Source organism: Helianthus annuus, chromosome 3 (genome assembly GCF_002127325.2).
Source record: "Helianthus annuus cultivar XRQ/B chromosome 3, HanXRQr2.0-SUNRISE, whole genome shotgun sequence".
Classification (NCBI taxonomy): Eukaryota; Viridiplantae; Streptophyta; class Magnoliopsida; order Asterales; family Asteraceae; genus Helianthus; species Helianthus annuus.
Window position 1 is genome coordinate 79,094,556 of NC_035435.2, and position 72,089 is coordinate 79,166,644.

The following is a 72,089-nucleotide window of genomic DNA, read 5'->3' on the forward strand; positions in this document are numbered from 1 at the left end:
ATAGTGGACTCAACTTCCCACGTATATTCGGGGCCTCTACGGGCATCCCATTTAACCTTTACTATAGGCACATGCTTCCTTCGGAGCTTTTTAACCTGACGATCCTCGATGGATATAGGTCTTTCAATAAACCTCAGGCTTTCATCAATCTGTACGTCTTTACGAGACATAGCTAGCTATTCATCAGCTAGACATTTCTTTAGATTACGGATGTGGAACACATTGTGAATTCCACTGAGCTCCTCAGGCAAGTTTAGCTTATAAGCTACACTGCCGACACATTCGATAATCTCGAATGGTCCAATATACCTCGGGCTTAGCTTGCCCTCTTACCAAAATGCATCACACCTTTCCAGGGTGATACCTTTAGTAAGACTTTGTCACCAACCTCAAACTTTAGAGGTTTCCGCCTCTTATCAGCATAACTTTTCTGCCTATCCCTGGCAGCTTTCAGGCGATCATGAATCTGGACAATCTTGTCCGTCATTTCAAGGACTATATCAGGTCCTGATAACTGAGCTTCTCCTACTTCCGCCCAACAAACAGGCGTTCTGCATTTCCTTCCATACAATGCCTCAAAAGGCGCAGCCTGAATACTAGTATGGTAGCTATTGTTATAGGAGAACTCGATCAAAGGTAGGTGGTCATCCCAGCTACCTCCCAAATCAATAACACATGCTCGAAGCATGTCTTCCAAAGTTTGAATTGTACGCTCACTTTGTCCATCTGTTTGCGGATGGTAAGCAGTACTAAAATTCAAACAAGTGCCTAAAGATTGTTGGAAACTTTTCCAAAAGTGAGAGGTGTATCTAGTATCTCTATCGGATATAATAGATACCGGTACTCCGTGGAGAGATACAATCTTATCCACCTACAATTGAGTTAACTTGTCGGAGCTATGAGTCTCCTTGATGGGTAAGAAATGTGCTGACTTAGTCAGTCTATCAACTATGACCCATATAGTATCCTTTCCATGCCTTGTTTTAGGTAACTTGGTTATAAAATCCATGGTTACCATCTCCCACTTCCACGTGGGAAGTTCTGGCTGTTGAAGCAGACCCGACGGCTTTTGATGTTCAGCTTTAATCTGAGCACAAGTCAGGCACTTAGCTACATGTGTGGCAATAGATTTCTTCAAACCTATCCACCAATAATTAGCTTTCAAATCCTGATATATTTTATCACCTCCAGGGTGAACTGAGTATTTGGAGTTGTGAGCTTCCTGGAGGATTATATCACAAAGCCCTCCATGAATAGGAACCCAAATTCTTCCATTCAATCTGAGGATTCCATCATTGCCAGGTGATAACTGTTCAACAATTACACCTAACTTTTCATTTGGAAAGTTAGCTTCCACAACAGCTTCCTTCTGGACAGCTAACAGCCTTTCATTCATGCTATTCTTCAGTTCAATGCTCTTGGCATTAATCCTTGATAGGTTTGACTCTTTCCTTTCAGCTTAGAGCATCAGTGACTACATTTGCTTTGCCAGGATGATAGCGAATTTCACAATCGTAATCATTTAGAGTCTCCATCCAGCGGCGCTGTCTCATATTGAGGTCTTTTTGATTGAATAAGTGTTGGAGACTTTTGTGATCCGAATATATCACACATTTAGTTCCATACAAATAATGTCTCCACAACTTTAGTGCGAATACAACGGCACCCAACTCCAAATCGTGGGTGGTGTGACGCATCACCTTGCCTTTTTGCATAAGTACACAACCCATACCGGTGTGTGACGCATCACAGTATACGACAAACTCTTCAATTCCTTCAGGTAATGACAATACCGGAGCATTGCTCAATTTTTGTTTAAGAATCTCAAAAGATTCTTGTTGTTTTGGACCCCAATCAAATTTTACATTCTTCTATGTCAAAGAAGTCAATGGTGCAGCTATCCTTGAGAAGTTCTCAATGAATCCTCTATAATAACCAGCTAATCCCAGGAAGCTGCGAATTTCTGTTGGTGTCTTTGGTGCTTCCCAATTCATAATGGCTTCTACCTTGGCGGGATCTACTTAGATGTCACGCTCACTGACAACATGTCCAAGGAATTGGACTTCACGAAGCTAGAACTCGCACTTGGAGAATTTAGCATACAGCTTCTCCTGTCGAAGCAATCCTAAGATACATCGAAGGTGCTTCTCGTGATCAACTTGGCTACGAGAATAGATAAGTATGTCATCTATAAAGACAATGACAAACTTATCTAAGTATGGCTTGCAGACTCTATTCATGAGGTCCATGAATGCTGCTGGTGCATTAGTGAGCCCGAAAGGCATCACTAAAAACTCGAAATGCCCATACCTTGTTCTGAACGCTGTCTTGGGCACATCTTCAGTTCTAACCTTGAGTTGATGATACCCAGATCTTAGATCGATCTTCGAGAAATAGCTTGCCCCTTGAAGTTGGTCGAATAAGTCGTCGATCCTGGGCAAAGGATAACGATTCTTGATCGTTACCTTATTTAATTCACGATAATCAATGCATAAACGCATTGACCCATCCTTTTTCTTCACAAACAATATTGGAGTATTCATACTATAGACTAGGTAAAAACATTCCTACTTTTCCTAATTCCCTATAGTTATGGCTCTGATACCAATCTGGTATCAAAGTATTCAAACTATAGACTAGGTAAAAGTATAGCAATTTTCCTAATTCCCTATAGTTATGGCTCTGATACCAATCTGGTATCAGAGTATTCCTACTATAGACTAGGTAAAAGTATAGCAATTTTCCTAATTCCCTATAGTTATGGCTCTGATACCAATCTGTCACACCCCAATCGATGGCGGAAACATCGGGATGAGACGAACAAATCGCTCAATAGCATCATAACACTAATTATGACAATATATATTAAAACAAATTTCATAAATGACTAAATTCAAATACATTGTTTCAAATAAATACAAATTGCAACAAACATGGTTTATTATTAAAATGGGTATCTAGTCCATCCTAACTTGATTCCTTCATCATCTTGACTATCAACCTGCAACATGTATTAAAATAACATCAACAAAAAGTTGGCGAGTATACAGGTTTGATACATAGCATAGAGTAGAATAAAAGTTTAAATACTCATATCCAACATGAACAACATAATACAAGTTACTAATATGCTGAAACGGTGTCACTATATGTCAAACCTAAGTTTCCAACGCAAACACCCCAAGACTCACTCAAGGGCGATGCGTACTCCTATAGCATAGGAGTTTAATAAGTATAAGAAGTCTAACAAGTCTCACAAGTCTAAGAAGTTTAATAAGTTTAGCCAAGTTAATGAGCATATAGACACGAAAAGTTTACATAGCATACGAGATTAACAAGCATCAAATTGTTTCATGTTTAAAAATGGATAGAGTGTGCATATAACATGTGACAACCCTCATGATTACATGTATCTGTACGATTAATTAATATTAAATTGTGCTTAATGACTGTGCTGAATTACTTAACTGCTTTCTGATTTCTGCGTCATACTTACATGTGCTTTTTAACATACTAGTCTTGTGCAGAAATTTGACTAAATGGTCCTGAATGTTTTCCTAAGTGTTACAAAAAGTTACATAAAAGACACTATACGGAACAACTTAGCACTTTAACGAACCGGTATCCAACCGAACAACCGGACATTACCTGGGACACCAAAATATTGCAAGAAACATTGTCTAATTATTTCTTGGCTAGTTATGATCCCCGTACACCATAACACCCACTAGAACATCTAGTAACTAACACTAGCAACCATATACTTGGATTTTAATTATTAACTAACTAGTTACCATTCAAGTTACACATAACCCCCCCCCCCTTTGATTTACAGTTTGGGGATGGCCCCACATCAATCTTTGCTAGATTTCACTAAAATCCTATGAGGTCTTATATGATATGATTTGATTTTATTAGATATTACTTGGATTTCATAAGATTTGCTTAGATTTTTATTTAGATATTCAAGTAACCTTCATGTTCATCTTCACAACACCCCACTCTTTCTTCCTCTCTCCTTACACCACTCGGCCGAACACCCCTACAAGCACCACCATTGTTTTCATTTCATGATCATGCACTCCAAGCTCATTTCCAAGTACTAAAAGGTGATTAAAGAAGCTTAGAGCTTGTGGATCATCAAGGATCTTTCTCATTTGCTTTCACCCACCAATTTCATCATCTTTTTCCCTTGTGTTCTTCCCTAGCTTAAAGCTAGTTGTAAGTTCTTGATTTACTCTTGTTTACTTCTAATTTTCTGGTTAAAAGATGTAGTATGTTGATTATAACAAGAACACTAAAGAACATGAACTAAAAGTTTAAACATAAAGTTTACATAAAGATGAAATATGACGAAATAATACTAGTATGATGTTGTTTTGTATATGTGATGATTACTTGTTGATTTCTTGGTAATGTGATGATTAATCACCATATGGAACTTGTTAAATGATGTTTAGAAACATGATTTAACAAGATTAGGAGGTGATTATGTGTTTCATGAAATAATCATCTTCTAGTTAAACATGAACTTGAAAGGAAATGATTTTCTTGAAATATAAGTAAACAAAGTAGGTTGATAATCATGTAGATCCGAGATTTACAAATGATATTTCTAAACAAACCAAGTTCAAGAGTCGATTTTAAAAGATCATGACTTTTACTTGCACTTACACCATTTTTGTAAATAAAATAAGTGTAAAGACACTTTATTTACAAGAAGAGTTCAAAAGAATAATTTTTGTAAATTTTGTTTACAAGTTGTAAACACCAAACCTTTGCAAGAATGAGATTTTAAAAGAAGTACGCGTTTTTGTGAAATATCAAGATCATGATTATTATATAAAGGATATAGTTTCTGCTCTTGGCGATGTAAAGTGTTTGTTGATGGTTATTGTGATTATTTTGAAAAGAAAATGATATGCTAATAGCATGGATACCTCCATTTACAAAGGAAACTATGGCGAAATTTTCTAAAAATTCCAACACATAGAAAATATTTTCTAACAAGTGTTACAAGTGTATTTTAACTATGATCTTCCACAAAGGACAGTGTGTGACATAAGAATTGTGTGGTATGTGATAGAAGTAATGAGTAGATAAACCGTACGTAGGATACGTGTTAAGCATGTACGCGAAACTGATTGTTAGCTGTACCTTATTAGGACGTGCTTGATTCCTGATTATTAGAGTAACTAATCTAACCGAGCAAACCAAGGTGAGTTCACACACTTTCTAAGGCATGGGATTCCCGGTGGTTGGGAATGGGTTAAAGAATTAAAACGGAACCTACATATCCTCCTGGTGTTGGATGTGTACCGCCATCCTCCATGGCTAGGATGCCAATATTTGTTGGTGCATCCATCTGTCGACTTCGTCTTGTATCGAGTCTAGTGTAGAATAGGTTAGTTCAAGGCACGAGAATCAAGAAATCTTGTTAATGCTGATTTCGCCCCAAATGACATGGTGTCATTTGGAGCGAAACCTCTTGTTAATGATGATTTCGCTCATAGGGTAATAGAATTGATTTCGCTCTTGTGTGTAATGCTGATTTCGCTCTTGTGATCATGTATGTTAGAGCAAAATCAGGACAGCTATATATATAGCCTGTCATTTGAAGCGAAATCATAGAGGTTAGTGTGTGTGTTTTCTTCCGGTGAGCCACGAAGTGCTGCCGAAGTGTTATCAGGGCTGTAAACGTCATCAGTATTAATAGAATCAACAGTTTAAAGGTGAATACTTGCTGAATTGAACCTGATTTGGTTGTTTCCGCCGCTCAAATCAGGAAAAACTCTTCTGATAGACTCAATTGGGTCAGAGAACGATCCTACAAGTTGTATCAGAGCTAAGGAGGAAGAGCTCTTGCCAATTCAGCCGACATTTATGATTTTCTACCCTTTCTTCACTGATTTTTGCAAATTGACCGAAGAAAAATGATCGAATTGATCTGATTTTTACACACATTGCTCGGAATTGGTAACTAACAAAGCCTTGAAGGTTTCATCAGAAAATTCGAAGTATAACTTGTCAAAATTGTGATTTCGCTCAAAACAAGTTTGTGTAACATGACGTCATCGCTGATTTCGCTTGAAGTTCACTCTTAATTTCGCTCCAACAACAGATTTCGCTCCAGATTATATTCTGATTTCGCCTTAGTGGACAGTGGTAATTTCGCTCATAGTTACAAAGTAATTTCGCTCCAAACAATCATCCCACTTATTGTATTGATTTCGCTCAAAAGGACAGTTGTGAAAATTTTTTAAAATCTGAAAAATGGACGAGGAATTTTACAACGCATTCGCTACTCCGATTACCCCGATCACTATTGCACAGAACACAATGCTCGAAAACGAAACAGGAACAATGCAAAAACCGCCCAAACTCATGAACATAGAAGAATATAAAGGTTGGGAAGGTCGTTTCAAAAATTGGGTCCAAGCTAACTACCTAGACGCTTGGGAGTGTGTTGAAACGAAATATGTGAGACCGTTAAATGATGATGAAGAGGAAGTTGCGATCAAAGATATGAGTGCCGATGACAAGAAAAAAATACAAAAATGAGAAAATGATGCTAAGTTTGCTACAACAAGCTGTGAAGGAAGATATTATGGTCTTGTTACAACACAACGGAAGTTCATATTCAATTTGGAAAGCGTTACGATCAAAGTTTGTTGGTAGCCAGGAGATGGTGAAGAATAAGAAGTCACTTCTGAAAAGGAGTTTGATTTGTTTAGAGGACTGAAGAACGAGAGTACAAAGCAGATCATTGAAAGATATTGCAACTTGTTGGTGAACATGAAGAGGTTAAGCATCAACAAAGACAATGAAGAGTTGATTGAAAAACTTGCAGATGTGTTACCACATGAAACTTGGGGAACATATCTAATGATGCTCAGGAACAAAAAGGGTTTTAGCACGTTAACCTTGAGCAAATTCATTGAAAAGTTGGAAGCTCAGGAAATGGAGCAAAGAAAGATTGTACGAATGAAATATTTCGATGGTGAACAGGATATTGGGTTGTACTACAAAGCAGGGGTGAATGAGAAATCTACAAATCTATCTCCAAAAGTGGAAAGTGCTTACAACGCCAAGAATTCTTCTGGAAGTTCATCAACAGGATCAAACAGCAAAACAAGTTTTACATCATTTCCGTCTTTTGATCCAAACATTTCAACAACAAAAAATGGGAGAAAACTTCAGTGCAATATTGTTTTAAATCTTGAAAATGATCAAGATTATTCTGAGGAAGTTGCTAAAAATCACATGTCTTTATTGGGAATGGTTTTAGAATCTTATAGTTGTTTTGTTGCAGGTCGTATCGGGAATCCAATGCTAACAAAGGAAGATTACGACCAGATAGATGCTGAAGAGATGGAACTGATGGACATAAAATGGTGTTTGGCAAGCGTGTTAAGGAGAGCTGAAAAATTCAAGCAGATCACGGGGAGAGATGATCTTCGTGAGGCTAATGTTTCTACTTTAGGTTTTGACAAATCTAAAGTCACTTGTTTTCGTTGCAGGGAGAAATGTCACTTTAAGAGAGAGTGCACCAACCGCGAAGCAAGTGGAGCTCAGAATCCTTTCAACAACAACAATGATTACTACCGAAAAGCCATCTACCATCAAGTTGCTCAACAACCATCTCAACAGAATCAACATCAAGCACAAACTGCACATGGAAGACACATAATTGAAGACTCTGGAAAGAGAGCTTGTGTGGTTAATCAGGATGAAAAGAAGCAATTCAACTGGGATAAAGAGTGAATTGCAAGTTTTGTCCTTTATCTTTAGGCCATTTTGCAAGTTTTGTCCTTTATGTTTAAATTTGACGAGTTTTGTCCTTTATGTTTAAAAATCAAGCACGTTTTACCCTTTGGGCCTTAAAAATCAAGCACGTTTTGTCCTTTATGTTTAAAAATCAAGCACGTTTTGTCCTTTATGTTTAAAAAATCAAGCACGTTTTGTCCTTAAAAATCAAGCACGCTTTGCCCTAAAGGGTAAAACGTGCTTGATTTTCAAACATAAAGGACAAAACTCGTCAAATTTAAACATAAAGGACAAAACTTGCAAAATGACCTAAAGATAAAGGACAAAACTTGCAATTCACTCTGGGATAAATATGTCTCAGCTGATGGAAAAGCTTGTTTGATCGATCAAGAAGATGAAAAGCTACCCGAGGATTTTAGCTGGGAGAATTTCACTTGGGATAACTATATTCCTGATCAAGCTACAGCTCATACAGCTCACAAAGCTTTCATTGCAAGAGTCGAAGAAGATAGTGATGATGATGGAACTGAATATTATGCTAGAAAAATGGCACAACATTTAAAGATGATGGCAGAAAGCGATAGTGAGGATGAGAAGGCAAAGAAGAAAAAGAAAAAGGTAAAGACACCGATTAGTCGTGACGATGAAACAGTGTCGGTGGTGAGAAGAAAAGTGAAAGAAGTTCCAAAGTTCGAGATTAACGAATAAGCAATTGCGAAAAAGAGTCCAATAACTTGTGAAAATTGTGAAGTTGTAATGAAACAGAACAGTTCATTGATCCACAACATGAACAGATTGAAAGAATCATATGATGTGTTGAACAGGGCAATGAATATGTACAACGACACAAGTGAAGAGCAGGCTACAACAATGAAAACACTTCAGGGAGCGTTCATGGTTAAGCAAAAAGTTGTGAACAATTATATCGAGAAGTGTGCTGCTCTTGAACAAAAACTGGAACTTCAGAGGATTGAAACAGAAAGAGTTAATCGTTTGTTGAAGAGTTACTCATGTTCGTCTTATGTTATTGACAGGATTTATCCGACAGCTGAAAGCTTAAAGGCATTTGAGGACAATGATGTAACTGAAGAAAAGAAAGTCTCAGAAGAAAAGATTGAAGAAAAGACTCCAGTGAAAAAGACTAAAAAGAAGAAAGGCACTGTAGAGACGACATCTGGTAAGAAACAAGGTGTCATTTACAACAAGTGTCCACCCCCTCTAGAAAATGGTTATTTGGTTAGAAATCCAAATGATGAAAGAGTCAAAAAGGCAACAAATTTGCAGTGGGAGTCGGAGTCATCTTTCAATCTGCCAGAAAACATTGATGTCGTTTATACATCGTCTGACACTGATCAACAGTCTCAATTAATGAAGAAAGTCGTAGATCATGTGTTAGATAACGATGAGATAGAGGAGTCAAAGTCGGAGTCTAGTTTAGAGTCAAAGTCTGAGTCAAGCACTCCGGGTCAAACAGAAAAACAAGGCAAAATTGTTTATGACAAAGAATTTCTGTTATCAAAATCTAATTTGGATGATGAAACGTTTAAAGTTGTTTATACTTTGAATGATTCTGACAAATTATATTCTGATGAGGAATTTCCAATAAGAGGTGTCAAAACTGAAATGATTAAAAAGGTTTTTAAACTAACAGAAATTAATATTTCTGAAATAAAAGATTTACATCTTAATGAAAAACCTAAAAATTACACCTCAAGAGTGCAACAAAGATTAAACAAGAAAAAAGGTTACAGTTCTGGTTCAGGTTTTCACAAGAAACCAAACCCTAACCGTAATTTCAAAAAGAAAGGATTGGGATTTATTCCAACAGAAAAACAGAAAAATGAAAAATATATTCGAGATTTTAAATCAAAGATGACATTTGTTTCAGGTACATCAGCTGAAGAAGAAGAAAAGAAAGAATTCTGGAGGCAGTCAAACAGTGAATTCCTTGCAAAGAAGCAAGATGAAATGAAGAAGATGACTGAGCAGAAGAAAGATACGAGAACCTGTTTTCAATGCAACAAAGTTGGACATATTGCCAGGGATTGTTCTAAGGCAATACAATCAAAACAGGGAGTATCTAATAAACTCAAAGAGAAAGTGGTTGAGTTTGAACCACCAATTGATAGAACCAAATTGTTTAAAAATTCTACATTTGAAATTGGTGAATGTTCAAACAAGTTTTACAAGAAGAGAGCTAAATCTGACAACCAAAAATGGGTTGTTAAGAAAGCTGTTGAAAGCTCTAGCGATGATTCTGATAGGTCAAATTCAGAGGAGCTATCTTCTGGCGATGAATCTGACTCCACAAAGTCAGATGAGCCACAGGTTGTTTCAAAAAGTGAAGCTATTTTAAAAGATGAAAAATCAGCTCCGATTGTGAATGATGAGGATTTTCCATCACTTCAGGCTGAAAATTATAAGAATAAAATTGGTAAAGTTGAAATTTCTAACCAATTTTATAATGACAAACAGGATTTTGATGCTGAGAAGGTCTTTAACCCCAAGGTAAAACATATCTTTGGTAAGATGATTGACCGAAAAGTCAAAGGGGTTAAAGAATTTTATGAGAAGAAGAGAGGAGGTAAGAAACCGAGTGATGGTGACTCGGTGACACCCAAGGCTGGTCAGGCTTGGGTGGATATTTTCTTCGACTAAAAACCTGACTTGCCGGAGATCCCAAGTTTGTAATCGTGGATCAGGAATCGGCATCTTTCTTGAAGAATCTACTACGGTAATGTCTATCATACAAACGGTAACAAGGTTTGTTTGTGTTTTACTTGCAAGTGGTTAGAAGATTTGGTTGTGCATACTTGCATATGGTAAATCAAGGACATTAATTTGTACTTGCATTTTCCTACAAGTGGTTGAAAGACAATATGATGAACCACATTCACGAACCTATTATTGATATACCTACAAGTGGTAAAATCATCCAAACTTATTTTCCGGAAAAACCATTTTGATTAAAACAAACTTAAGTGTTTCGAAATCTAAATGGGAAAATCGTTTGTTGATAGGGGGAGTTCTGATTGTTTATGTCAAGTGAATGGCGAATTGAGGCGATTTGATGTCGGTTGTCATATTTCTGTACAGTTTGTTTTCAATTTTCTTTAATGTGTTTGCATTTTAGGGGGAGTAGAAAATTTCAGAAAATCCAAAAACATTAGAAAATTTGAAAAAGCCAAAAACATGATAAAATTCAAAAAATGAGTTTGTTGTATAAAAGAGGAAATGATAGTACATCAGTGGACTGTCACAACATGCTAAAGAAATGGAAAGTAAAAATGTGATAAACAATCTCACTGCGGATATGCCAGTAGGTTTTTACACATTTAGTAAACTGTAACGAGATATAAACCTAAATTCAAACTTGCTTGTTCTGTGGGTTAACAACTTCTTGGATATATACGTAACCCCTGAAATCTTGTTTGAAAGGTCCCGTATTCTGAGATACTAGGTCTTTATGCTCAGTGATATCTGGGGTATTATCCCGGGACTTCTGCTGTATGGAAGTACTGACCTAGTCCCCGGATAATACTTTTAGCAAAAGCTTGAAATATAGCTTCGCCCTCAGCATGTTGATGAAACAATAAAATTGATAGTCACTTCTGTTGTAATCAAAAGATCCTCTAAAGGGGACACACCGAAAAGTCGAAGCCGTCATCTCTTTGCGTATACAGAAGTATCGACCCGAGCTCTCACGGCCCTTGCAATTAACCCCTGAACAGATATCAGCTGTGGTATAATCACCTGTAAGACTGAATATTGGGATCTGGATACGGGAGTATATTCAAGTAGTGGGACACACGGATAAGTTCAAGAGCTTAAATCATTAATTACATATCTCAGATCAGTTGAACTTTGTGTGAAAATTTAAGTGGACAAATATACTGACAATCTAGGTGAATTGTTTAGAACTTTAAATGAAATGAAGCTTAACGGTGTTGATGATTTGTTTCATAAACTGATATGATCCTCATACACAAACTCACAAAAATATTGTCTGTAAATATTTCTTTACTGCATTGCAGTTTGGTTATTTTTCAAAATTCCAAAAAGATTTTAGTGTGTTTTAGCATAATTTTTGAAAAATCCAAAAAGATTTTCGACAACTGATATTGAAAAGCTGATTTTCAAAAATTCAAATGCTAAACTTGATGAACTGTGTTGGAAATGATAAAGTGTGAATGGTTTAAAGTTAAAATTTGCAAATGGTTCATCAGATTTTAACTGATAAATCAGTTTGTGATAGGATTTTCAAGTGTTGTCTAAACGCTTAAATGTTTATCATAAAACTTATGTTTGTGGTAGAGTTTTATGCAGGATGAGTCAACATTTGAGGGGGAGTGCATGTTGATGATGATGAATTTAAAGATGTCAACATCTAAGAGAAGAAGTTTGTTGGTGATAAAAGAGAAAGAGAGGAAGTAGAGTTTGAGGATGTTTACAGTGTCAAATTTTTCAAAGAGAAGCTCAAAGACTGATCAAGACTGAAGATACAAAGTCACGACATTGTCAAAGACTCGACACATGCGACTCGTCAACATTTGAGGGGGAGTCTGTTGGTGCATGCATCTGTCGACTTCGTCTTGTATCGAGTCTAGTGTAGAATAGGTTAGTTCAGGGCACGAGATTCAAGAAATCTTGTTAATGCTGATTTCGCCCCAAATGACATGGTGTCATTTGGAGCGAAACCTCTTGTTAATGATGATTTCGCTCATAGGGTCATAGAATTGATTTCGCTCTTGTGTGTAATGCTGATTTCGCTCTTGTGATCATGTATGTTAGAGCGAAATCAGGACAGCTATATATATAGCCTGTCATTTGAAGTGAAATCATAGAGGTTAGTGTGTGTGTTTTCTTCCGGTGAGCCACGAAGTGCTGCCGAAGTGTTGTCAGGGCTGTAAACGTCATCAGTATTAATAGAATCAACAGTTTAAAGGTGAATACTTGCTGAATTGAACCTGATTTGTTTGTTTCTGCCGCTCAAATCAGGAAAAACTCTTCTGATAGACTCAATTGGGTCAGAGAACGATCCTACAGTATTAATCCTGCGTATTCTCCTTGGGTAGAATACGTACGTTCGTCCTCCGATGGCTAGCGGGTCATTAGTTAATAGCGCTATTAGGTTTGACAAACCTCACACCGTGCCGGTAGGACGGGCGTGTACTAATGGATTATGGCAAATAGTCAATGATGATAGACATTGACTTAGGGCACAACTTACTTTCGTCAGTAGTTGATATGGTAACGGTCTAGTGGTTCACATGGAGAAGCCCCCACTGGTTATGGTTTGGGAAAGAAGGAATTGGTCAATCATATTTTCAACTATGGGGTAACCCCCACGGCAAGTAAGCCAGCTAAAGACAAACCATGTTTTTGAAAACAACTTAAAACAAACACCCAACTGTGAACTCGCTCAACTTTGTGTTGACTCCTTGTTACATGACTTGCAGGTCGTTAGGTGCTTATGGAGCTTGCACAGGGAGGAGTGGTCGTTGTGGGACATGGACTGTCGAGTCCCATGTTAAACATTTAAACTTATGAACTTATTACTTATGTTTGGGTTCACATTTTATGCTTCCGCTGTTAACTTAAAGTTGGTTATTTTCTTTTGGACACCAATTATATTGTGGTTGGTTTTATTTATTTAATTACTATGTTCAATATGATTGGTGGCTTGATCCTACTCATGTCACCCCTCCATGCGGTGATACTCCGCTTGCGGGTTTTTGGGGTGTGACATAACAAGTTTCAAGCGTTGCGTGTTTTTGTATAGAATACATGTTGCACCCAAAAGTGATAAAATAAAAATGGGGTCAAGTATACTCACATTGCTTGCGTTGCGATTTCTTGTAAGTACGCACAAGTAAGATTGGAAAGCCGAACGAACGAAACAGTTAACCTAGATAATTTAATATCACATAACAATTTCATTATTATTTATAGGTTAAACAATATTCCTATTAATTACGGTTTGCAAATTTATTAAATATTATAATTTACCTCTTCATTAATGTTTAGAGTTATAAATGAATTGTAAATAAATGTTAATTATCTGGGTTATTATTATTAAATATGTAATGCTTTACTATAAAAAGTAAAAAGGAAAATATATATTATATATATATATATATAAGTTGTTAATGATGTATTGTTATATATAAAGAGAAAGAAATAAGATTGTTAATTGTTTTATTAGATTTAAAAATGTAAACTCTTAATTATTTTGAAAAGGAAATATAAACAGTTAATTTGTTAAAAATAGTAAAAATAAAATAAGTATTATAAGCATTAACCACTGAGCCATAGTACTGAATTTGGTTTATTATTACAATTAACATGAATTTGTTGTTGTCTTCTTCTTCTTAAAAAAAAGACCCATCGAACAGGATCCAAGTTCGCACAAAAAAAAGACCATCAGGCGTTCATGTTACTGATTATGCTTATGAGTTGAATGATGATTTTCAATTGTAGGATAAACCAAAAGATTAAGAGACAAAGAAACGTATACCAAACGGTCATGCGCGAGTCCTGTCGCAAACCTTTGAGTTTCCGTTGTGGACTTCGGCGTGTGCTCCGATCGTCTTCTGGCGTTTTCGTATCATCTTCATCATTCCAATATCCAATCCACAGGATCGGCCAAGAATAAGGAAAACAAAATAAACTGAATTGAAGGTCGTCTTCTCCGACGGCGTCGGACTTCTCCGATGAGTGTTATGGTTTTTCCGGCGAAACCTTTGGTCTCCGGTGGGTTTGCGAATATTGTAAGCTGATCCGGGAGGTTGTTTCCGAGTGAATGCTTGGTGGCCTCGAAGACGGCTTGTCTGTGGGTTATATGGAGGAGGTTATGCTGGTGTGATCTTGCAACAGAGAGAGTGAGAGAGGTATCGAGAATGGCTGTGAGAGAATGTGGGTTTCTTAAGACCAAACATTACGTCTTATATATACACGCATTTCGGTTTCGGTAAGTTCAAGGTTTCCGAATTGAAAAGGTTTGGTGTTTGGTTTGCAATAGTGTCTAGATTCGTTCATCACAAAAAATGGAAATGCGTAACAGATTGAAATCCCGGAAAATCAGCGACATTTAGAAGGCAATCAAGGCTATACGCGTCATTCGTTTTTGGGCGGCAATTTTATTAAATGTAAGTTTTAGTTTTGTTTGAATGAGAGGCTGTCAATATAAATGTGGATATGTGCTCAATCAATGTATACTAGTTTAAGAACCCGCGAGGTTCGCGGGTGGACTAAAACACAAATGAATAAGTTTAATTTATTGAAGTAATCGTTTGAATTAAATAACCGTTCAAGTAATAATAAATTAGTAAACTACAATGAGACAAATAATGTAATATCTCGAGATACATGATGATGCAAATTTGTGTAATATTGTGTTTATGGAAGATAATGGATAGCGAATTATAAGTGAACGTACTGTTTATTTATGTAGAATTTTAGGTTAATATTTAAGTGTGTGTATGAGTATACATGTTGTGTATTACATTAACAAAATTGATTAAAAAACAACAAAAAATAAACATTAAATGACTTCAAAAAAAATGTTATGGATCATTTTAGAGAACAGTTATGAAAGCAAACTTATTAGGAAAGTCTAGGTTATATGCCCGTAAGCTTCACGGGTTATGGATTGTGTTAAAAAATCTATATCTATAAAAGTATTTTTTTTTTGTATGATTCTATATAGACACGTCGAGGGAGAGACATAACTTGTGCTTGAGTAACAACAATCAACTTTGATCATAGATTCAACTCATTTGGGTTGCGAAATATATTCATATGTCATATGTTTTAAAATAAAATTAAAGATAAAACAGTATGAAAACGATTTCGTCATCAAATAGACCCAAATGACAACATTATATTATATATGTAACAAAAAAAAACAATAGCAAATAAAAATCAATTTAAAAGGGTATAAACTACATTACGCAATGAATTTTCGTTACATAATCCAAATGTATGATCTCAAGTGTGTTCATAAGAAGATTATTAAAGCACCAAACTATCTAGAAAAAATATCCAAATTAAACCACAACATATATGAAAACAAAAACAAAAGAACTTGCATCTTACTCAAATTCGCTAGCATTACTACATCCGAAACAATACTTTGACATCCTTGTATTCCATAGACTTCTATGAGTCAAAGTTACCATCCCACCAAGAAATTTAGATCCCCAACCATAAACAAATTACATCAAATCACATAATATCCTCTGCCTCTTCTTGAACACGCCATAAAAAAATGAAACACACACTTGAAGCACAAGACTACTCATGTTGGAAGATGCAGGAGACTTCTTAAGCTCTAGCCCAGTTCTCGAGTCACCAGAAATAACCCCTCTAACTTCTTTACCCAAAATATTGACACCTGTAACTTTCTAAGAGACCTTGTTCGCATCACTTCGCTCAGCCTTGCCACCTTGTGATATGAAATTTAGTATAGATTATACGTAATCTTACCTTTTATATATTATAAATCATGTAAAATAAAACTTAAAACTTACGTCTTCCCTGTATTCATTCATGATTATAACAAAAAGGAAAAAATAATAATTAGTTGCATTCTTCAATTACTGTTATTTTGCTGGAGATAAATAAAACTTAACAAAAAAGAAACCAACTCCTTCACACTCTTAAGGTTGGGGTAACTGAGAAGTATCAAAATTTTAATAAAAAATTACAGTAAAAAGACCAAAAAATAATGGTTCAAGTGTGAGGATGCATAAACATAAGTAACATACGTCTCGACCCTATGTAGCATGTTTAATGAGGCTTTGTTGACTTTCAAGAAAACACTATTGAGGGTCTAATGACAAAAACAAAAAAAAAAATAATAAACAACTTTTATGCAATAGATGTTTGAAAAATAGCAAGGGTAGCCAACTATAGTGTTACACCCCAGCTCTAACTAACACTCATAGGCTCACAACAGATACAATCATAAATCAATTGTTCTATAACAAAAACTTACTTGGTTTCCAGTGATATATATTAATAAAAAAAATGTTCCAGCACTCAATTAACCTGTTACTGTGCAATACTAAACCCGATTAATAACGTTTGACTAAACCAAACACCCCATCCTTAAACCCCAACGGGAAAGACTTGATTATTTTTTACGTAGGAACGGAAATCACCTTGAACAAACACTTATTAGTACCCAGATGGAAAGCGTAGGTGATCCTGTCACAGTAACCGCAATGTTTCCACCCATTTCAGTTGGATTAGTAGTTGACTTCATTCGTATAATCGGTTCTACACAAAGAGAAATAGAACAATTATATAAATCATTATAAAAGCGAAAAGTATGACCCTATTTTGAAAGAAAGAACCTGATAACTGGGGATTAAAGAAGAAGATGTAGCCTTGTCCACCCCATCCGAAAACAAAAGCAAAAGTCATTCAACCACACATTCCTGTTCTTGTCCTGCTTTCATACACCTTAGTGAAGTTACTAAATTGACCTTCAGAGCAAGAAAACTGTGACTATTTATCAAAATAGACCTTCCAGTATATGTAAATTATGAAATTGCCACCACTGTTTGGCTTCACTCTATAACAAACACCCTGTACATTTTCACTTATTCCGAAACACCACCTAATTCCTATAACCCTTGTTTTAATGTCTTCACCGATTTCTTCCTACCCACAAAAATGTTCAAGAAAAAAAACATAATAATCCAATTCTCCCTCGCCCAACATGTACACAAACAACTATACAACATGCCGACCCGTGATTGTCCCCCTCTCGAGTCGGCTGATGTTGCAAAACTCGGCATGAACCACATCATATAGCCAACCAAACACCAATTCAAATTGATTATTAATTAATTACAACTACCATGATCTAAACACCATTAAAAAAACTTGGTTGTCAACTTAAAAGACCATTATTATTTATGAACCACCATGACACTATCATAATTATAAGCCAATTAAATAGGCATTGCCCAATGAATAGACACCCGTAAAACCAGAAAATCAACCCGATGGACAATAACTATTGTTTTAAACACAAAAGGGGATAAGGAAGGAACATACTGGCCAACCAGAACACGATCCATGTCTTGTATGTTAGCTTCAAGAAACCGACACGCGCGCATAAACTTTTCAGTTTGGTATGAATCATTCTTTCCTGAAACACGATTTTGAGGTTACAAAAATTGAAGTTATATGCACTTTCCTTGCATGCTTCTTATAATAATTAACATGTGACCATTTACCATTCTCTTTCTTATTAAACTCCAAACTCTCATATCCTAATAACGTAATGCCAGTTTAAAGGGAATGGTATAAAGTCTCGAAAGCCCGTACCAAGAAATAACCGTTTTTCGGCTGTCATCACGAAATACTTTTCCAGTGATTCATTTGCAGCAGCTACTATGTCAGCTTAGAGTGACGGAAAACTTTTCAACTCCTGCAAAGAATAACCACATCTCATAAGTTCTTTTAAAATGAAGTGTAGCTAAGGAGAGAAAGTTAATGAGTTAAGTCAATGAAACGTGTGAGTTTTTTACATGATTAGTAAAAAAACATGTTATTTATTAAGTTTTACTTAATGCATCAACAGAAGCCTCAGATGGTCCCTTGATATGTCCAAGAGCTTCATCTATATCCTTGCTCAGGAGCAACCAAGTGAGGCTGGTAACCATCAGCCTCTAAAACTTTATGACGTTACTGTCTGACGGGTAGCGGTACAATGGAAGCATTTTCAACGCCGCTGGTAGCTGATGATCTAAGTATCTAACACTCCATATATTCTATATCACAAACTTATCAATACAACACAGACATACATGTTCAAATGAAAAAAGTGAACACAAATGAAGGTAGCAGAAAATGGTAGATGCTCATGCCAGCATCAATAGCAATTCTCCGACCAAAATAACTTTCAAATTTTTGCTCTTTCATAGCCTTCGGTGCATTATCCGCTAAAAGCTTCGTTAACCCTAATTACAAAAATTGGTTTGGCCAAAAATCGATCCGTCCTGTAGGAACTGAGGTGGGTTCTACTTTCGGGATCAGTGTTATTTCTTTTTCTATAAACTTGTGAACTATCCAGCAGTATATTATTCTTCTAGTGCCTTTTGTCTATCTTTTTCTTTCACTTCAGCTATTCTCCTGAAATTTCATAACTGCTACATATGATATTTCATATAACAATTAAGGGGGCGTTTGACATTGCGTTTTTACACTACCAACTGATTACTGTGTTTTTAAGTCAGTTTCTAATGTTTTAAGTATATTGAAACCGATTTATGAGTAGCTGCAAAAACAGATCTAAAAAGTTACTTACTTATAAAGGCTATCTGTAGATGAGGAAGCCAGTTCCTGTTTTTGAGCATCTCTCTCATTTTGAAGGTTGTCCAAATGTTGATCGGTTGCAGCCACTTTCCCAGTTTCAGAAGTTGAGTCGAGATTTTTTGGACGTTTGTGATCTTCGTACGCTTGATCGACTTTTTCGGTTTGGCATGTACTTTCTAGCAAGCATGCCAAAAACTAAAAGTTAATAAAAATTTGAAATGATTAATAATTTACTGGATAAAAAAGTAAAATGTTATTTTCGTCACTCAAGTTCATTGAGCCATCGTTTCACATGTGCACTGGTTATCTCTTTCTAAGAAACAACAGTAAGCACACCTTGGATCTGGTCAACGATCTCTGCCATTTCTTGATCTCGGCATCAACTCCTCTTGATGATGGGGCATGGTCAATTCAGGTTCTACGGTTTAAAATATAATAAAAAAGTGGAATAAAATACTAAATTAGCTATGAGTTCATAAGCGTAAGAAATTCGAATTAAAATATAATAAAAAAGTGGAATAAAATACAAATTAAAGTTCTAGTGATACCTGTATTGGTTAAAATCGGATGTCATGGCGAAGACGGCTACGTCGTTAAGCAAGAAGGTAGTGGTGATTCCTTAGAATAATATATAGATTTATCTTCGATATTAATGCTTTTCAGCAAGTGATTTGATTTTGGAGTTTCCTTGTGAGCAATACTTGTCTTGGTTTCGGTCCCTGGCGCACCATTTTCACAACCAACTTTCTTCATGTCTGACTCACTAAACTTGTCCATCTTTTTGTTTGTGTCGTCGACCTCAAAACTTGAACTTTTAGGGACTCCAATCTTCAAGTCTTTTCCCATTTCAATAATTTCTACAATAGCAAATTAAAATATTAAGTGGTAATAACTCTATGTATTATATAACACTGTCATGTTCGTTTGTCTTTTTGGTAATAAAACTCTAAAATTAAAGCAATACTAATTTATTACCGAGTTCAGATGTTCCAGGCCTTGCAACTTGAGCAGAAGTGATATCACGAGACAAAACATTTGCTTGGGAGCTATCAACTTCTACAACCCTCTTTGGCCATGAACTCTTAATAACACAAATGAAACAGTACGATTAATTGAAGAAGTAGATGCTTGAATTTTTATATAAAATTATTTGATACAGAATAAGCACAATTTATCGTAAGAATCAGCGTTCATAGTATACTTTACACGATAAATAGTGATTTAAAAGAAAGTAGAGACTGAAAAATTACCTGAGTTCCACTTTCATTGTTGCTCCCACCCTTAGCATTCAACTCTTTGCTTACTTCATCATCGTCATCACTGAACAAATGATCTTTCATAAAGAAGAATAATTTATGAATAATAATAATAATACCTACATACATACCAGAGATCAACATGATTAAAAGAAAGAAATCATAATATAACTTAATATCAAACGATTCACAAATCAAAAGATGAAAAAAATCAAGATAACAATCAACAATAAATATTGAAAAAATCTATGTTGGATCTACAAAGATCACATAAGAACACCTTATCATAATAATATCTTAATATCGCAATCATAAATCATACCTTGATGTAGTTGTAAACAGATCGATTGTTATGAAACCCTAAAAAAACGAATGAATATGAAAATCGGATCTTGCAGGAAAACATAGATCTACATATTGGAATTATAAAATCACGATGTTTATCATTATAGAGGTTACATAGTGAATCAGATGAAGTACGTACCCATGGAGAACAGTTGAAGCTCCGATTTGATGATCGATTTGTTGAAAGAGGAAACAGAGTGCGGTCTGGGTCAAGAATGTTCAGTTTCTTGATCTGATTGATACAAAAAGAAGATGAATACCTTGATTCCATGGACTGGGGCTAGGTTTTCTCCAAACAGAATGCGAATGAGGGATTATCCGATGAAGAGGAACAATGGAAACAATAACCTAGATGAGAGTTTTTGTGTTTGATAGAATTAGGGTTTTTGAATGACACAGATGAGAAGCCGTGTTTGAGAAGCTTATTGAGAAAATAAAATGCCGCTCAAAATCAATAGAGGAGGAATATCACATTGCCACGTGGCGGAGATTGGCTTAAGTTAGTGCCAAGTGGCACCAAAGTGTTTTGTTTTAATATAGATAATAGATTTAAGAACCCGCGAGGTTCGCGGGTGGACTAAAACACAAATGAATAAGTTTAATTTATTGAAGTAATCGTTTGAATTAAATAACCGTTCAAGTAATAATAAATTAGTAAACTACAATGAGACAAATAATGTAATATCTCGAGATACATGATGATGCAAATTTGTGTAATATTGTGTTTATGGAAGATAATGGATAGCGAATTATAAGTGAACGTACTGTTTATTTATGTAGAATTTTAGGTTAATATTTAAGTGTGTGTATGAGTATACATGTTGTGTATTACATTAACAAAATTGATTAAAAAACAACAAAAAATAAACATTAAATGACTTCAAAAAAAATGTTATGGATCATTTTAGAGAACAGTTATGAAAGCAAACTTATTAGGAAAGTCTAGGTTATATGCCCGTAAGCTTCACGGGTTATGGATTGTGTTAAAAAATCTATATCTATAAAAGTATTTTTTTTTTGTATGATTCTATATAGACACGTCGAGGGAGAGACATAACTTGTGCTTGAGTAACAACAATCAACTTTGATCATAGATTCAACTCATTTGGGTTGCGAAATATATTCATATGTCATATGTTTTAAAATAAAATTAAAGATAAAACAGTATGAAAACGATTTCGTCATCAAATAGACCCAAATGACAACATTATATTATATATGTAACAAAAAAACAATAGCAAATAAAAATCAATTTAAAAGGGTATAAACTACATTACGCAATGAATTTTCGTTACATAATCCAAATGTATGATCTCAAGTGTGTTCATAAGAAGATTATTAAAGCACCAAACTATCTAGAAAAAATATCCAAATTAAACCACAACATATATGAAAACAAAAACAAAAGAACTTGCATCTTACTCAAATTCGCTAGCATTACTACATCCGAAACAATACTTTGACATCCTTGTATTCCATAGACTTCTATGAGTCAAAGTTACCATCCCACCAAGAAATTTAGATCCCCAACCATAAACAAATTACATCAAATCACATAATATCCTCTGCCTCTTCTTGAACACGCCATAAAAAAATGAAACACACACTTGAAGCACAAGACTACTCATGTTGGAAGATGCAGGAGACTTCTTAAGCTCTAGCCCAGTTCTCGAGTCACCAGAAATAACCCCTCTAACTTCTTTACCCAAAATATTGACACCTGTAACTTTCTAAGAGACCTTGTTCGCATCACTTCGCTCAGCCTTGCCACCTTGTGATATGAAATTTAGTATAGATTATACGTAATCTTACCTTTTATATATTATAAATCATGTAAAATAAAACTTAAAACTTACGTCTTCCTTGTATTCATTCATGATTATAACAAAAAGGAAAAAATAATAATTAGTTGCATTCTTCAATTACTGTTATTTTGCTGGAGATAAATAAAACTTAACAAAAAAGAAACCAACTCCTTCACACTCTTAAGGTTGGGGTAACTGAGAAGTATCAAAATTTTAATAAAAAATTACAGTAAAAAGACCAAAAAATAATGGTTCAAGTGTGAGGATGCATAAACATAAGTAACATACGTCTCGACCCTATGTAGCATGTTTAATGAGGCTTTGTTGACTTTCAAGAAAACACTATTGAGGGTCTAATGACAAAAACAAAAAAAAAATAATAAACAACTTTTATGCAATAGATGTTTGAAAAATAGCAAGGGTAGCCAACTATAGTGTTACACCCCAGCTCTAACTAACACTCATAGGCTCACAACAGATACAATCATAAATCAATTGTTCTATAACAAAAACTTACTTGGTTTCCAGTGATATATATTAATAAAAAAAATGTTCCAGCACTCAATTAACCTGTTACTGTGCAATACTAAACCCGATTAATAACGTTTGACTAAACCAAACACCCCATCCTTAAACCCCAACGGGAAAGACTTGATTATTTTTTACGTAGGAACGGAAATCACCTTGAACAAACACTTATTAGTACCCAGATGGAAAGCGTAGGTGATCCTGTCACAGTAACCGCAATGTTTCCACCCATTTCAGTTGGATTAGTAGTTGACTTCATTCGTATAATCGGTTCTACACAAAGAGAAATAGAACAATTATATAAATCATTATAAAAGCGAAAAGTATGACCCTATTTTGAAAGAAAGAACCTGATAACTGGGGATTAAAGAAGAAGATGTAGCCTTGTCCACCCCATCCGAAAACAAAAGCAAAAGTCATTCAACCACACATTCCTGTTCTTGTCCTGCTTTCATACACCTTAGTGAAGTTACTAAATTGACCTTCAGAGCAAGAAAACTGTGACTATTTATCAAAATAGACCTTCCAGTATATGTAAATTATGAAATTGCCACCACTGTTTGGCTTCACTCTATAACAAACACCCTGTACATTTTCACTTATTCCGAAACACCACCTAATTCCTATAACCCTTGTTTTAATGTCTTCACCGATTTCTTCCTACCCACAAAAATGTTCAAGAAAAAAAACATAATAATCCAATTCTCCCTCGCCCAACATGTACACAAACAACTATACAACATGCCGACCCGTGATTGTCCCCCTCTCGAGTCGGCTGATGTTGCAAAACTCGGCATGAACCACATCATATAGCCAACCAAACACCAATTCAAATTGATTATTAATTAATTACAACTACCATGATCTAAACACCATTAAAAAAACTTGGTTGTCAACTTAAAAGACCATTATTATTTATGAACCACCATGACACTATCATAATTATAAGCCAATTAAATAGGCATTGCCCAATGAATAGACACCCGTAAAACCAGAAAATCAACCCGATGGACAATAACTATTGTTTTAAACACAAAAGGGGATAAGGAAGGAACATACTGGCCAACCAGAACACGATCCATGTCTTGTATGTCAGCTTCAAGAAACCGACACGCGCGCATAAACTTTTCAGTTTGGTATGAATCATTCTTTCCTGAAACACGATTTTGAGGTTACAAAAATTGAAGTTATATGCACTTTCCTTGCATGCTTCTTATAATAATTAACATGTGACCATTTACCATTCTCTTTCTTATTAAACTCCAAACTCTCATATCCTAATAACGTAATGCCAGTTTAAAGGGAATGGTATAAAGTCTCGAAAGCCCGTACCAAGAAATAACCGTTTTTCGGCTGTCATCACGAAATACTTTTCCAGTGATTCATTTGCAGCAGCTACTATGTCAGCTTAGAGTGACGGAAAACTTTTCAACTCCTGCAAAGAATAACCACATCTCATAAGTTCTTTTAAAATGAAGTGTAGCTAAGGAGAGAAAGTTAATGAGTTAAGTCAATGAAACGTGTGAGTTTTTTACATGATTAGTAAAAAAACATATTATTTATTAAGTTTTACTTAATGCATCAACAGAAGCCTCAGATGGTCCCTTGATATGTCCAAGAGCTTCATCTATATCCTTGCTCAGGAGCAACCAAGTGAGGCTGGTAACCATCAGCCTCTAAAACTTTATGACGTTACTGTCTGACGGGTAGCGGTACAATGGAAGCATTTTCAACGCCGCTGGTAGCTGATGATCTAAGTATCTAACACTCCATATATTCTATATCACAAACTTATCAATACAACACAGACATACATGTTCAAATGAAAAAAGTGAACACAAATGAAGGTAGCAGAAAATGGTAGATGCTCATGCCAGCATCAATAGCAATTCTCCGACCAAAATAACTTTCAAATTTTTGCTCTTTCATAGCCTTCGGTGCATTATCCGCTAAAAGCTTCGTTAACCCTAATTACAAAAATTGGTTTGGCCAAAAATCGATCCGTCCTGTAGGAACTGAGGTGGGTTCTACTTTCGGGATCAGTGTTATTTCTTTTTCTATAAACTTGTGAACTATCCAGCAGTATATTATTCTTCTAGTGCCTTTTGTCTATCTTTTTCTTTCACTTCAGCTATTCTCCTGAAATTTCATAACTGCTACATATGATATTTCATATAACAATTAAGGGGGCGTTTGACATTGCGTTTTTACACTACCAACTGATTACTGTGTTTTTAAGTCAGTTTCTAATGTTTTAAGTATATTGAAACCGATTTATGAGTAGCTGCAAAAACAGATCTAAAAAGTTACTTACTTATAAAGGCTATCTGTAGATGAGGAAGCCAGTTCCTGTTTTTGAGCATCTCTCTCATTTTGAAGGTTGTCCAAATGTTGATCGGTTGCAGCCACTTTCCCAGTTTCAGAAGTTGAGTCGAGATTTTTTGGACGTTTGTGATCTTCGTACGCTTGATCGACTTTTTCGGTTTGGCATGTACTTTCTAGCAAGCATGCCAAAAACTAAAAGTTAATAAAAATTTGAAATGATTAATAATTTACTGGATAAAAAAGTAAAATGTTATTTTCGTCACTCAAGTTCATTGAGCCATCGTTTCACATGTGCACTGGTTATCTCTTTCTAAGAAACAACAGTAAGCACACCTTGGATCTGGTCAACGATCTCTGCCATTTCTTGATCTCGGCATCAACTCCTCTTGATGATGGGGCATGGTCAATTCAGGTTCTACGGTTTAAAATATAATAAAAAAGTGGAATAAAATACTAAATTAGCTATGAGTTCATAAGCGTAAGAAATTCGAATTAAAATATAATAAAAAAGTGGAATAAAATACAAATTAAAGTTCTAGTGATACCTGTATTGGTTAAAATCGGATGTCATGGCGAAGACGGCTACGTCGTTAAGCAAGAAGGTAGTGGTGATTCCTTAGAATAATATATAGATTTATCTTCGATATTAATGCTTTTCAGCAAGTGATTTGATTTTGGAGTTTCCTTGTGAGCAATACTTGTCTTGGTTTCGGTCCCTGGCGCACCATTTTCACAACCAACTTTCTTCATGTCTGACTCACTAAACTTGTCCATCTTTTTGTTTGTGTCGTCGACCTCAAAACTTGAACTTTTAGGGACTCCAATCTTCAAGTCTTTTCCCATTTCAATAATTTCTACAATAGCAAATTAAAATATTAAGTGGTAATAACTCTATGTATTATATAACACTGTCATGTTCGTTTGTCTTTTTGGTAATAAAACTCTAAAATTAAAGCAATACTAATTTATTACCGAGTTCAGATGTTCCAGGCCTTGCAACTTGAGCAGAAGTGATATCACGAGACAAAACATTTGCTTGGGAGCTATCAACTTCTACAACCCTCTTTGGCCATGAACTCTTAATAACACAAATGAAACAGTACGATTAATTGAAGAAGTAGATGCTTGAATTTTTATATAAAATTATTTGATACAGAATAAGCACAATTTATCGTAAGAATCAGCGTTCATAGTATACTTTACACGATAAATAGTGATTTAAAAGAAAGTAGAGACTGAAAAATTACCTGAGTTCCACTTTCATTGTTGCTCCCACCCTTAGCATTCAACTCTTTGCTTACTTCATCATCGTCATCACTGAACAAATGATCTTTCATAAAGAAGAATAATTTATGAATAATAATAATAATACCTACATACATACTAGAGATCAACATGATTAAAAGAAAGAAATCATAATATAACTTAATATCAAACGATTCACAAATCAAAAGATGAAAAAAATCAAGATAACAATCAACAATAAATATTGAAAAAATCTATGTTGGATCTACAAAGATCACATAAGAACACCTTATCATAATAATATCTTAATATCGCAATCATAAATCATACCTTGATGTAGTTGTAAACAGATCGATTGTTATGAAACCCTAAAAAAACGAATGAATATGAAAATCGGATCTTGCAGGAAAACATAGATCTACATATTGGAATTATAAAATCACGATGTTTATCATTATAGAGGTTACATAGTGAATCAGATGAAGTACGTACCCATGGAGAACAGTTGAAGCTCCGATTTGATGATCGATTTGTTGAAAGAGGAAACAGAGTGCGGTCTGGGTCAAGAATGTTCAGTTTCTTGATCTGATTGATACAAAAAGAAGATGAATACCTTGATTCCATGGACTGGGGCTAGGTTTTCTCCAAACAGAATGCGAATGAGGGATTATCCGATGAAGAGGAACAATGGAAACAATAACCTAGATGAGAGTTTTTGTGTTTGATAGAATTAGGGTTTTTGAATGACACAGATGAGAAGCCGTGTTTGAGAAGCTTATTGAGAAAATAAAATGCCGCTCAAAATCAATAGAGGAGGAATATCACATTGCCACGTGGCGGAGATTGGCTTAAGTTAGTGCCAAGTGGCACCAAAGTGTTTTGTTTTAATATAGATAATAGATTAGATAGTCCATGTTAATAAGGAAAGCATGTATTTTATATTCAAATTTTGAAAATAGGCCACGAGTGTGTATACATAATATAATACATTTTATTTTAAACAATATGCCTACTAGTTAAGTAGAAAGTATATTGTAAACTTTAGTTTATAATTAATATTCATAATTATATATTTAGTTGAAATAAATAATTAAGTAATTAGCTAACTAACTAAATAAATATATAGTTTAATCGATGGTTTGTTTTGTGAGAAAGAAATTTCGGTGTTAAATGTTCATATCTAAATTTTCAAAACGGGTTGGATTTTTTTTTTTTTTTTTGGAATCCATTTTGACGGATGTTACAGTCTCCCCTACTTTAGGAGATTTCATCCTCGAAATCTAAGAGCAAGACTTCTAAAGATTCGAAAGAGAATAGATGAGACTTGATCATATTGTTTGTTTAAGAAAAATTGTTTTCATGAATGCGTCACATAACATACGAAAGGTTCAATTAGTTTCACATAGCATATAAACGATTCAACTAGTTTCACATAGCATAATCATAAATTTCACGTTGTGTAACATAAATAATGAAGCATCGTAAATTTAGTTCGTTCACGAGAGGTTATTATTGTTTAAGATTGCGAAGATAGTGTGATACGTGTCTCCAATCTTGAAATGAAAGTAATGTTCAAATATAAAGTTTCATTGAGAACAAAGAAGAGTTGGTAGCTACCTCCGAGGTAAGGAAATCATCCCTAGCTCATTGGTGAAGTTGAAAAGTGAGCGGAGGTAATCGTCAAGGTAAGGAAATCACTTCTATCTTGATGATAAGCTTCCATTTTTTTGGGAATACGAGTATTAGCATAAAAATCTAGAACAACCCACATGACATACTTAGTTTACAAGATTAACGTATCACTGGCATTTGATTAAACAGGTCAACCCATCGTGTACCGCAATTGAATGACTTAACATGACCTCTCGTTCACGGGTGGTGTGCTACTCCTATAGCACTACGCATAGTGCTATACATGTTAAGGCGTGGGTTAAAGGACAAGTTCATCACATAAGAAACACCCAGTAACACGAATCCAGTATAACATACTAGCATGCATGTATTAGATTGAAATGATATATCGTACAAATGTAAAACACATGAAAATTGAGATAGCATAAAAGATATTTAACATAAAAATTTGGATTGTCACGGAACGTAACATAAGACTATTCCAAGGAAAATCGAAGTCCTTTTCGAATTAAGCGAACGTGCTTTGGCCTAATAGACAAATACTCTCATCGAGAAGCGACTAACGATATTTGTCCTTCCAGTTACTACACGTCCTTAATCGATTGGGAAAATCGAAACTTTGGCGAGATTGAAAATCGAAGAGTGGGACTAGTTAACAAGATGCGAGTTTCACCTCTAACTTGATAACATCGTACCCTAGTGTGGTTGGTACTTATCAAAAGATAAGGGTCCACTAGAATATGAAATGGAAATTTCCTTCAAGATTTGGATATCACTGCTAACTTGAGGGTAGACTTCGTGCAAAATATAAAGTATAGCTGAGTGAAATTCATCACCAAATGAGGGAATCACCCCCATTTTGGATGAATCGTTTCGATTGTGTTATAAGAGTGTCTTCCAAGCCTCCAAGTGTGTATTGTGTTAGCCTTAGGAAAGGCATATATGTTAAAAGACCAAAGAGAATAAGGAGGAAGCAAATGAGATAGAAAGGAAAGTAGTTTAAACAACACATAAGGATAAGCTCCTAAACTATAGACTAGGTAAAAACATTCCTACTTTTCCTAATTCCTTATAGTTATGGCTCTGATACCAATCTGGTATCAAAGTATTCATACTATAGACTAGGTAAAATTATAGCAATTTTCCTAATTCCTTATAGTTGTGGCTCTGATACCAATCTGGTATCAGAGTATTCCTACTATAGACTAGGTAAAAGTATAGTAGTTTTCCTAATTCCCTATAGTTATGGCTCTGATACCAATCTGTCACACCCCAACCGATGGCGGAAACATCGGGATGAGACGAACAAATCGCTCAAAAGTATCATAACACTAATTATAACAATATAGATTAAATCAAATTTCATAAATGACTAAATTCAAATACATTGTTTCAAATAAAGACAAATTGCAACAAACATGGTTTATTATTAAAATGGGTATCTAGTCCATCCTAACTTGATTCTTTCATAATCTTGACTATCAACCTGCAACATGTATTAAAATAACATCAACAAAAAGTTGGCGAGTATACAGGTTTGATACATAGCATAGAGTAGAATAAAAGTTTAAATACTCATATCCAACATGAACAACATAATACAAGTTACTAATACGCTGAAACGGTGTCACTATATGTCAAACCCAAGTTTCCAATGCAAACACCCCAAGACTCACTCAAGGGCGGTGCGTACTCCTATAGCATAGGAGTTTAATAAGTATAAGAAGTCTAACAAGTCTCACAAGTCTCACAAGTCTCACAAGTCTCAGAAGTCTCAGAAGTCTCAGAAGTTTAATAAGTTTAGCCAGGTTAATGAGCATATAGACACGAAAAGTTTACATAGCATACGAGATTTACAAGCATCAAATTGTTTCATGTTTAAAAATGGATAGAGTGTGCATATAACAAGTTTGAAGCCTTGCGTGTTTTTGTATAGAATACATGTTGCACCCAAAAGTGATAAAATTAAAATGGGGTCAAGTATACTCACATTGCTTGCATTGCGATTTCTTGTAAGTACGCACGAGTAAGATTGGAAAGCCGAATGAACGAAATAGTTAACCTAGATAATTTAATATCACATAACAATTTCATTATTATTTATAGGTTAAACAATATTCCTATTAATTACGGTTTGCAAATTTATTAAATATTATAATTTACCTCTTCATTAATGTTTAGAGTTATAAATGAATTGTAAATAAATGTTAATTATCTGGGTTATTATTATTAAATATGTAATGCTTTACTATAAAAATTAAAAAGGAAAAAATATATATATTATATACATATATATATAAGTTGTTAATGATGTATTGTTATATATAAAGAGAAAGAAAAAAGATTGTTAATTGTTTTATTAGATTTAAAAATGTAAACTCTTAATTATTTTGAAAAGGAAATATAAACGGTTAATCTGCTAAAAAAATTAAAATAAAATAAGTATTACAAGCATTAACCACTGAGCCATAGTACTGAATTTGGTTTATTATTACAATTAACATGAATTCGCTGTTGTCTTCTTCTTCTTAAAAAAAACCCATCAAACAGGATCCAAGTTCGCACAAAAAAAACCATCAGGCGTTCATGTTACTGATTATGCTTATGAGTTGAATGATGATTTTCAATTATAGGATAAACCAAAAGATTAAGAGACAAAGAAACGTATGCCAAACGGTCATGCGCGAGTCCTGTCGCAAACCTTCGGGTTTCCGTTGTGGACTCCGGCTTGTGCTCCGATTGTCTTGTGGCGTTTTCGTATCATCTTCATCATTCCAATATCCAATCCACATGATCGGCCAAGAATAAGGAAAATAAAATAAACTGAATTGAATTGGAAGACGTCTTCTCCGACGGCGTCGGACTTCTCCGGCGAGCGTTATGGTTTTTCCGACGAAACCTTTGATCTCCAGTGGGTTTGCGAATATTGTAAGTTGATCCGGGAGGGTTGTTTCCGAGTGAATGCTTGATGGCCTCGAAGACGGCTTGTGTGTGGGTTATACGGAGGAGGTTATGGTGGTGTGATCTTGCAACAGAGAGAGTGAGAGAGGTATCGAGAATGGCTGTGAGAGAATGTGGGTTTCTTAAGACCAAACATTACGTGCGTTTCGGTTTCGGTAAGTTCAAGGTTTCCGAATTGAAAAGGTTTGGTGTTTGGTTTGCAATAGTGTCTAGATTCGTTCATCACAAAAAATGGAAATGCGTAACAGACTGAAATCCCAGAAAATCAGCGACATTTAGAAGGCAATCAAGGCTATACGCCTCATTCGTTTTGGGGCGGCAATTTTATTAACCGTAAGGTTTCAGTTTTGTTTGAATGAGAGGCTGTCAATATAAATGTGGATATGTGCTCAATCAATGTATATTAGATAGTCCATGTTAATAAGGAAATCATATATTTTATGTTCAAATTTTGAAAACAGGCCACGAGTGTGTATACATAATATAATACATTTTATTTTAAACAATATGCCTACTAGTTAAGTAGAAAGTATATTGTAAACTTTAGTTTATAATTAATATTCATAATTATATATTTAGTTGAAATAAATAATTAAGTAATTAGCTAACTAACTAAATAAATATATAGTTTAATCGATGGTTTATTTTGTGAGAAAGAAATTTCGGTGTTAAATGTTCATATCTAAATTTTCAAAACGAGTCGGATTTTTTTTTTTTTGGAATCCATTTTGACGGATGTTACAACTCCGTTTTGGTAATATGATTAAGTTGTCCTATTGAACTTAGATCTTGGGATCTCCAATCAACTAAGTTAGGTTTCCCTCATATTCCCATTTATCATGGGCTTTAGTCCCATTCCTCTTGACGACGTTTCAACTAACTCTCTGCTTAAGCCTTTTGTAAACGGGTCCGCAATGTTATCCTTTGATCTCACATAATCAATTGTGATAACACCCGTTGAGAGTAGTTGTCGTACCGTGTTATGTCTACATCGCATGTGCCTTAATCTGCCATTATACATCAAGCTTTGAGCTCTACCAATCGCTAATTGGCTTTCACAATGTATACATATGGCTGGCAAAGGCTTTGGCCATCTTGGAATATATTCCATGAATTGACGTAGCCATTCAGTCTCCTCTCCTGATTTATCCAAGGCGGTAAATTCGGATTCCATTGTGGATCTCGCTATGATCGTTTGCTTAGAAGACTTCCAAGCAATAACAGCTCCTCCAAGTGTAAACACGTAACCACTTGTTAATTTGGAATCTTTATTATCCGATATCTAGTTTGCATAAGTGTATCCTTCGATCACTGCTGGTTGTCGGGTATAATGCAGTCCATAATCTCTTGTATATCTTATCTATCTAAGCACCCTCGTTATACTTTTCCAATGTTCATGACTTGGATTGCTTGTATATCTACTTAGCCTACTCACCACGTAAGCCAAGTCGGGTCTAGTACATGTCATTAGATACATTAGACTTCCAATAATTCTTGAGTACTCTAACTGAGCATCCCCCTCTCCTCTATTTTTCATTAGGTGTTGGGAGGTATCAACTGGAGTTCAAGCTACCCTCGTATCTCCCGAATTGAATTTTTCAAGAATTTTATCCACATAGTGAGATTGACTTAACACAAGACCATCTTAGGTTCTTATGATCTTTACTCCAAGAATTACATCCGCTAAACCCATGTCTTTCATGTCAAATCTCGCTTTCAACATGCTTTTAGTAGCTTTGATAATTTTATCATTACTCCCAATGATAAGCATATCGTCTACATAAAAGCATAAGATCACATAACCTTCATTTGTGTCTTTGAAATAAACACATTTGTCACACTCATTTATTTTGAAACCATTGTCAATCATGACATGATCAAACTTTCGGTGCCATTGTTTTGGTGCTTGCTTCAAGCCATACAAAGACTTAACGAGTTTACATACTTTACCCTCTTGACCTGGGGCGGAGAAACCTTCAGGTTGCTCCATGTAAATCTCTTCTTCTAAATCGCCATTTAGAAATGTGGTTTTAACGTCCATTTGGTGAACTTCCAAATCTCTTAAAGCCGCTATAGCAAGAACCAATCTAATTGAGGTTATGCGCGTCACAGGCGAGTAGGTATCAAAGTAATCTAGACCTTCCTTTTGTCTAAATCCTTTAATCACCAACCTAGCCTTGTATTTATCAATACTTCCATCAGTTTTCATCTTCCTTTTGAATATCCAACGATATCCAAGTGGTTTGCAACCAGGTGGAAGATCTACTAACTCCCATGTATGATTTTCCAATATAGAATCAATTTCATTCTTTATTGCTTCTTTCCATTGAGGTCCTTCTGAAGAGGAAACCGCTTCGCGATATGTATTGGGCTCTCCCTCAACCATATAGCTAACGAAGTCTGGACCGAAAGATTTTTTAACCCTTGGCCTTTTGCTTCGCCTACGATCACCTTCTTCAACCTCAGGTCGTTCATGTGTCTTATCATGAACTACCTCATCAATTGGTGTAGATGAGCTTTCACTTGCTTCAAAATTAGGTGTTGATGACGTTGCATGTGTTTGTCTTCCCAAAGGAAACACATTTTCAAAGTATGACACAACGTTAGGATTCACCTCCATGATAATGTTTATGTGTACATCTGGATTCGTGGACTCATGTACAAGAAAGTGATGTGCACTACTTTGATGCGCATACCCAATGAATATGCAATCAAAACTTTTGGGTATCCTAAGAGCCTTAGGAGGTGGTACAGTCACCTTTGCTAGGCACCCCCACACTTTCAAGTATTTGTATGAAGGCTTCTTTCTTTTTCATAACTCATATGGAGTTTCGTCCCTCTTTTTGAGTGGTATCTTGTTCAAAAGATAATTAGCCGAGAGAATGGCTTCCCCCCACATTTCCTGGCTCACCCCAGAACTTATCAACATGGCGTTCATCATTTCTTTCAATGTACGGTTCTTTAGTTTCGCCACGCCATTTGATTGTTGAGAATAAGGAGGTGTACACTCATGTACAATGCCACTTTTTGCGCATAAATCGGCAAAATGTGCAACATATCCGCCTCATCGGTCGCTTCGCAGAGCTTTTATCTTCTTTTGAAGTTGATTCTCAACTTCATTTTTATACAAGATAAATTTACTTATTGCTTCATCTTTACTTTTTAGTAAATATACATAGCAATATTTAGTACTATCATCAATAAATGTGATGAAGTACTTATTTCCACCTCTTGTGGGTACCGCTTTTAAATCACAAATATCGGTGTGAATTAAATCAAGAGGTTCGGTTATTCGTTCAACCGATTTCGATGATAATCTTGTAAGTTTGGATTCTACACATGTTTTGCATTTATAATGTCAGTCAATATGGAATGTTAATATACAATTTAAATTGATTAAACGGCGTATTGAATTAAAAATTGCGTGACCTAATCTACCATGCCATTTATTCGAATCAGAAAACTCAAGCATATAAGTAGAAGTAGTAGCAATTTTATTCATGTTCTTTTTGATAGCCATTACATTCAATTTGAACATACCATTTTGGGCATAGCCCTTACCAACATACATTCCTCGTTTAGTAAGCACAAATTGATTACTCTCAAATACTAAATGAAATCCAAACTTATTAAGCAACCATTCCAAGACTAGGCTCTTGCGCAAGTCTGGAACGTATAACACGTTGCTTAAAGTGAGCTCCTTCCCCGAAGTTCACTTCAAAATCACTGTTCCTTCACCCTTGATGTCAACGGTGGCTGCATTTCCTATGTACAGCTTCTCATCTCCCGCAAGCTCTTTAAAGGTGGTAAAGAGGCTCATGTCTGGGCACACATGACGGGTCGCGCCCGTATCAACCCACCATCCTTTTGGAGTGTTGGTCACAGTATTGACCTCATCCATCATTGCGGTTTTGTTGGAAATCATTGCCACCAAAGGCATTCCGTCTTCATCCACCATGTGCGCGCGCTCAAACTTTGGTTTCTTGCATTGGTTAGCCCGATGCCCCGGCTCGTTACAGTTGTAACAAGTCCCTTGGAATGCTTGAGGTTTCTTTTTCACAACCCTTTTCTCCGGTCCAAGTTTGCTAGCCTTTGCCTTCTCTTTGTCCTTTTCCCCTACCCTTATTGCCTTTAGAGGATTGCCCATGCTCAACCAAATTTGCGCTAGCAGAACTTTGCGCAAGGCTGCCTTTTTGGGCAATTCTATTGTCCTCTTCAATCCGAAGACGAACAATAAGATCCTCTATAGTTATCTCCTTTCGTTTGTGTTTAAGATAATTCTTAAAATGCACCCAACCAGGAGGTAACTTCTCAATCATCGTTGCCACTTGGAATGTATTGCTAAGTGTCATGCCTTCCGCGAGGATGTCATGTAGTATAATTTGCATTTCTTGGACTTGATTCATAACTGTTTTAGAATTAACCATTTTGAATTCCAAGAAACGGGCTACCACAAATTTCTTTGTGCCAGCATCCTCCGTTTTGTACTTCTTGTCCAAGGCATCCCATAAATCTTTGGAAGTCTTGACATTGTAGTACACATTATACAATGCATCCGAAAGCTCGTTTAACATATAGCCTCGACATATGAAATCCGAATGCTTCCACGCATCTACCGCGCACTGTCTTTGTACGTCGGCCTCCCCTTCCATAGGTTGGGGAGCGGTTTCAATTAAGAACCTCGCAAGGTTCATGGTGGTCAGGTAGAAGAACATCTTCTGCTGCCACCTCTTGAAGTGTAGACCCGAGAACTTCTCGGGTCGTTCAGCGTGATTAGCCACTGTGGACGCTCCCACATTGGTGGCGTTCAGGGGGTTCCCGTCACAACATTCGTGTTGTTGTTAACATTGACATTTTCGTTCGACATACTGAAAATTAAAATTTAAAGTTTAGTCCAAAATTCTGTTTTACCCAATAAAACCAGAAGTAAACAATTAAATATTAATTTACCACAAATTTACTGTTTCGGCTTCTAAGTCCAACTTTGAAGAACAAAAAACAGAAAATTTATAATTTTTAACACTTACTGTTTGGCTTCTAAGTCCAACTTTGAAGACCTAGGCAGAAAGTTTATTACAATTTTTTAGGACAGAACTGAATGTAACTAGAAAAGTTTTCAACCAAAGTCGCTCCTTTGAAGATGAAAACAAAAAAAAATATGTTTTTAAAGCACAAACTGAGTGAAACAAAACTGGTTTGAATCACCAAACAGAATGGTTTTGATTACCACGAACGGAGTTTTAAAAATTTGTTTTAAGATTGTAAGAACCTTTCGCGTAATTTAAATAAAATAAACAAATTTTATTATTAGATTACAATACAGAAACAAAGAAAGCTGTAACAACTAGTACAAATACAACTAAAATAAACGAAATACAAGAAAAAGATGAAACAAAGTGACTGAGGCACGTGTTCAACACGCTTCCCTTAAAACCCATTCCGAGTCTCCCAGAAGTACTCGTTTTGTTTCCCAGGGTACAACAGCCGGAGCAGTAGTACTGCCGGAGCTGGCCTACAACCCGAAGGCTACCTTGAAGAGAGCAAGAAGAAGATGATCAGAAAGTAGCAGAGAATTGTTTGCTTGTGCTGTTGTTTTGCTGGTGTACTTCTGCAGTTACTATGAGGCTGTATTTATACAGCCACTGATTCGAAATAGTAAAAAGGAATTAAAGGAGAGGTTTAAATTGCATTAAACGTCTTCATTGCAATTTGATACGCCATTTAATTCGCAGTTAAAACCGTTGAATCGTCAGTTTCGAATGTTGAACTGAAACTGCTTCATCATTAAATGTTGGAAGCTTCTGCGCGCGCGCGGGCGCAAGACACACTGGTGCGCTCGCGCCCTTGCGCACGCAGGTCTGCACGCTCATGCGCGCGTGCGCCACACAGCTCGCGCCGATCAAAGTGCGCCATCAAAGCGCCACATTGCGCCTCATCGCCCACGCCATGCGCGCGCACTGGTGCGAGTGCAAGTTCGGGTTAGGGTGCTCCGCACCCTTCGCGAGTACACTTAGTGTGTGCTTCCATGAAACAATAAGGATGGAGAGTTCCCACTTAAATACCCATTTAAGTTCCATCTCTCCTCCTGTGTGGGACAAGGTGCCACTTTCCCTTTTGTTTCAGCATTCAATGTTTCAAACACTAAACCTTGAGCATCGATATCTCATTCATCTTAGCTACATTTTGGACGTGGTTTAGTTTGTTGCGAAGCTCTTCCAACATAGAACACAAACCCACAAATAAATATATAAAGAAACCTCTGATTCTTAGATTTATTTTTAGTCCAAAATAGGAAAAAACCATTTTCCTATATTTGTGAAAAATGTTATTTTCACCAAATTTCGAACACATTATGTCTAAGTTGTGATACGTCATTTTAAGCATCAGTTAATTAAACAAACACAATACAGAATAGTAGAATGTGATGCAATTGCAACTACAGAAGCAGATTGCCGGAGAATCATTTGATCCACGTGTTGGATAGGTTCCTAAAACACATGATAAAATTAATACTATAGTTGAATTGATACACCATCATATAGGAACAGATTACCTGAATATACTTGTGGTAGCTTATCTCAAGGCCATTTGTTAAACTCTGGGTACATGCGAATTAAATCAAACTCAAAGTAACCATGTTTTGTGATAATAAACACTTAAAAACAAATAATTACACATGTTAAAACACGTTAATTTACCCTTCTAGTCAACTTCAAAGATGGATCTTCAAGGCCCAAGTGGTCATGCCCAAAAAACAAACAAAAAAATCAAAGTCAAAAGATTACATAAGTTGAAAGGATGGTTTATTAAGCAACAATTTCGACATTAATTATATTATATATATATATATATGTATATATATATATATATATAGAGAGAGAGAGAGAGCGGTTATCATACATTACCAATAATCCTACATTGCGTGCGTGACAATTCTGACCGTCCGATGAGAGTGATTAGTGCGTCATTAATTCTAAACGATTAGCAAGGGCAAAGTTGTAATTGCTCTTCGAAAAGGTTAAAAGCATAATTTACCTTCATTATATAACCGGCATCATCATCTTCTCAAAATCAAAATACAAATTTAGAACCCAAAAATCTCGCTCCGATCGACGGAAAATTGGAAAAGAGGTCAATGACGATTACGGCATTTGGAGGTAAACGAATAGATTTGTTAAAATTTTTCATCCTTTTACATCTATTTTTAAGATATTTGATTTACGAGTGACGATACTGAGTGTGTGATTCATGGTGAAAAAAACTTAGGTACAAGGGAGAAGAGGAGCAAGAAACGAAACGATCCGGTGTTGATGGCGAACAACATACCAGGTTTTCACTAAATCCCCATTTTTAGGGCTTGATTTTTGGGCATTCGGTTTAGAACTTTTCAACTTGCGTTTTGTGAAATTGAGTTTGGAACCATTCGTTGTTGTATTTTGATTTGGGCCAACAAGTGTTTTTTTTCAGATTGATCTGAACTAACAAGCGTTATTTTAAAATGGGGGTTTTTAACAAGCGTTAATTTAAATTGGGGGTTTTTCAGTGTTAGGTTAACTTGCGGTATTATTTGAGAACATGCGTTATTTGTCAATGGGTGCATTCTAACACATGTTCATCATGTTTATCTATTTGAAAATTGGGGACTCTGATGATTAACCTTTTATGTAAGATGGTGTTGATAAACTAGTCTGCTACTACCTACGGCAGTGCCTGTATTGTATGTGTATATTATCAGAAATCTTTATGATTTGCGTGATTTTTATTTGATTTATTTCCTATGTATGCAGAGGTTGCTGACGATGATGATTATTTTGAACCCCCAATTGACCAGACGAAAAGACACACGCCTCCAAAGTTGACTAAAGGATCAAAGAAAGTAACTGATGGAGATGATGATGATTTTGAACCACCTGTAGAAGATTTTAGAAAACAAAAAGGGACAAAACACAAAAAAGAGGCCAAATAATAGAACTGATGAAGATGATGATGATTTTCTGGAGCCTATAAATATAAAGAAGATGAGAGTGGGGAAACAAGATAAGGTTCGTGACACTACAAAGCCTACAAAGACAATTAAGGTACCGGACCCAATCAGGGTGGAACGGAGACCATTCTATGCTTATCATCACGAAGCATTAACTCTTCTTTCTTGGAAACAATAAGAAAGTTTACTCAAGCACAAATAGCTGATGTTAAAAGCATAGGATTTGGACCAGTTCTTGATATAAATGTTAATTACATATGCACCCATTTGGGATATTGGCTCGTACGAAACTATGACGAGCAAGACAGCACGCTAAACATCGGAAATCATAGGATAAGAATAACACGTGATTCAGTACATGATGTGTTTGGTATTTCGAAGGAGCCAAATCCGGTACTCGAAAAAAATAAGCCTCGGAAGGGTGCAATAGTACAAAAAAATACTGCTACTAATGGGTTAGATACAACCATAGATGAGTTCAAAAACCAGTGGCCCGATAACAACAGGATCACTCATGGATTGGTTGCAAAAGCAATGCATCTACAACCAAATTGTGGAAGGTTATTCAAGTTAAATTTTTTAGCGTACTGGAACACCTTATTTGTAGAGATTACAAAGTCAACCACAGTGAAACAAAGTTTTTTGCTTGCAATTGACAAAGAGGAAGACATATCAAAACTGGACTGGTGCTCGTTTGTTTTAGATTCTCTTAAAAGAACTAGACAAGGTTGGAAAAACTTTGATTCACAATATAACGGACCTGTTGCTTTTCTAATGGTACGTTTTTTCAAAACATCTTGATAATATCAAGTAGAAAAGTCGATTGTTACTAACATTTCAAACTTTTGATTTTCATGTCGCTGCAGCTTCTATACGCCCATGAATACAACAAAAGGCACAATTTTTTCAAGGAAGTTATCGAAATGCCTGTCATAAAGTATATGACAGGGATTATGGTTGATGACTTAGAAGAGCATATATACAACAATGGGCCACTAACAGATGTTGAAGATAATTTTGAAAATGATAAACAAAGGCATCAGAATGAAACCCAAACGCATCGGGATGACCAGGCCCAACAACTTCAACAGCAGGATCAACATCCGCCACAGGTTCAAGAGCATCCGGTAGCCTCAGACAACGAAGACCATGAGCAACAAAAGGCTGCGAAAATGTCAACAGAAGTCCTAAATAAGTATGCTCACCAACCTTCTACATTATTGGAAGACCTTTTCCATGACAACATCCCAGTACACGAGGCTGCAACAGTAGAAGGAAACACTGTTGGATTAGAAAAGACGAGTGACCCTATAACAGATGAGTTCACAATACTACCTGTGGATACCACAAAGGTATACAAAAGGCGAAACGAGCGTGAAAAAGTCCAAACGACGAATGTTACATACCATCAACATTTGATTTGTTTGATGACTGGTATGAAGTTCGTGATATTTCAGAGTTGAACCTAGTTACGGGCATCGGGACCCAAACGCAAAAACTTATAGACTACTGCAGCACACCGATTCAGCTGACAGGGGTTCCCTGTGACGATGGTGCGTGTGAAGCCTCGAAGAAAAATAAGAAGGTACACTATTTTGAAATAATCATGCACGATCCATAATGATATCTGACATAATGACGCTTGATTTATGTATAATAACTCTTGTTTTAAAAAGTGATAAAATAATGATGCTACCTTAGATTAAACCAAAAGCTACTGTGAATATTGACCTTTAAATCCTGTAGGTGTTGTTGAAAAACATGGACCGTAACATAAATAAATACATTGCTCTCGTTACGCAAATGAACAAAATCGTTACTAACGCCAAGGAAAAGTATTTCTGGGATCCAGAAATAATGAGAATGTGCAAAAGGTGGGATGATACAGTGAAGGATACCGTCTCAACGGCTGATCATAAAACTTGTGGTAGTGATGAAGTTCTTTTAAACGAAGATGTAGAGGATGCAGCTAATATTCAACAATTTGTAGGAGATAAAGATGCAACAGTACAAAAGGAAAACACCGAGAAGACAAAGACAAAAGGTAGACAACATTTTATGTATTTTTTCTAATATTATCAGCAATTTAAGTTAAATGATGATAAAACGTTCATGTTTTCTTAAGGTTGTGACGATGATGAGATTGTGATTGAAGAAGATGGGGGTATTTCAGACACACGCCTGGCACAATTACAAACTGTAGAACCAGGTGTATACAGACACCCTGACCAGACGAGAGAAGGTAACAAATTTAATCATTACTACAGTAGTTGCTGTCTTCTTACTGATGAATTTTATCATACAAACAGTGGTTGACGCTGCGGCAGATGTGGAACAAGAAATAGAACAAGAGGTAAATTTAGCAGAGTCCAGTCAACAAAAAAAAACCAACGCAAAAGACGGTAACCAACTCGATGTTGAATGAACTAGAAAACATAAACCCTGACGTTTATGGTAAAAAAAAGACATCCAACACATCTGCTGAAGAAACAAATGATGAAGTAACGAATGCAGAAATGCAGTCGGTGGAGACGCTTTCAAAATTGGCTCCCATCCTACAAACAACTTCACCGGGCAGTACACAAAATACTACTACGGGTGTAAACAAAAAATATTGATGAAAAAGAAAAGGATGAAATAGTGAGGGCGCATATTAAAAAGTGATATGAATGAAAAACGAATGACAAAATTAGGTGATATATACCGATCACCTTATTGCAACAGGATAGTAAGCTTATATGAGCCACTCTTGGATCGTGACAAAACGATCATCTCATACCTCTTATCTCCGATCGGTGACATTGGGTAAGTTCTACATTTTATTTCTTTAAAACACTTAAAAAGATCCACTAATTGACTTGTTGGTTATATCAAAGAGGTCAATGATGTATAATTCAGAAAGTGGGTTGGAAACCTTCAAAATAATTTTTGAAAGCTTCCACCCATCACAATTCGTAGCTTCTAAGGGAGTGGACGCTTTTGTAGATGTGTTAAACTATGAAGAGAAAAAAAGGGACAAAAAATCATCACCGTACAGACTGTTCTTGCCAAGTTCAATGATTGTAAGTTAATAACGCAAGTTATATATTTGAAACAATTAATAAAGTAGGTTCATTTTCAATTAATCACGCATGTTATCAAATAATTACGCTTGTTTAAAAATATTCACACAGCTTGTGTGGTAATCACGCATGTCGGATCATTAGGTATTAATCACGCATGTTCTACATTTAATTACGCTTGTTTAAAAATATGTAGATACTATACTTACCGGATACATACAAATTTTTGCAGCCTGAACCAATTTATGGGCCCGAGTACAATGACAATGTACGATTGAAAGTATTTGAATCAAACCTTGAAGATACACTGGTTAAATATGGGGTGAAGAATATTGAAACAGTGGATCTTATCTTCATTCCAGTACTATTATCTCAACATTTCTTCTGTATATGCTTTTACTTAAAGAAGGGCGATAATTGAGTTAATTGATAACTCTAGGATCAAACAAGCGTTTGCTAAACGTTACCGTGGGCGTCCCGAAATGCTGGTAAAACTGCAAAATTCAACTTTATATACTATAATAAATAGGTACTAATATAATTTTTTATCTGATTTTAGCGTAAAGCTCTCATTCAATACCTAAAAAACAAGATACGACAAACAGAATGGATAAAAAATTGGAAACAGCAAGGATAATAAGGAAAGAAATGGATTGGAGGACTCTTGAAAATGGAGTTGATTGTGGTGTCTTCACTATGAGGCATATGGAGACATACAAAGGCAAAACACCATGGAATTCGGGGTTTGTCAACGAAGATAGAAAAGACGCTCAAGATTCACAACTTCGGTTCTTGAGGTATCGCTACCTTAGTAAGATTGTATTGTCGGAGTACAATCTTATAAGAAAACAAGTCTTTGAAGCACCTAAGGAATTTGAGAAAAAATCAGCCAAAGTGGATATGTTGAAAGATCTAGATAAAAAAATCAGTCAACGATTGGATGAGTTCTTTAATCTTAAAAAAGTGTAAACAAAAATGTTATGTATTTAAACTTTTTTTGTTATAGTGATATGTTCACCAATTTTTGTTTTATTAATGATGTGTTTGTAATTTATCTTATTAGATTTTTCTTGTTTTGATGTTTTTCTATACTATAATACGAGACGACATTAATAACAAAACACAACGCCTATGATTCGTTATCCAAAAACAGGTGCAACACATAGAAAACCACTTAGATAAACCAAAAAAACATGGTTAAACTACTCGAAAACATACACCAAACACACATGCTTAGACAACTTCAAAAAAAGGAATCTAAAAACTTGATCTTGGTGTCCATAGAGCATCTTAAAACGGCTATTGCATCCGAAAGCTCCTTCAGCTGTTTTTCATCGCGCTCTTCTAGATCAACCATGAACATCATAGCTACCTCTCGGACACTGGACTCTTTCATTCCAGGCAGCAAATTGAATATTTCTTCTCTCCTCTTCATGTTCTCTCTTACCCTAGAAACGTTAGTCTCCAACAAATCTTTACAAGACCTGTCTTCAGCAATTTGTTCCTAGATCCTCTTTTTGAGGTAAACACTCATACCATATGATGAAGAAGATCCAGTAGATGAATTGAGAGAATCTGACATCTTTGAAGGTAATATTGAAATGGTGTTTCAATGAAATATAAAATGAAATACCCAAGAAGATGACATCTATAATTATTAAGCATGCCAATTATTGAATCAGAATACACTGTTGATGTTTTTTTGGAATTTTGTTGGTCCAGTACAGATATTTATAAAAAGTACACATGTTAGAAAATTATTGAAGTTCAAAAATAACGCACGTATCTATATACATAAGCCCAGAAAATCATGCACGTTATAATAAATGAAATTGCATATTCTAAACAAAACAATTACATGCAACAAGTACAGTGAATTCAAGAAATATGGATGTTTTGTTAAAAACATTAAAAAAACATGCTACTTGTAATGAAATATAATAATCCTAAAAATAATGATATCTACAAATAGCCTTCCAAAACAACCTGAGAGGTAATTATGCTACATATTTAATTTTACTGAACAAATCTCACCCAACTACCCTATTAAAAGAAAATCTTCATAAATATTTGATAACCCCCATTGGACTTTTGAGATAAAAACCTACCCTTAGTAAGTTACAGGAATATTGACTGATAAAAAGAAATTCCTGCTTGTCAATAATTACGCATTTAGAATAAATCACGAATGTGATAAATAATCACGCATGTTTTAAGAAAATGGAAAATGAATATTCTGCCAAAAAAAAAAAACTTGTACATTGAATGAGTGAATTTAAGAAAGTTGGATATTTTGTTAATAGTAAGCAACTTGTAACTTGATTTTAAATAAAAAATGCTAATAATGATGATATCTACAAATAGGCTTCCAAATCGACCTGACTGGTAATTAAGTAGTAAATTTAATTTTACTAACCAAATGTCCCCCAACTACCATATTAAATTAAACTCTTCATACATATTATATAACCACCATTCCATATTTGGAAAAAATAAGAAGCCTAACTAAGTACAGCAATGTCGACTGAGCCAGGAAACAGAGCCATCAAGGAGCTCCTCTCAAGCCGCAGCTTGACACTGGCTTTTTTTTTCTACCTGCGTTATTATTGAGGCAACATGCGTGATTTTGTTCTTTGCGTGATTTCCTTTTTTATTTCCCTGTGTGTCTTTCTTTAGAGCTGATGTTTTTTTTTTTGTCATTTCAAAATGTGTAGATGAAAGATTGTATATTCCTGAGGTAGCTTCATCATGTGTTCCTGTTATAGGAATGGAATTCACTTCCATAGAGCAAGCATATGTTTTTATCAGACATATGCTAAGAAGGTAGGGTTCTTTGCTTGAAAAGGAGGTGAACATCATAATGGTGGTATTATCAAGACTAAATACTTTGTGTGTTCAAAGGAGGGGCATAAACCACAGGCATTTGATGATCCTTATTCGAAGTTGTCTAAGCCATATAAAAGTAGGAGCAGGCCGATTATTCGAACCGGGTGTAAAGCACAAATTAAGCTTTGTTCGACGGATGGGGTGTTGTATAAGGTTGATAAGTTTGTTGAATCGCATAATCATTCATTCGTGTGCCCCAAAGATATGCATTTATTACCGTCTTATAGGCATCTATCCGAAACACAATAAGAGATGATCTGGGAGCTTGGTACATTAAGTCTTGGGCCAGTGAAAGCCTTCAATATAATGAGACAAAGATACGGAGGTTTTGAAAATGTTGGCGCAACTAAAGACGACTGCAAGAATTTTAGAGCTAGGATACATAGCTATATAGGAGAGTATGATGCAGATATGGTTATCAATAGGTTGACCGATAAAAAGCAGGTTATGGCTGATTATTCATTTGTACATTCAGTCGATGAAAACAAACGACTAACTGGCCTGTTCTGGGCCGATGGTTAGTGCAAACGTAACTATGCTGAGTTTGGAGATGTCATATCGTTTGATGCTACATTCAAAACCAACAAGTTAGTCTTCACTGTAATGTTTTATCTGTTATTTCTTTTGTATAATTTTGTTGTTTTTTTATTCATTATATTTCATCATTTTGAAGGTATAAAATGGTGTTTGTACCCTTTACTGGTATTGATAACCACTATCGGAATGTGATGCTTGGAGCTGGGTTGCTAGCATCCGAAAGCATTGAATCATACAAATGGCTGTTACAATCATTTTTGAACTCATTTGGTAAGCAGCCGAAGGTGGTCATCACTGATCAGGACCCGGCGATGAAACAAGCTATCGAGGCAGTGTTCGATAAGAGTAGGCACAGATTATGTATGTGGCACATAATGAAGAAAGTTGCCAATAAGGTTAGTCACAACTACAACATGCGTTATTACTATTATGACCGGCATAATAACTATAAAGATTTCTGATTTTTATATGCACTTGTTCAAAAAGTTCATCATGCGTTATTATTTCCTACACTCATTTTTTTTTTACAAAAAGAGTGAATAATTATAAATATTTCTGATTTTCGTTCATTCCAATCTTTTGTTTTAATAGGTGGGACATGAGTTGTGTAACAACGAAGACTTCAAAAGACGTATGTGTGACATTGTATGGACTGATTCGATTGCGCCAGAAACGTTTGAGAGAGAATGGAAACTGATAATGATTGAATTCGGTCAAACCGAGAATAAATGGATTGACGATATGTTTGGCATGAGATCTTCGTGGATTCCACCTTTCTATCGTTATGAGCCTATGTCTGGGCTCATGCGGACCACCTCCAGATCAGAGAGCGAAAACCATTTTTTCTGTCAGGTGTCAAATTCTCAACTTACCCTTGTTGAGTTTTTTAACCATTTTGATGGTGCAATGGACGTGCAAAGATTCAACCATCGGAAAAATGACCATATTTCTAGAAATACAACCCTAGATAACTGGTCTGAAACTACCATAGAGGATGATTCTATGAAAATTTACACCAGGTCCATTTTTGCTGATCAACAGGTAGAGTTATATGGAACATGTCCGAGTGCCTTACTATGGAGACTAAAATCGAGGAACCGTTCTTGAAGATAAGTATGAAGGATTGGAAAGCCCACGGTGACGGTTTATTAGAGGTAACATTATCTAGACCAGCTAACACGCGTTATTACATAACAACGTGCGTTTTTTCCTTGATTTTTAATTTTCAATTTTTTTTGTTTAGGTTTGTTTCAAGAAGGGGGAGGATGTAATTGCATCATGCAGTTGTCGCAGGTTTAAACAATATGGATTGTTATGCAACATATATACTTTGTGTTCAAGATGTTCAAAGTGAAAGAAATTCCTAACAAGTACGTTATGAGAAGATGGACCAAAGACGTGGTACCGAATGATCTAAATAAGACATTTGATTTAAGTGTTGATGATAATGATGGGCATAAAAAGGCCAAAGAGGTTGCGTATGAGATAATGCAGACCGGAGAGTATCTTATTGGTAACTTGATGAGAGATTTTGATCATCTAGTTATAGTCAGGGATCGGATGAGGGAGATGAAAGAAATGGTTGATGAACTTCGCATAACTAAGCCCATCGACCCTAAGTTTGATAGATATTCAAGGTTAATCGGTTACGAGAAACCGAACACTGATGCTCCACCTACAGTCCGTGTGCCAACCGGTATTAGAAACAAAGGACACGGTTCACATAAGTGGATTAAATCAAAAAAAAGAAAAGATTATTAGTCTAAAAGGCAAGAGAAGTCGGACAAGCAGTGTTTGCAATACCAAAGGTCATGATATCCGAACTTGCGAGGTTTTAAAGGGTCAAGCTAGTGATGCCGATAAGAAAAGGAAGAAAAGAATGGTAATTCAGTTACAGACTGATCTTGGCTTAGTAGACGAAGAGGACGAGGAGGCAGAAACTGGTGAGGGAGAGGAGGAGTATGAGGAGGTTGACGAAGCAGATGATAGTGATTCTGAATGGGAAGAGCTAAGCGACGACGACGAGTAATTTTTGACCCACAATTGCATACATTTAAACATTGGTTTTTTTATGCCTTTTCTAAGTAACAACTTTATGTGTTATGTGATTTTTGCATTTTAACATGCGTGATTTTAATACCATTTTAATATGTTTTTCCCTGCCGTGCGTGATTATGTATACCATCTCAACTGCCTTTTTAAACAAGCGTGATAATATTTCATATATTTTTAAACATGCGTGATAATATCTCAACTGCCTTTTTAAGTATCCCCGGTTCACAGCTACTTCAAGCAAAATCATGCCCAAGCACATATTTTTTTCATAACTAACGTCTGATGTAAACTGCCTTTTTAAACATGCGTGATAATATTCCATATTTTTTTAAACATGCGTGATAATATTTAACATTTCTTTTTCATATAATAACGCCAAAAGACCATACATAGATGTCTGAAAAGGTATCAAAACATGCTAAAAGTAAGCCATAGTTGTAAGTTTTCAAAATACCAACATTATAACCTCCCCAAAAATCAACAAAAAACGTTGATTAATCAGTCACACCACCTAGTTCGATGTGAATATCTTCCCAAGCTCCTTGTCACTTGTTTCCATCTTCTCTTGCACCGTCTCCACTGCATCTTTCAGATACGAGTAAACCAAGTGATCAGCAGATGACTGATCCATCATGAGGTTTATGTCGTTGTCCCTCAACGAAGATTTCGGTTCCTGTAGTAGTTTTCCCAGATTTGTTGGTTCATCTTCTGCTGCTTTAAGACCTTCATCTGCACATCAAAAATACTGTTAGTAGAGTTTACATCAGATGCAAGGCTAATTTGATACTTTGAAAAATGGAAAATATTTGAAACTGATTGGAATCGTAATTACCGGGATGCAGGAGATAACGAACTTGCATAATTCTCTTGATGTTAGTAAATGTCTTAATTACCCTGTCTCAATAATGAAAATGTCTAATTTGTCTTAATGAGAAATCTTAATCGGTGCCACGCGTTAAGATCTCCTTGTCGCGTACATGAAGTATGATTAGGGCTTTTGTATATTATACTCTCTCTCTCTCTCTCTCTCTCTCTCTCTCTCTCTCTCTCTCTCTCTCTCTCTCTCTCTCTCTCTCTCTCTCTCTCTCTCTCTCTCTCTCTCTCTCTCTCTCTCTCTCTCTCTCTCTCTCTCTCTCTCTCCATATATATATATATATATATATATACACTAAAAGGACAATGTAATAGTATTTTTAATATATTATAATATAATAAAATGTTATATATAGTTTTATGTTTTTATTATTTTAAGAGTTAATTACATAGTTAGTCCCTGTGGTTTGCACAAAATAATATACTTAGGTACTAATAGTTTAAAATCACCTTCTAGGGTATTAACTTTTCATTTTCTAACATTTGGATGTATTAACTTTTAGGGTATTAACATAGTTAGTCCCCGTGGTTTGCATAAAATAACACACTTAGGTACTAATAGAATTTGATTTTAAACCTACAAATAACGTTAATACCTCCAAACGTTACAAAATGAAAAGTTAATACCCTAGAATGTGATTTTAAACTATTAGTACCTAAGTATGTTACTTTGGGCAAACCACATGGACTAACTATGTAATTAACTTTATTTTAATATTATAATAATTGTTATTTTTTTACTTTTTAAGTTTGATAAGTTTGGTGTCAACCGATACTTGTATCGAAAATACCGGTTCGTTATCTGTACATGAAGGTAAAACCAATAAGTTTGGTGTCAACCGGTACTTGTATCGAAAATACCGGTTTGTTATCGGTACATGAAGGTAAAAACCAGCACCAGCCTGGTACATAAAACGCCAAAAGTCGGTACCGGATTGAGTTTGATAATCTTTTAGTTTGAGAAATTTGGTACTGCTACCCAGTACTAGGGCTGTAAACGAACCGAACGTTCAGCGAACAGTTCGTGAACCGTTCGGCGGAAAGTTCGTTTATGTTCGTTCGATAAGCTTAACGAACGAACACGGACAAAAAATTTCGTTCGATAAGCTTAACGAACGAACACGAACAAAGGTCTCGTTCGTTCGACTACGTTCGTGAACGTTCGGTAATAGTTCGTTTATGTTCGTTCGTTTATGTCTGTTCGTGTTCGGTTTTTTATGTTTATTTTTCTAAAAGTTTTTAATGTTTTATTAATTTTTTACTTTCCCCATATGTATTTCCCTCTCTCAGGCCCTCTCTCTCTTTGATATCACGCTCCTTCATTCAGCCTATCTCCAATCAATTGAACCCAATATCATCCATCCCTTCAACCTTTAAATGGTACAATGTTTAAGATTAACGGTTCCTTTTTTAATTTTCAAAATTAAAGTTCATTTGTGTTCGTTTGCGTTCGTGATTAGTGTTCACGAACTGTTCGCGAACAACCAAAATTCCTTAACGAACGAACACGAACACAAACTTCTGTTCGTCATGTGTTCGCGAACAGTTCACGAACATCCAAATTTCCTTAACGAACGAACACGAACATAGCTTTGTTCGTGTTCGTTCGGTTCGTTTACAGCCCTACCCAGTACCATTTGCTCATCCCTGATCAAGGGTAACGTACGAATAACAACGGTATCGTACAATTTTTTTTTAGTTTCAGGAGTAGGGATGAGCTCGGTGCCAATTGATACCGAGTCGGTATTGGTACCGAAAATATATCGGTTACGGTACCGGTATATGAAGGTAAAAACCGGTAGCGAACCGGTACCAGGAACGCCAAAAGTCGGTACCGAACTGGTAGTTCAGGAAATTCGGTATCGGTACCCATTACTATTTCCTCATCTCTAACTATGGGTTTCTACCGAACAACATCATTACCATACAACTTTTTAGTTGATTTTCTTTCGGTTATTTTTTAGTGTTTTTTCTACATTTTCTTTTTATTCTTGTCAACGGTTCCGTGTGCAACGCGCTCGTAGTGATTTCAAACACATATAAACACATACTAAATAAGAAAAGAAGTTCGCCGCAACCGCGGCGGCGGTTTTTATAACTAGTTTAAATGAAAATAGCAACGAGGACACACACCAAAAACGCCTCAACTAAGGAAAAGTTTTGAGTCGTCATCAAGCAAAGGGAAGGTTGGTTTGATAGATGTCGTCTCTGAATACAAGACAAGAAAAATGAACGAATTAGTAGGAGACAACAAGAGATGCGCAAGGCGGTGGGGGAATCGAAATTAAAAAGATGAGATAACAGTTTCTAATTATCAAAAATCAAAACCAAACTGTTGAGATTTGAAACCGAACCGTTACTAAATGTTTGATTTTGATTTGGTTTCACGGTTTAGGATTATTTAGGCCTTTATATAAAATTAGTAATAAATAAAATAAAGATACCGAAGTATTGCCCATTCTATCCACAATACAAGCTTAGAAACAAAATATCAAATATACATAAAAGCGTTTGGTGTCCAGTGCAGAACATAAAGATTAAACCAAAATACATAAAAGAATTATATAAGAACCATAAAGAAAGTTTGAAAAAACGTTGTATAGTATCTAAAATAGAGACAAACATAAAGGGTCACTGAAATATAAAATATAATAAGTTGTCCAACATAACAAGATGGAAAGCTTTTTTTTTTTCTTCCTGCATATAACAGAAAGATATAGAGGTGAATTTGAGGGATATTAAACCCATCAATTCCACTTTACACTTCAAACATTATTAAGCCCATTTTTAAGCCCATTTTATTGTGGTTTTGTTTTCACTAAGCTTAATACAAAATACAAATTATCAATATATATACACACATATATAATGAAACGGGATCAGGATAAAACGCTTAAAAGTGTGAGAACGGTGAGAACGCTTCCTGACCCAACACGTGTCACGCCGCTTAGAGAAGGGCGGAGGGGCTTTTTTGTCCTTTTATATTTCTTTTTTTAAACGCATGTCACTTCATCTTTCCATTTTTGGCGTTTAATAAATACGCGGCGTTTTTATTGTTTTTAGATCAGGATCATAGTATATATTTTGGCGTTTTAAGTATTGTTTTGGCGTTTTTATTGTTTTTTAGATCAGGATGCAGGCCTTTAATATAAAAAACATCAGTAATTTTCTTGATTTTATTATATCAAGTGTTGTGCCATGTAGGATACAGGCCTATAATGTGACAGACAATTATGGCGTTTTGAAAAGATAAATAAATTCAATTTTCCATGTAGTGGCTTTTAATATAATAAATGTTTGGCAATAATGATACCGTCTCTTCATTTTACTGTTTTAGCAATTACTGTTTCTTTCAATTTTCATCTGTCAATTAGTGTTGATTTTTCCAGTAATACTTTGTTTGCGTTTTTTGGCGTTTAATATAGCAACATCGTGCTTTGCCAGCATGCGTTCTCACAGTTTTTCACACTATCAGGCATTTTGGTGTTTGTAGTTTTTGGCATTTTATACTCAATTTTTTTAAATTAGTAGAGAATTAGATAATAAACAACAGAGAATTAGATAACAAACAGGAGAAAATGAAAAATAAAAAATAAAAATTATAATCTAATTTCTCATCCAAATCTTCACTGTCATCAGCCTCTTCTACTTTAATCTTTTTGGCGTTTTGAACCTGTTTTTGAATACCTTATGTAGATCTTTATTTTCCTACATAATGTCCGTCTTTAGAAGATGCTTATTTTTTGTGGCATCCTTTATTGTGGTTGGATATATACTTGTTTGATGACATGTTGAAGACCAACGCCTGCTCTAATGTATTGATTCCTTCATGCCATCAATATATCCATCAAGAACAAAGTGACATGATGTCATATCAGTGTCATCAGTCTTTTTTTTCTTGAATATTTGTCCATCTCATTCAGCAAAAGATTATAGAGATACCTAACTCAGAGAAGAATCCATTCAGCGAAACTTCATTCAGATCAATACTCAATATAGAAGAATCGAGGTTCTGCATCTGTGGCTTTTTTAACTATTATTTTTGGCATTTTAAAGTGAATGGTTTCTAGGAAATATGGCGTTTGTTTTTTGTTTGTGATCAGTTGATTGTGCAGAGACGTCTCTCTTATAGGATGTTTTTGGCGCGTCGTTTAAGCGAGATTTTATTTATAATAAATGATATTAATAAAGTAGCCGTCTTTTCAGTTACTGTGTATTTTTACTGTTTTTTTGTTCAGCTTTTTATGAGTTTTTAGGGTGATAGACTTTCCATCTCCCAAGTTGGCGTTTTTAATGGCTTTAAGTAGTTTTTGGCGTTTTTTTCCCCATTTTTAGCTTTTATTAATACTTCTGCAAACTACTTTCATTATAGTTTGGGAGTTTTTGGCGTTTTTACTGCATTATGGCGTTTCACATGCATTATGATTGTTTGGCATTTTATTAATATAATGTATTTTTTTTATTCTAAGTTGAAAAATACATAACAAACAACAGAAAAAGAAAATTAAAAAAATAAAAATAGAATCAATTCATCTTCCAAATCTTCGCTCTCATCAGTCTCTTTCTTCTTTGAATCATATTCGCTGGCGGTTTGGCTTAGCCATACTTGTGTTTTTGTGGACGTTTAGAAAGACAAAATGACATGAGTTTTTTGTTTGAATATGTATCTTCAAACAACTCATCAGTGTCATTCATCTTTTCATGCCATTATAATATTCATCAATAACAAAACACAAAAAATGACATAAGTCTGACACCAGCATCTTTTTGTTTATGATTTGTCCATCTCATGCAACAAAATGTTATTTGAGTCACAACACCTCAGGGAAGAATGCATTCTCCGAAACTTTGGCGTAGAACAATATTTGAATATACAAGAAACGATATTTGCCATTTTTGGCGTTTTACTGAGGAAATAGTGTATCTGAAAGAACCGTCGATTTTTTGGAATCTTTGATGTTTGAGTGTTTTGGCGTTTTCTAAGATGAATGGTATATAGTTAGGGCTGTTCAAAAAGCTCGCGGCTCGGAGCTCGCTCGAAGCTCGCTCGGATTTAGCTCTGAAAAAGCTCGCTCGATTTGGCTCGTTTTAAAAGTGAGCCGAGCCGGCTCGGCTCGGTTAGAAAGGGAGCCTAGCTCGGCTCGGCTCGTAACGAGCCGAGCTGGCTCGGTTCGGCTCGCTTTGTAGCTCGGCTCGGTTTAGCTCGAATTATTTTACTTATAATAAGTTTAATTTTATATACATTATAATATATTACAAAAAAAACTGATTATTATTTACATGTATATAGATTTGTAATTTGATATTTATGGCATATTTGAAGATTGATTACCATACTAATGAGCTAATATTGTATTTTATTGAAATTAAAACTTATTTTCCGTTGTTAAACTTGATTTTGGTTTGAATTGTATTAGGTTGAACTTATTTTGAATATATTCTTTTAAATTATTGAATAATATTTTAGGCTATTAAATTTTAAGAGGTATATATTAGTTTTTTTTATAAAATCGAGCCAAACCAAGCCGAGCCGAGCTAGCTCGGTTTAAAACCAAGCCGAGCCCGAGCTTAGATTTTCAGCTCGGTTTCAAATCCGAGCCGAGCCGAGCCAGCTCGGTTTATAATCGAGCCGAGCCCGAGCTTGGCCTGGCTCGGTTCGGCTCGGCTCATGAACAGCCCTATATATAGTAGATGACGTTTTTTGAGTAGGTGTGTTTGATGTTTTGGGGATTTTGGCGTTTGTAAGATGAATCGTATATAGTAGAAAATATGGCGTTTCAGGTTCTGGGGGTGTGTTTTTATGTCTGGGATGTTTTTGTTTATATCGGGATGTGTTTTGGTCCGTAATGGCGCTTTATTTATTAGTATGGCGTTTTGGTATAGAAGTGTAAAGACTTTTTTACCCTTAATGAGGCGCGTCCACGTAATAAAATTGATGTTATTTACGAAAACGCCACCGCGTCAGTCTAGTCCATAGATTGTTTTAATCGGACGATGCATAAGCGTTCTCACCATTCTCACATTTTCTGCCGTTTTCTCTAAATCTTGACCCCATATATAATATATCTAAACAACTAAAAATATATTATTAAATCATATAGTCCAGCCAAGTTTTATATAACTAGTTTGGTATAAACCGTAAACTAGACCGTTCGCTACAGTTTGAAAGTTTTGAAACCAAGCGACCAAAAGTTAAAGAAGAAAATCAAGCGTGAATCCAACCGATGACTGGTTTGGACGGTTTCACAGTTTGAAATCGAACCATGAACACCCCTAATTGGTATAATACACTCAATGAAAGAATTGTATGATCTCTATGGTCTTTAATATTTATGTTTATATACTTTGTATGATAGATGTAACATGTTTATAACAAAAGTGTAAAGCACCTTGCATTTTGAGTAAATTGTCAAAATCATTCCTGAGGTTTCGTTATGTTTGTCTGTTTCATCCAAAACAATTTTTTTTGTACCATATTGCCTTTCAGTTTTAGGGTTTTCTACCATTTTCATCCAGACGTTTAACTTTTTTTTGCCAACTTCATCCTAGAGGTTTCGGATGTTTTACCATTTTCATCCAAATATCTGACATAAAAAATAACTCAAATTAGGCGTTTGGATGAAAATAGAAAAAAAAAATATCAAAAGTGAAGAACAATATAGTACAAAAAAGTTGTTTTGGATGAAACTGACAAAATGCCCAAACCTCAGGGACGATTTTAGCAATTTACTCTTGCTTTTTTTATCAATTGTAAACACTGAGAATGAGAGGGTAAAAAGGTTATTTTTGCATTGTAAACCAATTTAAAGTTCTTGCGACGCCACCATTACCATAAGTTCCACCAATCTTCTTTCGTCATGTCACTTAAACTACTCACTATCCTCTTCAACCCTATTTAGTGACGCCACTTAGACCGGGACACCGGATTAACCTCTTTCTCTTTTCTTGTTTTTATTACAAAGAAAAATAATTAAACAAATAAATAATTAAACACACTGATACTTGAACACAATTAATAGTTGATACATCCTAAAAATGAAAAAAAAAAACACATTCCTAAAAAAAAATACATTCCTAAAAAAATACATTGCTAAAAATAAAATAAAAAATTACATTCCTAAAATTAAAAAAATGGCATTCCTAAAAATCCCAATCACCCTAAGATGGGGCGGGGTGACAGAACGATCACTGTGTCACAGTTGTCCGACCTTGGCTAACCTGACATTTGATGAGGTTGGGTTTCGACTCTTGGGGAACGCATATCCTCATCCCACTCCCCTTGGAATGTGTGAAATGTAATTATTTAAAATATTTTTTTTTGAAAGTAAACAGCTATATTGCCGTTTAACAACATTGATAATCAACACAAAACAACAAAGCGATCGGTAACTTGTTAGACCAACCCCAACCCCAACCTGCCCGCCCCTACCCGCTAGACCAACGGCGGTGTTTGGGAGCGGGTAGGGGTTACCCCATGCGCCCCGCGCCCCCTAAGGGAAACCATTCCAGCTTTGGCTGAATGGTTTAGGCTTTTGCCTATCGAAGAAAAAAACAGAATTCAAATCCTGACATGCTGTATAATTAGTATTTATTGGTATAGTTTAAAATAGATCGAAACAATGAAATCTTTGAGGTTCAAAAATAAATAAAAACAAAGAGTAAGGGAAAAATAACGAGGTACGATGCATAGTGTTTCTGACCACTCCTATGTATTTAACAATTTTATTTATCGTTTTCTTTTTTAATAGGTAAATAACATTGTATAAAGTTCTCTTTAAGCTTGTTGACTGGGATAGGAATATATTACCACTAGCTTCTATCTAAGATGTAGAGATTGCAAATGACTTTTTTAGTGTGATAAAAGTCCATGAATCACAAACATTCAATTTCTTCTCGCTTGTTTATTCTTGTTACTCAAATACATAAATTATAATTTTCTGTAATGCGATGTCGATCACGATTTGCCAATGTAGACTTATAAGGAATCACAAACACTTAGCGTTCGTTTTACAGACCCGAATCAAATCTTGATAGAATTGGAATGCTAATTCCAGTTCTTATTTTGTTGGTTTGAACAAAAAACACTAATTGGAATTGAATAACAATATAAGAAAAGGAATCTATATTCCAATTTCATCTGAATTTCATTCCATTATGTAAAACAAACACATATAAATTATAAATCAAATTTCAATTCTTGCGTAAATTCCAATTTCACTTCCATTACATTCCACTTTACAAAACGAACGCTACTTAATTCCTTTTCTAGCGTGTTGAGTCTCTAGTTACTCAAATCTATAATAATGCAAAAGAGGGAGAGAGGATCGCTTATGAATGTGTAAGTTTTATGTGTTATGTAATTCCAAGAGGAGTCTAAGAACATGTGAAAGTATTTTTTTTAGGGGAGTAAAAAGTGTAAAACGTCATTATTGAAGACATCTATAGTACTTTTGACATATCTAATAAGAAAAGTACGTGATATGAATTTCTTGGTAAGGCTGGAAGAAGAATGTAGCAAATATGGTTACCTCAGTTGTGGTACTTTAGCTAGAGATGTGTGGCTTGTGTTTTATATGATAAAGAATGTTTGATACTTCTAATAGAAGATGCATCCCACCTATTGTTTTTCTTTTTTTACCAGTTGCTTTCAGATGATACAAAAATTTCTGTAAGAAGTTAGTTGGATTTTATATATATATATATATACATAAGGGGCTGTTTAGCAATATTTGAATAGTTAAGTGCTGAACCAGTAAGAGTTCTGAACCATTAAGTGCTGAACCAGTAAGAGGTCTGAACCATTAAGATCCTGTATAATGCTTAACCGTTTAGAGACAAAATGTCTGACCAATTCAGATTAGAGGTCTTAACCATTCAGACTCTGTATAAATTTTAACCATTCAGAGGCAAATTTCTGAATCATTCAAACATTTGCTTGTGAAACAAACAGTCTGAAACCATTAAGTATTGAACCAGTAAGAGGATCCATTAAGAGGCTCATTAAGAGGTAAACTAGCAGCCCATAAGGGTACTAAAAATAATTTTGCTTTAGTTTTTTTTTTTTTTTTTTGAATGCTCATTTCTCAATCTTAGAAAGACCCTTACCATGTTGTTGATATTAAAGTCTTTAGATTTCCATGTGTTATTTTTTAATATTAAACACAATGGTCGGACCACTACATCTGGTCGTACTATTCCAACACATGCTTTTGGAAATATGAAACGTGAACATACATGTGTGTGATGAAAATCTATACGGAATACTCACCTGTTACAAAAAATAAATAATCTAAACAGTTAATTATTTTTTATTCAACGTTTCATACATATGAAGATTATGTACATAAGAAATTATGAAAGTAATTTGTTTATATATGTATTGATTTTGCACCATTTAATTTAAATGGATAAATAATATAGAGTACACATGTCTATGTTTTTACAAAACACATTCATATATACTTGCACATTAATTGGATTTTCGTTGAGAAGGGTGTGAAGTGATTATGGAGAGTTAATTACACAAATCAATGACTAAGACTCTCCGTTGTCCATTAACGAAGTAGCGGTTAACGAGCAGGGGCGGACTTAGCTCTTTACGAGCCGTAGCACGGGCTACGGCTCAACTTCGTATCGGTAGTGTATTTTTTCGGTTTTGTACAAATGATATCCCTAAACAACTATGAGCATACCCCTGAAAAAAATAAGTTCGTAAGCCCAAAAGTTGTTTAGCGTTTATATCTCGCCCAACGAAAAATACAAAAGTCGAAATCAGTTTATAATTGATAGGCAACCCAATTTTTATTTAAAATTGTAAGCCCAAAACAGTTTAATTGATATGACAGCCCAATTCTATTGATTAATAGCTAGCCCAAAAGTCCAATACATAATAAACTAATAACCTTTTGAGTATGAAGTGGCTGTGACGCGACATTTGTGGAAGGCTGAACGATTAGGAAACGAAACGACAAAGACTCAAAGTCGAACAGGGAGCACTCCTACATACAGAATTGTTCAATTCGAACAGGGAACACTCATCAGCACTGATTCATCATTCATCTTTAATCGAACAGGAGGCAAAACAAGAACAAGCAGCATCGTCCATCGATTCATCTAATTCGAACAAGCAGAAATTGAAGTTTGTTTGTGAATTGTGAGTATTCTTTATATCTTTTCTTTTTGTGCTTTTCGCTGATTGTTTAATTATTTGATTTCTTGGTGATTTTGTAATTCTTATATTTATACTTTTGTATTTTTAGTTGTTAAACTAGGGATTGTTGTCCAATCTTGAATTTTATGAAGTGATGTTGTTCAATCTTTATTTATTTATTGTCATTTTTTTAATATTGTATTATTGCATGGTGATTTTTTTTTTGATATCCCTGAGTTAATGTTCTAGTTCCGCCACTGTTAACGAGGTTGCGCAAGTCGTTAATGGTCGGCGCACTGCGCCAGGTCGATAATAGGCCTCGTTAACGTGGTCCACCGTGAATGTGTTAACAAAGGGAGATGAAAGAAAAAGTACTGTTTTAGCGCACGAATCAAGGAGAAAAAGAGGTGTTGGACATTGGTTGGTAATTGTTTTAAAAACAGATTTTTTTTATTTGTGTAGTGTAGCTAACCTATTGCGCCTAGTTAACAGACATTTTAGTTTATGGTACTTTGATGAGTTGATGCTGATGTGAAAATTTTTTTTCTTAATTAATGTAAAAGTCAGTTAACCGATAACACATAATCTAATATAGTGGTGGTAGCAATCAGTAATTAACTAGAGAAAAAAAAACCATAATTGTTGGCCTTTGGTTCTATTCCTAAATATAACCATGTAATTACTCCAACTAGGATTCAATCTTCTTGGGTCACACAAAAGCAACTTTTTGTTGCTATCACTCGGCTATAACCCAAGTTGCTTGTGTTTTAGACGCGAATAATATATCCACTTCAAACACTTCAATTCACACCAAAATCAACCCCATAGCGTCGCCTGTTTTGCTGTGCGCAGGCGCTATGGGGCGGTATGACTCAATTCCTCATCTGGTCGCGCCCCATTACACATGCACTTAGGCATGTATGTTTATGATCCTATGTAGTTAAAATTATCAGTCGGGCTACATATTACACGAAACATGATTATAGTCAACTAAAGAACCGACTTCAAATATCAAAGTACCATTACTTTAACAACTTTAAAAATAATTTAGAGTTTCTAACAATTTCAACAAACTACGTTCCATATTTTCCAAGTACATATTCAATGTTATTAATATTTTCGGATAAACCAGTTCAATTAATTGGGCGAATATCATCTAAACCCATACCTATACAAAACTCGCAAATCGGAAGATGGGCTTTGTCCCTTATATTGTGGTTGGAGATGGGCTTTGTCCCTTATGTAAATAGGAAGATGAGTCGGTGGATCACCTCTTCACTTCGTGCTACATTGCGGTTATTTTGTGGCAAAAAGTTAGTCGATGGTGTCATATCCCTCCTATTTTCGCGTTCTCTTTCAAAGATCTTTTGGAAATTCATAAATCGAATCACGTAAAAGCTGATGAGAAGCAGATTGTTCAAGGCATTATGTATACAGCCTTATGGTGCTTGTGGGCGGCTCAGAATAAGGCTATTTTCTCGGATGTTGAGGTCAAGGTGGAAAGCATTTTTTGCGAGATTAAGTTCCTAGGTTACTTTTGGTTCAAGTATAAATCTAGGAACCACATCTCATGATTGGATTGGTGTAATTTTGTTTTTATGTAGTTTGTCCTCTGTTTGTTCGTTTTCCTCAGCTCAGTTTTCAAGTTTGGGTGTGTTTTAATGAAGTTCTCCTTTCAAAAAATACAAAACTCGCAAAAGTGTATAAACTCATCTATACAGTATTTACTCATCCGGATATTTCGGGCATTCTCACCAAATTTGGATTTATTTTAATCCTATTTTTTTTTTTTTTTTTTGAAAATTTTATTTTAATCCTAATAGGATTACATAATAGTTAAATCAATATATCTATGGTCTCGTGGCTCTTTATTTAAACTTTATGTATCTGTATAACTAAATTACTTATTCTTCTTTGGAATATTATTAAACACATAGATTTGATATATGATACGTACATTAACGTAACTATTATTAAACACATAGATTTGATATATAATACGTACATTAACGTAACTTTTTTTTAACATTAACGTAACTAATAATACGATTAAGACCATGTGTAGTGGTAACAATTTATAATGCCCCCACCATAGGACATTATCCGACACGTGGCATCCAAGTCACATTTGGGCATTATAGCAAAAGTGGTGTAGTGGGCATAATGCCCTATAATGCCCTATAATGCCCCTACCAATCATTAAACAAAAAAAAAAAAAAACAAAGTATTTTCTCATTGGCTAGTCAAACCCATTCAAACCTTCCACAATTCATTTTAGGCGTTTTCATTAAAACGCCAAACCATTTTTTTTTGCCCTATAATGTCCTGTGTAATGAGGAAGGGGGCGTTTTCTTTGCCTTATAATGCCCTATAATGCCCCACTACACATGGTCTAATAGACAATTTCAATTTGTTTTAAGAAATGAATCACTAATATTGTATTTATTGCAGTGTTAAATGCACAAAGAAAACTGTTGTAAGTAGCTTTTACAGTGTATATTAAGTGTGTTAACTTTAACAAGGAATTAAAAGTCAACGAGCTGATGGTGGAGTGGTAAAAAAGAGATCTAGTATTTCAAGGGATTCAGGGTTGATTGACTTGATTCCTGCCCTCACCATGTAGTTTCAGCGGCACTTGGTGATGATGTGAGAGACTAGGCAAGTAGGCAGCAATCGCTAGTTTGATCATTGAACTGAACGGGTTTTACCTAATTGCGTTCATGCCTTCGGATGAGTGTTCACGGGCTTCGGCCCTAAGGGAGGGTTTTCCTCGTTTCGGAGGCGAGTGTATCACGATGTGGTGAATTTCGCCCGTAACCCATTTGAAAGATTCGGTGGCCGTGAGAAAAAAAATATCTTGGAATTAAAAAAAGTTATAAAACAATAACAAAAAAGTATAAACATTTGTTTAGTGACAAGCAGAGTTAAACTCATAAGATCATCTAAACCTATTATGATAGAATATCCAACATGTATGTTTGTTTTGCGGTCATGATTAATATAATATATAATGCCTTTAATAGAGTATCTCGTAATTACTAAGGTTTTTCTTCTTGGAAAGAAAAACGTGCAAAGGAAAGTGCTAGGCAGACAGAGTACGTATGAATGCTTTTGACTCTTCCCCACCTTTTTCTTAATAATCGTGATCAGCAGTTGTCAATTCATTACTTTTTTTTTTCCTAAAGCGAAGAGAGAATTTTAATACTAATTTTTGGTGATACTAACTTCCTAAGGGGAGGCGGGGTGGTCCGTGATGGACCATATATCATGAGTGTTGAATCTTAGAACACCGCCGCCACCTATTACTTACACGCGTGAAATTTATAACGCGTGGAAATCTTCACGCGTTGTAAAAATTGATTGTATGTGTATGACTTGTACGTTGTGTATTAATATTTGTATGTTGGAATTCCATCACTAGTGATGACCACCGCCACTAAAAAATGCTTGTGAGTGATAGAATAGTGGTTGCTGAGATAGCAGAACATGATTGGATGTTTGTGAGTGATAGAATTCCATCACTTGTAACCACCTCCACTCCCCTAACTACTAATTTGGTGTTAATGGAGTGGTGGTCCATTAGCAAATGCAAAGCCTTTAAATACTTTGAGAGATGGGGAGGTCTTGGGTTCAAGTCCTACAGACCAACAGGGAATAAAAGAAATTTGCCATTAAAAAAAACTACTAACTTGGTTAGCGACATCCTAACCGTATGCCGTTAAAAAATGTAATTTAAAAGTAGTAGTTCTACCAATGTGGTGGTGGTTCATTGGCAAAGACAAAACCTTTAAACATTTTAGGAGAGTGGAAGCTCTAGGGTTCGAGTCTCACAGATAACAAAGAATAAAATAAATTTCCCGTTCAAAAAAAAAAATAGTAGTCCTCTTTACTAAACATGCCTATAATAACTTCAGAATAAATACACATGAGATACACGAGCTCAGGGAGAAGGGGCACTTTATGGTAAGTACACTAGACCCGACCAACTATCACTCATTAACTCAAAAAGTACACCAGATACCCATTAACTAGTAAGTGATTGCAACGCCTACCCATGCTACAAACTTAATATTTTAATTTAAATTAATGTGGTCACATGGGTTTAAAGATCATAAAAGCATCAAAGAAGACAAACATGAAGCGGATACCTGTGTTGGTCCTACTGTTGGGGGTGACGGCGGTGTGCTGGCATCCAGTTATCACATATGAAACATAAGTTAGGCAAGTATAAAATTAAATCAGGACAAAAAGGTTATTGTTTGTAAAAAGCAACCATTATCAATTGAGTGTCCGATGTACACACCTAAGATTACACAGAGTGGTGGCATTGAGAGGGAATGTGGGAGCCTCTCCATGCCCCAACATCGCCTCACCTTCTCTTTACCTTGGGTGTTGCCCATTTTCAAGGCAAGTCTCTCACGGGCGTTGCCTTATGACCAAACCTTGACTCACTTGATTATCTTTAAAATATGAGATTTTGCCTTTGTCTTTGGTCACTCCAAACTTTTTTGATGTGGACAAAAGCCACATGGTATACGTGTTAAGGTGGGGGTTCTGCCCTTACCCTCGACTTCTTGTAATCTAATGTGGGAAGCAGCATTCTATCTTAAAATGTGTTTGAACCCATGAAGCAAATGAGTAGGATGGTATCGTATCGTTTGAATTCACTACAATCCATTTCAACCTTATAATAGGGAATGAGACACACATCTTGGAAACCATTTGAAAATCATAGGTTTTAATTAACTTTTTTAAATGTTAATTATTAAATAATTATTAACATTAAATAATTAAATCAAGTAAACAGATAAATAACACATTTCATAAATAAATAAATAAATAAATTAGATTATTAAACATAAAAACTTCAATAAATTTGAAACTTAATTAAAAAACACCCTAAAAGTTGCAAATGGTTGGGTTGTTTAGGTTGGAAATAATTTTGTTTTGGCTAAGCTTGAATCTTCTGTCTATATGGTTTTCACTTTGAAGACGTGGGTTTTGTCACACCCCCAAAAAAAAGAACCACATGCGGAACACCACCGCTTGGAGGCGTGACCGACCAGGATCCAGCCACCAATTATACCGAGCATTGATTAATAGTAGAAATATTTACTATCCAAAGTAGTTAGCAACATCATAGTTTAAGTTCGATAATTAGTTTAACAAAACAGCGGAAGCAAAAACCAAATAGTTTTAAAGATGGTTCTTAGTTCAAGATTAGTAAACCCAACACACGGGTTTTGACGAACACTACACATCCCCAAGCAGCAGCTCCTAAGTCACTGGTTACCTGCAAAGCATGCAGTAAGGGGTCAACAATAATGCTGAGTGAGTTCACTAGTTGTCCAGTTTTAGTTTACCAAAAACTTAAGTTGTTTAGATAAAGCATTTATAATCACGTTGTGGGGAGCTACCCCATCTGTAAGCTCACTAAACTGTAGATACCGAAACTGTTGACGGAAAATTGTTGTGCCCCGAGTCAATGTCTATCGTCATTGACCATGTTGCAAGGTCTACTAGTTCACGCCCGATCTCCCCCGGTCACGGTGTGAGGTTGTCAAGCCTAATAGCGCTATCAACTAATAACCCGTTCGCCCCCGGCGATTAATCGGTACTGTAAGCAGGGACTTAAAGTGATAGAGTTTCGTTTAGCATGGCTAGTTGTGATTCATAAATAATATCCAAACGTATCTCCCCCGGAGATAGTAGTTACCCATCCTGATTTCCCCCGGAAGTAATGGTTCAAAAGTGTTTTTCCCAAAGTTGGTAGTTTGTTCGTGTCCCTCCGCGGGACGCATGCTTTTAGTGTGTGAACTCACCTTGGGTTGCTCGGCAGATTAGGTTACTTTGTCACACACGCTGGTCACCACGTCCTAGCATGGTCACCAGTAGGTCAGGTTTGGTATACAAGCATTCACGTATAATCTACACATAACTAACACGTTGCATGCATACGAACAGTCATAGGGTTATTGGGCCGGCCCTAATATTTACACAATCAAACAGCAACACATAGTCCAGTCAACAGGTAGCCCATATTACACACATTATGGCCCAATAACCAAAGTGGACAGCCCAGTCGCAACCAGGTGGTCTCGAGTCGCAACCAGGAGGTCTCGGCTTGTCATGTTGTGGTTGCGAGTCGCAACCGTGTGGTCTCGAGTTGTCACGCTGTGGTTGCGAGTCGCAACCGTGTGGTCTCGAGTTGTCACGCTGTGGTTACGAGTCGCAACCGTGTGGTCTCGAGTTGCAATGCTGTCCTTTTCTTGTTCACGTGTTGATTCAGACTTAGTCAGGCTAAATTGTACCAAGCATCAGGCCCAAATCAGGAAACAACCAATAAGGTTTCAACTAACAATTTTCCTAATCTGACCATTAGTAAACATGGATCAAACATTGCCCTTTTTAAACCTTCAAGTCATCTTCAACAAGTTCATCACAAGTTCATCAATTTTTAGGGTTTTCATCTTAACATAATCATACACTTTTATGAACCAAGATCACATATTTTAACAAGATCATCATGCAAGAACAAGAAAACATACATTTTGTAACTTTAAACATGACTAGATTGGTCTAAACATTCCTAAAATATCATTCTTTTATTTATTCAAATGTCAAGTTAGCATGCTCATAAACAAACCACGACAATCTTCATGTTTCTCATGATTTCTACTCATTTAAGTAAATCAAGATCATGTAAAAAGAGGTCAAGTCATAAACATTTCATTCATCAAGCATACAAGGCATCTAGTACACATATATAACACTAACCGGTTGTGAAGAAGGAGCCGAAACAAAGGAAAGGAACCGAGAAGATGGAGTGTCCGAGTGATGATGATTTTGACCGAGATTCCTTGTGAGATCCGAACTTGAACCGAAAGTTGGAAGAGAATGGGGTGTTGTTTGGGGTTTCTAGTGAGAGAGAAGGTGTGTGTGTGTTGGTAACTAAAGAATGGAGAATGAGGGGAAGTTGGGATTTATATACAAGGTTTCAAAATTGGCTAAGGGGTTTCGGCCCAAACCGGTTACGGCCCAAGAGGCCCACTCGAGACCGAGTGGTCTCGAGTCGTGGTCTCGACTCACCTACATATATATATATATATAATACATACATACAACACATATCATGCAAAAGGTCACGTTTCCCTTTAATAACATATATATACACAAAGATATTACAAGATATTCGTTCGGAAAAACCTAGAGTGTCACATTATCCCCAAGTTTTAAGAACTTTCGTCCCGAAAGTTAAGGCAGCCACTGCCAAGCTAGCGTGTTTCAACGGGGTGTCACATCATCCCCCCGTTAGTTTGGAATTTCGTCCCGAAATTCGGTTGTAGCTTCAGTGCTGGGGTTTTCGTTTGGGAACAACTGGGGATACTTGGACTTCATCTGGTCTTCCCGCTCCCAGGTAAACTCTGGGCCACGCCGTGAGTTCCAACGAACTCGCACGAGAGGTATTTGGCTACGTTTGAGGGTTTTGATCTCTCGATCCGTGATCTCAATCGGTTCCTCAGTAAAGTGTAGCTGTTCATCAATAGTGAGTTCCTTGAAGGGAATTATGAGTGTTTCATCTGACAGACACTTCTTCAGATTAGACACGTGAAAAACATTGTGCACTGCACTCAGCTCTGCAGGCAGGTTCAATCTATAAGCAACCTTACCGATTTTCTCGGTAATTTCGAATGGTCCAACATATCGCGGGTTCAGCTTGCCTCGTTTACCGAAACGAACCACACCCTTCCAGGGTGAGACTTTAAGTAGAACCCGGTCCCCGACCTGGAATTCTAGCGGTTTCCTACGCTTATCAGCGTAGCTTTTCTGACGGTCACGAGCTGCCGCCATGCGTTGTCTGATCTGGGTAATCTTTTCCGTCGTATCTACCACCAGTTCTGGGCCTGTGATTTGACTGTCACCGACTTCTGCCCAGCAAAGAGGTGATCGGCATTTACGACCGTACAATGCCTCAAAAGGTGCCGCCTGAATGCTAGTGTGGTAGCTGTTATTGTAGGAGAATTCCACCAGCGGTAGATGCTTCTCCCAGTTCTTGCCAAAATCGATCACACATGCTCTAAGCATGTCTTCCAGGGTTTGGATGGTGCGTTCAGACTGCCCATCCGTTTGTGGGTGATAAGCGGTGCTCATGTCCAAGCGTGAGCCAAAGGATTTGTGCATAGCTTGCCACAGCTCGGAAGTAAAACGAGCGTCTCGGTCGGAAATAATAGAAGTTGGTACTCCGTGTCTCGAGACTACTTCCTTTAAATAGATTTCTGCCAAGGTAGAAAACTTGTCTGTTTCCTTAATGGCCAGAAAGTGTGCAGACTTAGTCAATCGATCTACTATCACCCAAATAGTGTCATTCCCGCGTTGGGATCTAGGTAGCCCCGTAACAAAATCCATGGAAATTTGTTCCCATTTCCACTTCGGGATTTCTGGTTGCTGGAGTAGGCCTGCTGGTTTCTGATACTCAGTCTTGACTCTTGCGCAGGTCAAACATTTGCTAACGTATGCTGCTATGTGGGCTTTCATGCCAGGCCACCAGTAAGTGGTCCTTAAGTCGTGGTACATCTTATCTGAACCAGTATGTACTGAATAACGGGACTTATGGGCTTCGTCCATCACAAGCTCACGCAGATCTCCGTAAAGTGGGACCCAAATGCGCCCTGCCACATAGTAGGCGCCGTCTTCTTTTTGCTCTAGTCGTTGTCTCGATCCTCGCAGGGACTCAGCCCTGATGTTTTCCGGTTTAAGAGCTTCAGTCTGAGCATTTCGAATCTGGGTAGGGAGATTAGACTGGATGGTAAGTTGTAACGCTCGCACGCGCTTGGGCGTAGTGTCTTTTCGGCTGAGGGCGTCTGCCACAACATTGGCCTTGCCCGGATGGTACTTGATGGCGCATTCATAGTCATTCAGGAGTTCGACCCATCGACGTTGCCGCATGTTTAATTCCTTTTGCTTGAAAATATGCTCGAGACTCCTGTGATCGGTGTAAATGGTGCACTTGGTACCGTACAGGTAATGTCTCCATATCTTAAGCGCAAAGATTACTGCTCCTAGTTCCAAGTCGTGCGTAGTATAGTTCCTTTCGTGAGTCTTAAGTTGTCGAGAGGCGTAAGCAATAACTTTGTCGCGTTGCATTAACACACAACCGAGCCCATGGATGGATGCATCGCAGTAAACCACAAAGTCGTCAGTGCCTTCAGGCAACGAGAGAATAGGAGCACTACAGAGGTTATCCTTTAGTTTCTGAAACGCGGTTTCCTGAGCTTCACCCCATTTATATACCATACCCTTCTGAGTAAGAGTCGTGAGAGGCTGAGCGATCTTTGAGAATCCCATGATAAATCTTCGATAGTATCCCGCTAGTCCCAAGAATTGGCGGACTTCGGTCGGAGTCTTAGGGGTAGGCCAATTCTTTATAGAGTCGATCTTAGCTGGGTCGACGTGAATTCCATCCTTGTTAACCACGTGCCCAAGGAAATGGACTTCTCGAAGCCAGAAGTCGCATTTCGAGAACTTGGCATACAGTTGCTCATTGCGAAGGAGTTCGAGGATAAGGCGTAGGTGCTGTTCATGCTCTTCTTGGCTTTTTGAGTAGATCAGGATGTCATCGATAAACACGATCACGAATCTGTCGAGGTAAGGTTTGCACACTCGGTTCATGAGATCCATGAATACCGCGGGCGCGTTGGTCATTCCAAAGGGCATGACAAGGAATTCATAGTGACTATAACGAGTTCTGAATGCAGTTTTGGAGATGTCTTCATTACGGACCCTTAGCTGATGATAGCCTGATCGTAGGTCAATCTTAGAATAGTAGCTCGATCCTTGCAACTGATCGAATAGGTCGTCGATTCGCGGGAGAGGGTAACGATTCTTGATGGTAACCTTGTTCAGCTCACGATAGTCAATGCACATTCGGAACGTGCCATCCTTCTTTTTAACAAAGAGTACCGGTGCTCCCCAGGGTGATGAACTAGGGCGGATAAACCCTTTATCCAATAGTTCCTGTAGTTGAGTAGAGAGTTCCTTCAATTCTGCGGGGGCTAGTCGATAAGGCGCACGAGCTATGGGCGCTGCTCCGGGAGCTAGCTCGATTTGGAATTCGACCTGACGGTGGGGAGGGAGTCCAGGTAATTCTTCAGGAAATACCTCGGGGTAGTCACGCACCACTGGAAAATCTTCAATCCTCTTTTCCTTTTCCTGCGTGTTGGTGACAAGCGCTAAGATAGCGGTGTGCCCTTTTCGTAAACACTTCTGGGCCTTCAAGAATGAGATAACGCCTGAGATTTCTCCGCCTTTGCCACCTTGTACAATAAGGGGTTTGCCAGAACGGCGGGGAATACGAACTGCTTTCTCTTGACAGAGGATCTCAGCGCGATGCTTGGATAACCAATCCATGCCGATAACGACGTCGAAGCTTCCAAGTGTAACAGGGAAAAGATCGATACTAAATGTCTGACCAGACAATTCTAGTTTGCAGCCTTTGATAACATGTGAGGCCTCGATGTTTCTACCATTAGCTAACTCGACGATATGATGAGAACTTAGTAACGAAAGCGGACGCTTAAGCTTCTTACTAATACGTAGGGACACATAACTAGCATCGGCTCCAGAATCAAATAATACAGAAACATAACGATCATCAAGTAGGAACTTACCCGCCACGACATTGGGGTCATTCCTCGCTTCTCCAGCTCCAATCACAAAAGCCCTTCCTCTGGCACCATTCCCAGCATTGTTGTTCTGATCGTTGTTTCCAGCTCCCTGATTGTTGTTGCGGTTCTGGTTCAGTTCAGGGCAATTCTTCTTAAAGTGCCCCTCAGCTCCGCACTGGAAGCAACCCTTGGCGTTCCCGTGATGTTGTTGCTGCTGGTTCTGCCCCACGGGACGTGGACTCCTACAGTCCTTGGCCTCATGCCCCATCTTGTTACATCGCTGACACTGACCTTTCCCACAAGGCCCACTGTGATGTCGATTGCACTTGTTGCACTTGGGGTGGTTACCGCGATAGCCACCCTGTTGTTGAGTGCCCTTGTTGTTTTCAGTTTTCCTTTGCTGTGCTGGGGCCTGAGTGGGGTTAGCATCCTTGCTTTGATTTCCTTCCCACTTACGCTTGTTGTCACTAGAAGTTCCGACAGTAGCACTGATCCTTTTGGGCAGCCTGCCCTCTTCTACGGTCTGATCAGTAAGTTTGTGAGCAAGTCGAACGATCGGCTGAATGGTAGTGAGGTTGGCTGAAGTTACATGGCTTCGAATTTCTGGAGCCAAACCCTTGACGTACAATTCGATTCTTCGATACATAGGTCGAGACATGTTTGGGCAAAGAGCAGCATAGTCATTTGACAGCTTGGTGTAGGTTTCAATCTCTGACCCAACCATCTTAAGCGCATAGTACTCGTTCTCAAGTTTGTGGATGTCATCCCGGTGACAGTACTCCTCCTTAATCATGTCCTTGAAATCCTCCCACGCAGTAGCATTAGCAGTTTCCAATCCAAACATCTGAATTTGTGCCTTCCACCAGGAAAGCGCGTTTCCTTCAAGTGTAGCAGTAGCAAACTTCACCCAATTCGCAGGGGGACACTCACAGATAGCAAAGACAGCTTCAACTTTCTCAATCCAGTGCAAAAGACCTATGGCACCCTCAGTGCCGTTGAAAGGGAGAGGCTTGCAATCCATGAAAGTTTTGAAAGTACACACGGGTGGTTGCGCAGGTGCATGCTGACCTGTTCGTGAGAAGCGAAGCGTATAGATTTAGGGATAAAAGGCGATGTGGCGGTAGGATCTAAACATCCTAGGATAACGAGTTTACCTCCAGGGTGAGCTGCGAAAGCTGCAGCCACCGTGTTAAGCAGGTTAGTGAATTGAGCCTGAGTCATGTTGATGTTTCCTCTTCCACGTCCACTCATTGTCTTCATAATCAGAAAACATAGTATGAGTGTGGTGTCGTAATGTAGCGAGAATGAGATAGAAGAGAGAGGCGTATCTATCTAATTAGGCACACTAGTACGTATAGCAAAACAGGAAACATAAGGTAAGCAAACAAGTAAACACTAGTCCGAGCTATGAGGTCAAATGTGTTGAGCCTTGCACTTGGAGTGTAGTGTCGTCGCGAGTCACGGGTTATAGTCTGGTTTTTCTCCAAAAAGATTTTTCCCCTTTTTAAAACCAAGTTCACTATAACCAATGGCTCTGATACCAATCTGTCACACCCCCAAAAAAAAAACCACATGCGGAACACCACCGCTTGGAGGCGTGACCGACCAGGATCCAGCCACCAATTATACCGAGCATTGATTAATAGTAGAAATATTTACTATCCAAAGTAGTTAGCAACATCATAGTTTAAGTTCGATAATTAGTTTAACAAAACAGCGGAAGCAAAAACCAAATAGTTTTAAAGATGGTTCTTAGTTCAAGATTAGTAAACCCAACACACGGGTTTTGACGAACACTACACATCCCCAAGCAGCAGCTCCTAAGTCACTGGTTACCTGCAAAGCATGCAGTAAGGGGTCAACAATAATGCTGAGTGAGTTCACTAGTTGTCCAGTTTTAGTTTACCAAAAACTTAAGTTGTTTAGATAAAGCATTTATAATCACGTTGTGGGGAGCTACCCCATCTGTAAGCTCACTAAACTGTAGATACCGAAACTGTTGACGGAAAGTTGTTGTGCCCCGAGTCAATGTCTATCGTCATTGACCATGTTGCAAGGTCTACTAGTTCACGCCCGATCTCCCCCGGTCACGGTGTGAGGTTGTCAAACCTAATAGCGCTATCAACTAATAACCCGTTCGCCCCCAACGATTAATCGGTACTGTAAGCAGGGACTTAAAGTGATAGAGTTTCGTTTAGCATGGCTAGTTGTGATTCATAAATAATATCCAAACGTATCTCCCCCGGAGATAGTAGTTACCCATCCTGATTTCCCCCGGAAGTAATGGTTCAAAAGTGTTTTTCCCAAAGTTGGTAGTTTTTTCGTGTCCCTCCGCGGGACGCATGCTTTTAGTGTGTGAACTCACCTTGGGTTGCTCGGCAGATTAGGTTACTTTGTCACACACGCTGGTCACCACGTCCTAGCATGGTCACCAGTAGGTCAGGTTTGGTATACAAGCATTCACGTATAATCTACACATAACTAACACGTTGCATGCATACGAACAGTCATAGGGTTATTGGGCCGGCCCTAATATTTACACAATCAAACAGCAACACATAGTCCAGTCAACAGGTAGCCCATATTACACACATTATGGCCCAATAACCAAAGTGGACAGCCCAGTCGCAACCAGGTGGTCTCGAGTCGCAACCAGGAGGTCTCGGCTTGTCATGTTGTGGTT

The 72,089-nt window shown here is 36.5% G+C and overlaps 3 protein-coding genes and 2 long non-coding RNA genes across 6 annotated transcripts; 1 reads left to right on the plus strand and 4 right to left on the minus strand.

Annotated features, from left to right (window-relative positions):
* Positions 1-15,830: 15,830 nt before the first annotated feature.
* LOC110929019 lies at positions 15,831-17,311 on the minus strand. Its single transcript, XR_002586784.2, has 2 exons — positions 16,932-17,311; positions 15,831-16,213 (listed from the first exon to the last, which is right to left on the minus strand). It is a non-coding gene; the product is annotated as an uncharacterized LOC110929019 (long non-coding RNA).
* Positions 17,312-19,652: 2,341 nt separating this feature from the next.
* On the minus strand, positions 19,653-20,438 carry LOC110927689 (two-component response regulator-like PRR73). Its single transcript, XM_035988062.1, has 3 exons — positions 20,349-20,438; positions 20,074-20,179; positions 19,653-19,955 (listed from the first exon to the last, which is right to left on the minus strand). Exons 1-3 carry the CDS (start codon positions 20,436-20,438, stop codon positions 19,684-19,686), a joined length of 468 nt encoding a protein of 155 aa, XP_035843955.1. The 3' UTR covers positions 19,653-19,683.
* A 1,649-nt stretch (positions 20,439-22,087) lies between these two features.
* Positions 22,088-24,117, minus strand: LOC110929020. 2 transcript variants are annotated; one of them, XR_002586785.2, is made up of 3 exons: positions 24,092-24,117; positions 23,188-23,477; positions 22,088-22,470 (listed from the first exon to the last, which is right to left on the minus strand). It is a non-coding gene; the product is annotated as an uncharacterized LOC110929020 (long non-coding RNA). The 2 variants fall into 2 exon arrangements; XR_004889953.1 differs by lacking the exon at positions 24,092-24,117 and having other exon boundaries at positions 23,188-23,567.
* A 1,791-nt stretch (positions 24,118-25,908) lies between these two features.
* LOC110927692 (two-component response regulator-like PRR73) lies at positions 25,909-31,026 on the minus strand. The gene is made up of 4 exons (XM_035988063.1): positions 30,936-31,026; positions 26,605-26,687; positions 26,330-26,435; positions 25,909-26,211 (listed from the first exon to the last, which is right to left on the minus strand). The coding sequence occupies exons 1-4, from the start codon at positions 31,024-31,026 to the stop codon at positions 25,940-25,942; spliced, it is 552 nt and encodes a 183-aa protein (XP_035843956.1). The 3' UTR covers positions 25,909-25,939.
* Positions 31,027-45,379: 14,353 nt separating this feature from the next.
* Positions 45,380-46,709, plus strand: LOC110931489 (protein FAR1-RELATED SEQUENCE 5-like). The gene is made up of 4 exons (XM_022174881.1): positions 45,380-45,630; positions 45,801-46,059; positions 46,256-46,638; positions 46,706-46,709. Exons 1-4 carry the CDS (start codon positions 45,380-45,382, stop codon positions 46,707-46,709), a joined length of 897 nt encoding a protein of 298 aa, XP_022030573.1.
* The last annotated feature ends 25,380 nt before the right edge of the window (positions 46,710-72,089 follow it).

Coding starts and splice junctions, on each gene's coding strand:
- LOC110927692 (XM_035988063.1), bottom strand. CDS start 31,026: ATGTGGATTGGATATTGGAATGATGAAGATGATACGAAAACGCCACAA. Junction 26,688..30,935: donor TCCACAACGGAAACCCGAAG/GTTTGCGACAGG, acceptor TCTTTATGAAAG/ATCATTTGTTCAGTGATGAC. Junction 26,212..26,329: donor GCCTGGAACATCTGAACTCG/GTAATAAATTAG, acceptor TTGCTATTGTAG/AAATTATTGAAATGGGAAAA.
- LOC110931489 (XM_022174881.1), top strand. CDS start 45,380: ATGATCTGGGAGCTTGGTACATTAAGTCTTGGGCCAGTGAAAGCCTTC. Junction 45,631..45,800: donor AACAAACGACTAACTGGCCT/GTTCTGGGCCGA, acceptor ATCATTTTGAAG/GTATAAAATGGTGTTTGTAC. Junction 46,060..46,255: donor TGAAGAAAGTTGCCAATAAG/GTTAGTCACAAC, acceptor TTGTTTTAATAG/GTGGGACATGAGTTGTGTAA.
- LOC110927689 (XM_035988062.1), bottom strand. CDS start 20,438: ATGAAAGATCATTTGTTCAGTGATGACGATGATGAAGTAAGCAAAGAG. Junction 20,180..20,348: donor ACAATGAAAGTGGAACTCAG/GTAATTTTTCAG, acceptor TGTGTTATTAAG/AGTTCATGGCCAAAGAGGGT. Junction 19,956..20,073: donor GCCTGGAACATCTGAACTCG/GTAATAAATTAG, acceptor TTGCTATTGTAG/AAATTATTGAAATGGGAAAA.